The following is a 72,089-nucleotide window of genomic DNA, read 5'->3' as shown; positions in this document are numbered from 1 at the left end:
GAATTGGAAATATGTGCACCAGAGCATAATTCACAACAAGTGAGCAGGAGCTTTTGATAGAGGCTACTGAAAACATTGATGCAAGTTATTGGTAATAAGCAATTTGTATAGACTTCCATATTCTGCCCTCTTGTATAGATTTGTAAAAATGAACATGAACAGTGATAGACATTTTGCCTGAAAACAGCATTTGAAAATAATTTCTAGAAATGTAAACACAGCTATTTGTATTGCTTTGTAAATATGAACAACCATATTCTGGCCAATTGTATAGATTTGTAAAAATGAACATGAACAGATTTTTTTTTTACTTTTTTTGAATGAATGAAAAATAACTATTTAAAACAACATCAACTTTGAACTGATTTGGTTTGTGTGTGTGTGTTAATCAGGAAATCAGGCATGTTGAGGACTAGTTCCCTCTCCATGGAGAGCATGGCCAGTGCATTCAGACGTTCCTGGCCCATTGAATTTCGCAGGAATGTCTTAACTTGTGTCAAAGTTGAGAAACATCTCTCAGCTTCAGCTGTTGTCATGGGAGTAGTTATGAGGATGTTCAACAGAGTCACAGTCTCAGAGAATGTCTCCTGGAGGTTGTAGCTCATGAGAACCTGGTACAGTGCTAGTGCACCACAGCAGCCCTTGAATTCAGGATTCTCATTAGATCAGAGAGAGTTCTGTCTTGAGCTTTGCCTTGTTCAGCATGGGGTATGCATTCACAGTGGCATTCAGAGCCTCATCAGGAAATGAATGGCAGTACCTTTCAAACATATCTGCTTGCAGTAAGGTAGCACTCACAAGGTGGCCAGTGAAAGAGAACCTTGCTTTGGTGTGATCCAGGATGGTGTCGCAGACCTCTTCAGACAGCCTCTGCTTCTCCTCTTCTCTCAAAGCCGTTCTGGGTCTTTTGGCTCCTGTTGCTACTTGCAGCTGCTGTAGAGAGGAGTCCCTGAAGGCAAACAGACCAATGTGTTTGTTAGGCTATGTACAGTACTGTAGTCTATGTGATGCACAGGTATATGCAATTTATCCACGTATAGTACAAAGATTTCAGTTCCACTTAAAATGGGCAGGGATGCATGAAGTCTTTAGTGTTTAAGTTAGCCTTTGAGTCTCACCTAGCCTGGATGTTCAGCACAGTGTACAGTTTATAAAGTAAGCTAGATTACACCACTGGCCATATATAATGAGAATAATGTAATTTCAAACACAAATGCAGTCTCCTTTCATGCAAACATTTTCAAATGACAAAGCTCTTCTTTGAGAACGATTGAATGACATTGTTTAATCTTACCTTATGGCCTGCATGCTGTTTGTGAAGCTGTCGAGGGCACGTTTGAAGACAGCATCGATGTCCTTCTTCTGGAGCTTCTGGTACAGATTATCGACGTGGGGCATGATTTTGTGAAAAAGCCACATGAAAAAATTTAAATCTTCATCATGTAGCATCCTCACGTAGCCATATGCCTCTCTCACGGTGGGCTGGTCAAATGAACCCAATGAAGCCGTCCTGATGGCTTCAAAACATTGTATGAGGTCGTCTCGATTCTCGTAGACAGTGTTCACGCTGTTGAAGTTCCACCGTGTGGATGAAGTTCTGGGCAGTCTTAATGCAAGAGTCTGGTCAAGAATGATGGTCCGTTTGGGTGACCGGGAAAAAAAGTTGCAATCCTGCTCAGATCGGAAAAGAAAATATTAACTTTTTTGATAAGAGAAGTAGCTTACTGCATGATCAAATTCAGCAGATGCGCATAGCAATAAACATAATGGGCATTCTTAAAATGCTCACGCACCTTTTGCTGCACACCAGCCTTCTCTTCTCTCCCCTCATCACACTGGCTCAATCGTAAGCTTGCGCAATGAGTTTAACTTTCTCGTCGTCGGCAAAAAGACCGTTCAGTCTCTCCTAAAACACACTGGCAATTGAGATTCATTCCGAGATGGGAAGAAACTAAATAAAGCGTTCCTGCAGTTTATGGTTGCTATCGATGTACCTCAGCACCAGCAGTGTCTGTGTAGAAACGGTTACCTAACGTAACCTCGATTCTCTCTAGATGAGGGAACGAGTATTGCGTAAGCTAGCTTACGCTATGGGAAAGATTAATCTTTTCTGAGATATTGAAGCCAAAAAATTATCCTTAATTTTTGTATCCATTGTCAACGCAGTGCGGCAGCTGCAGACCTTGAGCGGGCTAGCTAGCGAGCTCATAGGTTGCTCTGTGGCAACTGCTGCAGCCTATAGACGAGCTTGGGCGAACTCGCATCCAATGAGAGGCGTCCGCGCGCTCACTGCATCAAAGCCCGCCAAAATGGGCGTGACTAGAGTGCATATAAGCGTAGTTCGTAGGCTGGAACCCTGGTTTTCATTGACTGAAGCGAAAAGTCGCTCGTGGTGCGAGCACGGCCGGCTACGCAATACTCGTTCCCTCATCTAGAGAGAACCGAGGTTACGTTAGGTAACCGATACGTTCTCTTACGAGAGGTTCTCTCGTATTGCGTAAGTTAGCTTACGCTACGGGAACCCATTGTCAACGCCGTCGCGCCAAGCATCCACTGTATGAGCCCCAGGGAATTAAGGGGGACCCGGGGAGCCCTTATGAGTGGGGAAATAATATTTGGCCGGCAAGAATGCGGGTCATTGATTGTGTAATACATAAGCACGTAGTGGGAAGGGAACGACAGAGCGGCGGTGCCGGTCTGTGTGGAATGTGTCCCATCAGTGCAGCTCACCAGGGGAGCTGTAGCGTATTAAACCGCTAGTAGTTTTGCCTGCAGAGCAGGCACTTCCATATTGTAAAATCTGACAAAGGTGGAGGGGGAAGTCCATCCCGCTGCCACACATATGTCGTGAATGGAAATCCCGCTGGACCATGCCCACGAGGATGCCATGCCTCTAGTGGAGTGAGCCCTAATGCCCAACGGGCATGGCAGGTCTTTTGACGCGTATGCAGCAGCAATAGCGTCCACTATCCATCTAGATAGTGTCTGTTTCAGGCGGCGAGACCTTTGGTGCGCCCTCGAGCGAAACGAAAAGCTGCTCAGAGCGTCTGAAAGCAGCGGAGCGCGCAGTATACAATCTCAGTGCTCTGACCGGGCAAAGGAGATTGGCGTCGCGTTCAGCTATCGGATGCTGGCAGCGCCGATAGGGAAATGACCTGTGCTCTGAAAGGAGTACCGATCACCTTGGGAACATAGCCGTGTCTAGGCTTTAAAATGACCTTGGAGTCACTTGGTCCAAACTCAAGACACGCAGCGCTGACAGACAGCGCGTGAAGGTCTCCCACACGTTTGACTGATGACAGGGCAGTCAGAAAACGGTTTTGAGTGAAAGGTATTTCAAATCCACGGATTGAAGTGGTTCGAAAGGGGGCTTTCATAGTTTCGAGAACTATAGAAAGATCCCAGATAGGAACCGATGGGGGCGCGGGGGTTCATCCTTCTAGCTCCCCTGAGGAAGCGGATGAACAGCTCGTTTTTACCCCATGACTGGCGTGCAGGGTTCAGCGAATGCCAGCGCCACATACACTTTGAGCGTGGATGGGGATCTGCCCTTATCCAGCAGCTCTTGTAGAAATACGAGCAGCGACGACACCCCACATGTCCGCGGGTCCAGGTCTCTGTCGGTGCACCATTTTGAGAACACAGACCATTTTGACGCATAGAGTCTTCTCGTGGAAGGGGCTCTAGCGTGTATGATGGTGTTTATTACTCCTTCTGGCAGAGCGACGGGTAGTCGTTGATCACCCACGCATGCAGCGCCCAGCTCTGGGTGGGGATGCCAGATTGTGCCGCGAGCTTGAGAGAGGAGATCTGCTCTCACTGGGATGGGCCACGGCTGTCAGTGACAGCTGCGTAAGCTCCTGGAACCATGTCTGATTCTCCCAACGCGGGGCTATGAGGAGCACCGAGTGACGCGTTTCCCTGATCCTCTGCATTACCTGTGGCAATAGCGAGGCGGGAGGGAAGGCGTAAGCGGGCGTCTGGGCCAGTGCTGGGCCAGCGCGTCCTCGCTTCGAGAAAAATATTGGGCAGTGAGAGTTCTCTTTGGACGCAAAGAGGTCTATCTCTGCTCTGCCGACTAGGTGCCATAACGTCTGGACTGTTTGAGCGTGCAGGGACCATTCCCCTGGGGAATATTGTCTCTGGACAGTCTGTCCGGGCCGTCGTTCAGGTGGCCTGGCACGCGCGTCGCCCTCAGCGGCGCAGGTGGCACTGGGACCAACTCAGTATGCGTTTAGTCAGATGGAAGAGGTTCCTGGATCTGACACCGCCCTGGCGGTTTAGGTAGGATACCACAGATCTGTTGTCCGAACGGACCAGGACGTGGTGACCCTGAATGACCGGGAGAAAGCGCACGCGGCGTACTCGACCGCTATCATTTCCAGACAATTTATGTGAAGGAGCTTTTCCTGAACTGACCATAGGCCGAAAACCGGAGAGCCCTCGCAGACCGCGCCCCAACCCGTGTTGGACGCGTCTGTCGAGATGACTTTCGGTGAGATACAGCTCCCATTGTCACTCCCCGCTGATACCATTCGGCCACTGTCCAGGGCTGCAGAGCTGATATACAGGTCTGAGTCACCTTGATGGGCTGGCGGCCTGTGGCCCAAGCCCGGCGAGACGCCGGGTGTTTAGCCAATGCTGAAGCGGGCGATGTGCAGTAAACCCAGCTGAAGTACTGCTGCGGCTGAGGCCATGTAACCTAGCACTCTCTGGAATTTCTTCAGAGGCGTGAGGCTGTTCATCTGAAAAGATGCGGCTAGTCGCTGAACACGGCGCTGGCGCTGTGTAGATAAGCGAGCCGTCATTGCCACGGAGTCTAGTTCTATTCCCAGGAAGGAAATGGTCTGACTGGGCTGTAGTGAGCTCTTGGTCCAATTGACTGCAAGACCCAAACTGTTCAGATGGCTGAGGAGAACTGCTCTGTGAGACAGAAGCTCCATATGTGACTGAGCCATAATCAGCCAGTCGTCCAAATAGTTCAGAATTCGCAAACCCTGACTCCGCAGGGGTGCGAGCGCCGCATCCATGCACTTCGTGAAAGTACGGGGTGCTAAGGACAGGCCGAACGGAAGGACGGTGTATTGATAAACCTGGCTGTCGAGGCGAATCTCAAGAATGGCCTGTGACTGGGATTTATCTGAATCTGAAAGTATGCATCTTTCAGATCGAGAGAAATAAACCAGTTCCCCTGGCGCACATGCGCGAGGAGTTTCCTGATTGTAAGCATTTTGAACGGTCTTTTTGCAAGCACCTTGTTCAAAACGCTGAGATCTAATATGGGTCTGAGGCCGCCGTCTTTCTTGGGAACAAGAAAATAATGGCTGTAAAGCCCCGACTCGCTCAGAGAGGGTGGCACTTTTTCTATGGCCCTTTTGCACAGAAGGCTTGCTATTTCTGAACGAAGCATGCACGCTGCTTCCGTGTTCACAGTGGTTTCGAGCCAGCTCTGAAGCGAGGAGGGCGGCGATCGAACTGTAGCAAATAGCCCTGTTGTATTGTGCTTAACACCCACTTGGATATCCCTGGAATAGCTTCCCACGCTTTGAAGCGTAGCAGCTAGAGGGTGAATGGCCAATTCAGCTCTGATTGCCGCACACAGAGCGCTGAACAAAATGTGTGAGCGCGTTTAGTGTGTTCATGCATGATTGCTCGCAGACAGCAGGAACAGGCTGTTTTGTGAGTGACTTCCCGATTGGAATGAATGGGGAAAGAGTCACATCTGTTACGTGATGCGCAAGCATAGTCATGGGCACGGGACTTACACACAGGCAGAGAATGGGCGCGCGCACGCATTTGTGGGCGCCTTCATTGACTCTGACGCTCGAGCGGTTCGTAACCGCTTTATGTGAGCGTGCTCTGGTGGGGACACGAGACATGCAGTGCTTGTATGCAGAAGTGAACACTGGATTGTGGGCACATTTTCTACACATAGGGCTGGTCGTGTGACAGAGCGGGCAGAGAATGGGCGCGCGCACGCATTTGTGGGCGCCTTCATTGACTCTGGCGCTTCGAGCGGTTCAGTAACCGCTTTATGAGAGCGTGCTCTGATAGGGGCACGGGATGTGTTATGCTTGTGTGTAGGGGCGAACACTGGGTTGTGGGCACTTTTTCTACACATAAGACATGTTTGCTCTTTACAAGATTTATTTGGGTCGCCGTGAAAACGGCGTTTGAGTGCAGGCAAGCGGGCAGTGTCACCGGCTTGTTGGCTGCTAAATTCACCACTGTAGTAGCCTGAGAGAAGGGGACTGACAGGGGGCAAAGCTTTGACGGTGGTCCGGCCGCGACGGGACTGAGCCGTCATTTGTTCAACAAAGTTAGGGGGGGCGGCGGTCTGCGGCGGCGGTCTGAGCGCGATCGAGGGCGGCCGCCCTGTCGACGCTGAGAAGTCTGAGTTTGTTGAACTGGGCACTGTGAAGAGGCTCGTGCAGGAGGCTGATCACGTGAGCGGCCTGCAGAGGAGCTAAGCGACGCGGCAGGAAGAGGTTCATGGCTTGGGTGGCTTTCTGGACTTCTGAGAAGCGGTCAACAATGCCACTCACCGCGGAGCCGAAGAGACCGGTCGGAGAGAGCGGTGCGTTGAGGAACGTGGAGCACTCTGCTTCTCCCATGTCGGCTAGTGTTAGCCATAAGTGTCTCTCGGTCACAGTCAGCGAGGCCATGCACTTCCCTAGAGCTTGAGCTGCAGCTTTGGTAGCCGAAGGGCGAGGTCTGTCGCGCCGTAGATCAGTAACAGCCTCTGGGTGCCTGCCTTTCTCATCCCACTCGAAGAAGGTCTGCTTGTAGGATCTGTAAAGCGGCCATTGAGTGCAGAGCAGATGCGGCTTGGCCGGCGGTGGAATAGGCGCGGCCAACATAGGCGGAAGTCGCTCTGCAGGCCTTAGACGGGAGCACAGGCTTGGAACGCCATCTCGCGGAGGGCGGACAAAGGTGTGCTGCTACCGAGTCCTCGACCGGGGGATGGAGGAGTAGCCTCTCTCAGTGGCGCCGTCCACCGACGCAGAGAGGTGGAGACGTGGGAACGGGTCCTGGCTGAAAAAGGAGCGTTCCACGACTTTGCAAGCTCAGTATGTAATTCCGGCAGGAAGGGAGCGGCCCGGGCAGCGGGTGTAGAGCGGCGATGGCTTTGAAGAAAGCAGCCGTAGAGTCTGTTGGGTGCCTGCTCAGGGGCGGTGACCACTCGAGCCCGAGGCGGTCGACGGCCTGTGTGAGGAGGCGTGTTAACTCCCTTCGACTCGGCGCGGGTCCTGCTGGATTCCTTGGCCGAGGAGGAGGCTTGGGAGCCTGACCACTCTCGCTGTCCGAAGCCATGATGGAACAGCGGCCCTTATCCTCCGCCTCGTCATCCGAGATGGCAGCAGTGCGGCCGCTCGGCGGCAACTGCGCGCGCCCGGGGCGGGGAGGGTGAAAGCGATGCTCGAGGGAGAGGCTCCGGCGAGGCAGTCGCTTCAACCACAGTTTCCGGCAGCCTTTGTGAGCGGCGCTTCTTCCTGCGCGGCTGAAGGTAAGGCGGCACGGTGGTTTCTGCTTTGAGCGCTTCGAGTCGAGCCCGCAGGGTCGACATCGGTAGCTCCTCGCAGAAATCGCATCCGCCCTCAGTGAGGGCGAGCTCTGCGTGCCCCAGTCCCAGGCAGAGAGCGCAGATGATGCGACATGAGGCGCAAGTGGAGCGAGGCATCTTGAAAAAGACGCTCGTAATCTTTTGTGAATAGTTCGTGAGAACTAGCTTGCTGAATAAAAGGATACGTCGTTTGATGCCCCTCGAACGGCGACGCGGCTTCCAGGTCAGCGATGCGAAGAGCTTCGCTGAAGAGATGAAAATCAGGGTTCCAGCCTACGAACTACGCTTATATGCACTCTAGTCACACCCATTTTGGCGGGCTTTGATGCAGTGAGCTGCGGACGCCTCTCATTGGATCGCGAGTTCAGCCCAAGCTCGTCTATAGGCTGCAGCAGTTGCCACAGAGCAACCTATGAGCTCGCTAGCTAGCCCGCTCAAGGTCTGCAGCTGCCGCACTGCGTTGACAATGGATACAAAAATTAAGGATAATTTTTTGGCTTCAATATCTCAGAAAAGATTAATCTTTCCCGTAGCGTAAGCTAGCTTAAGCAATACGAGAGAACCTCTCGTAAGAGAACGTGTGGCAATGTTCTCTCTCCCCAAAGCAGACAATCTCAAACAGCTATCCATGTGGGTCTTTGACATCTCATGTTTCTTTTTCTTTATCACCTGTCGCTGTCAAAGCGGTGCTGTCTGCCGTGCCGCCTTCAGGGTGAAAGAGGCAGGGGTAGCAGAAGACTGCATTGGCTACGTCGCAGCCTGCTAACCAGGTTTTTCGTTCGTACCAATTTTTGGATAATCCTCGAGTGTAGGACTTTCCCCCTTTAGTAGAAACCTGTTGAATGATTATATTTGGTCTGGGAGGTCTTAATTGTTTCGTTGACAATTTATCTTGATTCGTTCGCCGACAAAAGTAAATTCTTTCAAAGAGACAGTCGAGTTTCACTGAATGCTAGCCATCTTGACAGTAGTATGTGAACTGATTGACGCTGCTACCCGCTCTTTTCTTAGTTACGTTCATGGTAAGATGAAAGCGCATAAGTGCAAGCCCTCCCGGAACCCATAGAGATTGTATTGAAAGCTCTGATATTTGAAAAACATTTTTTTACATGAGAGTCTATGAGAGACTTCTGGGGCGATTTTCAACCTGACTGAAATCGCCCCAAAAGGGGCGGGGCAATTTTAAGCACGACTTTAGCCTGATTGGCAGATCAGACGTCTAGATTAGAACACTGATAACGACTGTTGCCGTGATAGAATTGGTTAGAAAAAAAATCCTTCCTTTTCCCATGTGGCAGTGCGTCGCCCATATCGCCCTAATGAACACACCACCCCTGTCTATGGTTCTGTTTCATTCCTACTGACCGCCAGAGGCAGTATTAAACACTACTGGATTATCGCAGCGCCAACCAGATAGGTCGAGAGAATATACCAACAAAGTCACATAGTGACGTATGCTGAGCCCTGGGGGTTATAAACCACAGCCACTCAGCATTCTGCCTCTTTCGCTTTCTCGCCTGATTGAGATAGGTTGTTTTAACTAAGTGATATATTGTGCTGTCAAGTGCAGCTTACAAGAGCAGCGAGATATCGTCCTCACAAGCTGTGTCAGCGCACATCTACATCACTTCAACGGATTTTAAGTGTTTTTAGCTGCATTTTGGTGAGTTCATTCCTTTTCGTCGGTAACACTCTGTGCCTCTCGGTGCTATCCAGTGGCTGGTGTTTTCCACGCTATAAGTTAACGGTCTCCCGTTGACTTTTTCATCATTCATTCAGTTGTTCTGAACTTTTTTCCTCGAACTTATGTGATAGTCTGCGTCCTCGGTTCAATCCATCGGCCATTTTAGACATTTATTTATCTTTTTCGTGAGATGTTCACCCGCAGGAATTATATAATTATTATTTTCCTGTATTCTGCTTGAATTAAACCTTACGGTTCTATCCGAAGGTGTTATTAGCAAGTAACTATGGCTCACAGCTCGATTGCCAATGGTTTCCCACTGACTTGTAAGCTGTGCCCTAATAATCTCCTCCCGGATGACGGTCATGACATCTGCCCATCGTGTTTGGGTGTTCAACATCTGAGAGAGGCTCTCACGGACCCGTGTCTGCACTGCAGTCTTTACCTATGTCGGAACGGCGGCTCCATCTTGCTGAGTTAGACCCCAATTCAACGGTGAAACTCGGGCAGTTGGATGTAGCCCCTTCTCGCACTCAGAAGCGCAGGGCGTCTGCGGCAGCCGGCGCTCCCCTCCCATCTAAGAGGAGGGCCACATCGTGAAGTGATGAACATCCGTGTGTGGAGGAAAATTCACTCTCTAAGACGGTTTCTGTAGTTTCTTCAGAGATGGCGGAGCTGAAATGCCTGCTGCACTCGCTTCAGCCTGTAACATCTGCTACACCTGTGAAGATGACACAGGAGGATGAGAATGTTCTGAATCGTGGAACTGGGGAAGAGTCGCTTGATTCCCCTCGTTTTTCACATCATTCTGACTTGGATGTGCTTTCTACGATTGCTTCTGACTAATTTTTTAATGATCATGGGAATGCTGTGAATGTTGCGGCGCAACCATCACCTCAGGATGTTTTCGCTGGTTTTCCAGCAATGGAGGGGTCGAGTGGGGGGGTCAGTTCAGTCATCTGGACAGGCCCAGCCCTCTTCTGATGATACTTTGGCTGTGCTTCGAATGGCTCCTGCTCGTCTAGGACTTGATGAGTCAACTGTCCAATCTGCCCAAACCAATATCTTTTTCAGGCAGGCCACAGCTGCGACTTCTTTTGCCGTGCCACCATGTAAAGATTTTGTGGCCGAGTTTTCAAATGCCCTCACTGGTTCTGGTCTGCCTAAATGGTGCTCAAAGATTGCTCGGACGTTAGCATCTATGACTGAAGCAAATTCCATCGGGGTGAGTCGTGCTCCAGAAATAGAGCAGCCTGTTGCAGCTTTGGTGGTGTCTCCTGACAAGGCTCTACAAGGGAATGTGCGATGACCCAGTGCGCAATGTGGTCGCACAGATTCATTACTGACCGCCAGAGTTCTTGGTCACTCGGAATGCGCGAGAAAGGCGTACCGAGGCAGAGTGCTGAGCGGCTGTGGTTTATAACCCCCAGGGCTCAGCATACGGCACTATGTGACTTTGTTGGTATATTCTCTCGACCTATCTGGCTGGCACTGCGATAATCCAGTAGTGTTTAATACTGCCTCTGGCGGTCATCCGGAATTCACAGAACCACAGTCCCATGTGTAACTAATGTTAATTTTGTGGTTTTATATGTTGCTTATACTTACACATTTTAAAAGGTAAACAAAGCAGCCTAATAATTTTCTGCTTAGACCTATAAATATATTTAAAAAAAAATCAGTAATAATTTAAGTTAATAATTATCCAAAGAATTCATAAAAATTTAATTCATTAGAGGTATCAGTATTGTATAGATATCGGCGATACTGGCCTAAAAGTACTTGGTATGGGATCGAAAAGAAAATAAGTGGTATCGCCCATCCCTAGTGAGTGGCAGACAAGGAGCAGCACATTCAGTTCACCGCACGGCAGCTGACACAGACATGAATGAGCTGCACATGTGCAAACAGAGTTGCCAAGGACCAATCAATAATCTGTTATGGTTTGCTCCTCTGTTTTAATTTAAATAATTTTATTTTACCATTATTTTTCTTGCTTATCTCTCAGTTACACAGACGGAGGCTGTGTGCTGTTTGAGAGAAAAAAAGAAGACATTATGACGTAATGACATAATGAATATGCTAATTCATGCATGACTTCATCTAGTGACTTTTTGCAAATTTCATTGAAAGTAGCTGGCAACACTGAACCTCACCTCAATCTAGTTATTTTGCCAGTCAAACTTGGTGAAGTCCCTGATGAAGGAAATGATGCGTGGGTTCATATGAAATCTTCCGCTTTACAGTTCTTCCAATTTTCCGGCTGGTTTCAACCTTGCCACTGCACTTACTGGAGTCAGGATTAATCAATAATTAAACCAAGCCCTCTATGGACAGCATCCACTTGTTTGCAGATTACAATGTCTCCTGCAATAATCAAACATGAAACAAAAATTCAGTTGCAATATAGTCATTTCTGCAGACCCTCTTCACTTTTGTCCTATGGGGAATTGAAAAGGGACCCCATGACATCTTTGAAATGGTACTTTATTTGGAAAGCAGTGCTGCCACAAGAGTTGCCTGATTATATTGGCTATGCCCACGTAATTGTATTTATCTTCAAAAGACTACTTTTCTTTAATTAGAGTTTTACCTAGCACAATGAGCCTTGGGTGATGGTAAGGGATAACTCGGCATCAGCAGGAGTTGTAGTCGCCTATGAGTTTTACAATTTAGATGAACAAAGGCATAGAATAAAACTCAAACTCTAATAATAATAATAACAAAACACTCCAACAAATTTGTCTATAACTTATAGTTCTTCTTCTAAGGTTTAACTGTGCATGAATCGGTACATATGCAACTGTCTGCTCTACAGGGATGACTTTACTCTCATGATTTGTACTGCGCATGTGTTCGATTTATAGAGATGTGGTGGAGAGTGACAGATATAAATATGGATTATTTTGTGTTTTATGTACAAATTCAAGAATTTCTCTTAAAAGGAGAAATTCCTGATAATCCCACAGAGGAAAGTGAAACGGGCGTCTACGAATTTTACCATCAAAGGCAACTATAAGTACCGAGAGATTTAATAGTGAAAAAAGAGAACTGACTGTCTGGGACAACCAGGGTCAAGTGTTTACTTCACAAATTTTGTTTCAAATACCAAGCTACGTTAACTGTACTTGTTCAGCTCCCGTATCTGGATATTAATATACAAGTGACTATAATGTAGTTTAATCTGTCAAATATCAGATATGATCATTTTTTTTTACTTTTAACTGCAACAGACGTTTTCTTTTTTCCTCTTAAAACAGATGACAGACTCTTCTACATCGGCCATAGTAGGCAGTACATGCGGCTAGTTGTCCTGTCAGAGGAAGAGAAGAGTGCCACAATAACCCTGGGACTGGCAATCACAGTGTCGTCAGAGGCACTCAAAACAGGATTATTGCTGGCTACTATTGGCCTGTAGTGCAGAGGTGGTCCTTTACTTTTACTTCTACTTTTTCCAGTTTTTTTCTTAACAAGTATCGTTTGGTTACGTATGTAACCTCCGTTCCCCGAGGGAGGGAACGACACGTTGTGTCGGAGAAGCGACACTAGGGGTCTCTCTTGAGCGCCGATATTCACCTCTGACCTATTGAAAAGGGCCAATGAGAGTTGGCAGTCAGTATTTGCATACCCTGCCCCCGCATACGGGTACTTAAGCGGGGCAAATACGGAAGTTTAGTCAGGATTTTCCTGAGCCGGAAATGGTCCGGCCACAACAGTGGCTCGGTTCAGCGACATGGCGGAGGAAAGACACAACGTGTCGTTCCCTCCCTCGGGGAACGGAGGTTACATACGTAACCAAACGTTCCCCTTCTGTCGCTCTCTCCACGTTGTGTCGGAGAAGCGACACTAGGGGACCCATTCCAATCTTGCCATGCACTGAACCGTGTACGTGAACCGCTGATACAGAGGCGGGCAGGGATTTCATCCAGTGCCACGCATCGTCCGTACCTGGCTGCACGTACCCTTCCCCAATGCCCCATAAGAACATCGGAATCCTTCTAGTTACCCTGGGAGGGGAACAAGGCGATGTTTGCCAACATGGGAACGGGCCAGCCTGGCTGGGCCTCTTTTCTCTCTATGTTTCTCGCATAGAGCAATCACGGCCGGGGCCCTTACACGCATATAGGGAAGGGGGTCTTACCCAGACCCTGTGGAGACCACACCTGCCCTTTTTCTTGGGGAGGAAAAGTGGTAGACACGTCACACGGCCGTCTTAGGGCTCGTGTGGAAAGTATGGTGCGGTGGTAGATCCAGCCTTGAAAGGGGGGAGTTGCTACAGCACGGCGACCGGGGCAGCTGTAACTGCCTAAGGGAGACACGGGGGTCAGCTCGTAAGGGGAAAGAACCGTGGAATTACACACAGGGGGAGTCCGAGCAGGAGAGCCTACCTGTGGAGCACCTATACCAGTACAGGGTAGCCATCAGGGTACCCGCAGTGGCTTGGGTCGGCGAGTTCCTCCGCTGAACCGCGGACCCAGAGGGCTGGGGAGGAATCGTCCAGGGTCCCGAATCGGAGTGGGGCGCCCTGGGAAGAAGGCGCACTACTTTACCTTGACATCAGGAAAAGGCCACTGGGCACAAGCGATCCACCCGGCCGGTCGGTCTACGTGTTACTGAGTTCTACGGGCTCGGACCTGACAAAACACGAGGTTGTAAAACCTCGCGAAGGTGTTGGGTGTTGCCCAACCCGCGGCTCTACAGATGTCTGCTAGGGAGGTGCCCTTGGCCAGTGCCCACGAGGACGCAACACCCCTTGTTGAGTGAGCTCGGACCCGCAAGGGTAGGGGCACGGCCTGGGTGTGATAAGCCAGTGTGATGGCGTCGACAACCCAGTGGGCGAGCCTCTGTTTGGAGATGGCATTCCCTTTCTGCCGTCCCCCAAAGCAGACAAAGAGCTGCTCAGAGCATCTGGTGCTCTGTGTGCGGTCCAGGTAAATGCGCAGGGCGCGCACTGGACATAGCAATGAAAGGGCTGGGTCTGCCTCCTCCCGGGGCAGCGCTAGCAGGTTCACTACCTGATCTCGGAAGGGTGTGGTAGGAACCTTGGGCACATAGCCCGGTCGCGGTCTTAGGATCACAGACGTATCTGCCGGACCGAACTCCAGGCAAGTGTCGCTGACAGAGAACGCTTGCAGCGACAGAAGGGGAACTATACTTAAGAATGTGTCTATTTTTGCCACCTCTGATTGCTAGATATCTCCTTGATTTAGAAGTTATATTTATTGTCATCACCAAGTTGTATCAACTGGCTATTTTTCTAGACATTTTGTCAAAAAAATTGTTTTGCTTTTTAGGTCAGATCTTGTCACCTCTGCCAGGGGAATGACCCCATCAAGACTGTTGTGCCAGTCTTGCATTCCATTACAATAACTTAGCATACTGATGAGACTAACAAGCTAGTCTCAAGCTTTTGTACAGTTTTACCAGCATTTGGCTGATGCTAATTTTGTGCCATGCAGGTAAAAGAATCATGGGAGGTGCTTGGTTTGGATTTGATTGGACCACTGCCAGTAACATCCTTACCATGACAGACCTGTACACCAAGTGGGTGATTGCAGAACCAATGCAATCTAAGACAGCAGCTGAGGTGTCTGCAATTATAACCACAAAGTTGTGATTGTTGTGCATGGTTAGGAAAATCATTACAGACCAAGGGAAGGAGTTTGTCAACAAGGTGAAGTTTTGTAAAGGTTTAATTATGTTTTTCCCCCTACTCTTGTCTCTACAAATATGTTGTTGTCTACAATTACCCATTCTTGCTAATTTAATTGATGATCCCTCTACAGCTCAACAACAGCATTTTCAGTACAAAATCAAACATGCTGTTTCCAGTGCTTACCATCCCCAGACCAACAGACAGGTAGCTCTTTGGATATCTGTCCTATAAGATATAATGTTGTCTTGTGGTTATTCATCAACTTTATAAATGCATTGATATGTACAGGATGAAAGAACCAAACAGAATATCAACCGCACACTCAGGAAGTATGTGAATGACTACCACAATGATACCAAGGGTGGAGTTTTCCTCTTTAATACAAATGTAATAGTTAATGGGAAGCTTCCTATGTGATCAGTACTCCACTAGACACAGTCCCTACTTCCTCCTCTTCCATCGACACCCACGTCTGCCAGAGGTCATGAATGCCTGTCCCATGGGAGATGATTTTGAAGTTGTTGACCCGGAAGATGACATCGACACCAGAGTCAATAAGATGAAACTTCTTAATGAAATGGTTTGTATTTGAATAATAAAGGTAAATGAAGTAGTTACTTTCTAGCAGAATTAGACCTAGGCATAGGCTGATCTATGTATTTTCTTTGCTATGATTCTGATTCTCTGAGCTCTTGTTATGTCACTGTTACACTGTATATTTAGAGATGTGGAGAATTTAATGTTTCTGGGACTGTGTGTGTGTGCTCAGAGTGTCACTATTACTTTAGCATTCTATTCTAAGTTTAAAATCTACCTCAGTAGATAGCATCACCAGGAAAAGAATTGACGACGGAGATGACTCAGTGTGACCTACATAAACTGGGGCGGGTGACAACCACCATCTCCTTTCAGAGATGGGATACTTAAAAACCTATGCTTGGCCTCTCTATTAGGTCAATTCAAGTCCATTTTCGTATAGCGCCTTTCACAACACACATTGTTTCAAAGCAGCTTTACAGAAGATCAGGCATTAACAGAAGATACAACTATAATGTTTAATGTAATGTGTAATTAGATCAAATACGATTGTTAATCGTGTTTAAAAATAATTAAATAATAATTGTATTAATAACCCCAGTGAGCAAGCTGAAGGCGACTGTGGCAAGGAACACAAAACTCCATAAGATGTTGATTAATGGAGAAAAATTAGTATAATGTAAATATTACTTATGTATAGTTCAAGTCATGGTTTAAAATTATTAAACTAAGTAAGTGTTAAGGGTCAGTGTTTAAACATCGAGTTTGTATGAACTGTAAGATTAATGACTAATGTCTTTGAAGTCCATCCTGGATTAACTGCAGAAGTTCACGTTGTCCTTGTTAATTGGCTGATGAAGGCTTTTGTTGGCAATTGATAGTCTATGTATTCCATTATAAGAGTGTAGTTAATCAATAGACGGACGCTGGCAGAGATCAGCAGTTCAACCTGGCCGGTATTTTCGGTGAGGTTCATTGAGGTCCATCCTAAGTCCAAGGTTCAGACAAATGAAGTATCCCATGTCTTATGGTTGGAGTTGGCAACATTTCATCCTCTGAAGTCATCATAATAGACTGAAGTGATGTTTGACTGGCACCGACTGCATTTAGTCATCATCACACAGCAACACATAGCAGTGGAGTCCGACAATAAGCAGGAATGGAACTGGATCCAGCAGGTTCTGGTGACCACAGGATATGAGTCCCGAGGTTGAGACAGGGAAACAAATAAAATAATATAAGCATAGATGCCATTCAATTTATTGCAGATTTATAGATCATGATATATGTTTCTGGTTCCGGCAACAGAGAACATGTGCCGTAATTTAGCAATATTTCTCAGGTGGAAGAATGATGTTCTACAAACATTGGTAATTTGATTTTCAAACGGGCAGATTTGTATCTCATATATCACCTAAGTTCTTTGCTATTCAAGATGATGTAACAGTACATCCATCGAGAGTCAATTTATATTTGATTGGTTTTTGATTTTTTTGGTCTGATAATTATTACCTCTGTTTTGTCAGAATTGAGTGTAGGGAAATTTCTGACCATCCAATCTTTATTTCATTGAATTTGGAGAATTGTGTAATCTCATCAGGTTTGGAATATAAAGTTGTATATCGTCGGCATAGCAGTGGAAACTTATTCCACGATTCCTGATAATATCTCCCAGGGGAAGCATATACAAGGAGAATTGATAATTCATACAAGCGCAAGTCTGGTGAAAAATTTTCTTTTAATAATTTTGGGGGAATGTTGCTTAAAATGAATGTTTAATTATTTTGTTTATAACGAAAAAATTGTTAGGCTATCATTCCTTTGTATGGAAAGTAGTGCATTTTGGCATAATTTTTAATTACAATTTGTTTATGTTTTTTTGTCACAGTCACTTCACATGGCCATGAGCTCTCTCATTTTCAGTTATAATAATGTGCTTTATTGGCAAGACAAATAAGGTAATTGTAGGCTACATATGTATTACCAAAGCAATGCAGCCTTAGATGCATACTAAGAAAATAGGGCACAAAAACCCAAAACAACATACATAATTTAAGAGAAATGTCAAAATAGCTATTTAGAGCTATAATTCAGAAGAAAACAACCCCGCCATGTCCTCTAAGAGGCTCAGTGTCGATCTGTACTGCTCTCTCTGTTGAGGACTCTTATTTTGAAATAATTTTCATGACCATTTGTGCTGCCTTCTAGTGGTTCTTTCATTTTGTTTAATTCCAGCAGAATCGACGTCTCTGTGTGTTTAAAATATGGTCTTTTACGCCTTTCCTGAAATATTATTAGTCTGTAAGTAATACAAAATCGATCATTTTGACATAAAGCACAATTTTATTCAATTGAGTACAAAAATTTGTTTTTTAAAAGTATTATTTTAAGAACAAAAATGCCAGAGTACTCTGCATATGATGTCGTCTTTAGGTGCTGCATGTTCCTAATGCATGTAGATTTATTAATGTATTTTGCTTGGTTTTGTATTTGCAAGTTAAGACAAATCCCATTCAAAATATTAGCTTGTTGTCTAGCTTTGTAAAGAAACAAATTGTGAGGAAAGAAAAGTAACTTTTAATATAATTTAAAATCGAGTAATATTAATGGAAGAATAGCCTCTGTAGATATATATGCTACTGTATATATATATATATATATATATATATATATATATATATATATATATATGCTACTGTATATTAAAAATTGTATGCAAATTTAAAATCCAAAATTTAAACAATTGAAATAAGTGTAATGTAAAATGTAAAACTGTGTAAATGTAAAAACTGCTATTGGAAAAAAGGTGTTTTAATCAAATAAATGACAAAAAAGCAAATAAGTAAAACTTTTTGGAAATAAGCCAACAGCATAACCAGTTCACATCCACACAGCAATCACAATTAACACCTGCAGTGAAGCCCCTCCCACTGCAATTCACTTATTAAATATTTCCATCATCCTACAGGTAAAGAAAGAGGAATAAGGTGGAATATAAAGAGTCAAGTGTAACAGCTGAAGTCCATTGACTAACTATTACAAAAATGATGTCAATTAAAGAGGAGAAAGAAGACTTGAGTTATCCAGAGACATGGATAATAAAACGTGAAGATACAGAGGAACAAAGAGGTTGGTGCACATTCTTCCATTCTTGATTCTTCATAATGACTGTTGAGGAATATTAAAATAAAAAAAATTCAAACAGTTCATTAGATCTGACAACTGTAGTTAGAAAATCATTGCAGTAAAATAAAAAGTACAGTTACTTAACTAAAAACTAAACTAAATTGTTAGTCACAATTTCCTTTGTTCATTTTAGATATGTTGGAAGTGAAAGAGGAAAGTCAAGAACTGAATGACGTGGAGGAGAAACATCAGTGTAATAAATCTGATCATTTAATAACTGAAAAACATTTCACACAGAATAAAACTCGAAGAACAAAAGACAGATTTTTTTTCACATGCCCTCAATGTGGAAAGAATTTTGCACAAAAACAAGGTCTTGTGAGGCACCTGAGAATTCACACCGGAGAGAAGCCTTTCAGTTGCACTCAGTGTGGAAAGAGTTTCTCCCAAGAAGAAAACCTGACGAGGCACCTACGATTTCACTTCGGAGAAAAACCTTTCACATGTCATCAGTGTGGAAAGGGTTTTTTACATAAAGGAAACCTTAAAAGTCACATGTTAATTCACACTGGAGAGAAGTCTTTCACATGTCTTCAGTGTGGAAAGAGTTTCTTACATAAAGGAAACCTTAAGAGTCACATGTTAATTCACACTGGAGAGAAGCCTTTCACATGCCCTCAGTGTGGAAAGAGTTTTTTACATAAAGGAAACCTTAAGAGTCACATGTTACTTCACACTGGAGAGAAGCCATTTACATGCCCTCAGTGTGGAAAGAGTTTTGCACAAAAACGAGGTCTTGTGAGGCACGAGAGAATTCACACCGGAGAGAAGCCTTTCAGTTGCACTCAATGTGGAATGAGATTTTTACATAAAGGACACCTAAATAGACACATATCAATTCACTCCAGAAAGAAGCCTTTTAAATGCCCTCAGTGTGGAAAGAGTTTTGCACAAAAACGAAATCTTGTGAGGCATCAGAGAATTCACACTGAAGAGATGCCTTTCCCATGCACTTAGTGTGGAAAGAGTTTAAAACAAATAGATGATCAACTGAGGCGCCAAAAATGCACACACTTTTATTCCTGAATTGTTGTTTTAAACCAAATAAATTAGGTACAATAAACTTCTATCCTAACATACACTGCCTGGCCAAAAAAAGTTGCATACTCTAATATTTCATTGGACCGCCTTTAGCTTTGATTATGGCACGCATTTGTCATGGCATCGTTTCGACAACCTAATGCAATGTCACAACATTTATTTCCATCCAGAGTTGCATTAATTTCTGGCTGAGATCTTGTAATGATGACGGGACAATTGAACCACTCCGTAAAGTCTTCTCCAGCACATCCCAAATGCTTTCAATGGGGTTAAGGTCAGGACTATGTGGTGACCAATTCATGTATGAAAATTATTCCTCATGCTCCCTAAACCAGTCTTGTACACAATTTGAGCCCAATGAATCTTGGGATTGTTGTCCTGGAATATGCCTGTGCTGTCAGGGAAGATCCCATTGATGTGATAACCTAGTCATTCAGAACATTCCAGGTAGTCAACTGACTTAATTTTATTGCTGCTGAGCCTAGACCTGACCAATTGAAGCAACCCCAGATCACGACAGAAGGGAAATTTGCATGACGGTTGCATCACTTAATTCGCTTCCCTTCTTACCCTGGAATAGGGTAAATCTGGACTCTTCAGACCACATTACCTTTTTCCATTGCTCCACAGTCCAATCTTTATGCTCCCTAGCAAGTTTTTTTTTTTTTTTTCGATTAGCCTCACTAACAAGTGGCTTTCTTGCAGCCACACAGCTGTTTAGTCTCAATCCTGTAAGTTCTCGTCGCATTGTGCGTGTGGGAAGGATCTTACTTTCACTATTAATCATGTGAGTTCTTGAGTTCTACTGTCGATTCTTTACGATGTCATTTCACCAAGCATTTTAGTGATCTCCGATCATGATCATTCAAGATTTTTTTAAGACCACATTTCTTCTGTAAACTGATGGTTCACCACTATCCTTCCAGGTTTTAATAATGCATTGGACAGTTCTTAACCCAATTCCAGTGATTGTTTTCTTTGCTTGATGCAGGCCAATAATTTGCCGCTTCTGAAACTCTGTAACATCTTAAGTTAGGATTTAAATAACTGTTGCCAGCTGAAACATATGAATCACTGCAATAATGATCCAATCATAGGCTCTTAAGTATCTGCTTATTTAAATCCAAATGGCAAAAAAAATTACTTAGTGTTTTGTGTTTGGTGGTTGATTTTAATGATGTCTTTAATTCAACTGGAAATTTTAGTTCAATCAATTATTCTGAACTTTTTTAGTTAATTTTCATTTAATCAGTTTGATTACATATATTGAATTAACAAGTGCATTTGCCAAATTAACATACACTCACTGAGCACTGTATTAGGAACACTATCATCTTACTAAAGTGCCCGACGTGGTCTTCTGCTGTTGTAGCCCATCTGCCACAAGGTTCAACGGATTGTGCATTCTGAGATGTTATTCTGCTCACTACAGTTGTACAGAGTGGTTTTCTGAGTTACCGTAGCCTTTCTGTCAGCTTGAAACAGTCTGGCCATTCTAAGTTGACCTCTCTCATCAACAAGGTGTTTCCGTCCACAGAACTGCTGCTCACTGGATTTTTTTGGCATCATTCTGAATAAACTCTAGAGGAGGGGTGCACACGTGCCGGCACTGGCATGCAGAGTAATCTGGATCACTGGTACACCAGCAATGGTGAGAGAGAAGTAGACTATTTTATTTATATAAATTCCACACCTGCTTTCCAATCTAAACTCAGCTAAAAAGAAACTGCTTTTATTTTCATCAAACTTAACATGTGTAAATATTTGTATGAACATAAAAAGATTCAACAACTAAGACATAAACTGAACAAGTTTCACAGACAGCTTTGCTGGCCATGGCAGAACACTGACATTCCTGTCTTGCAGGAAATCGATGAGCAGTATGGTTGGCGGTATTGTCATGCTGGAGGGTCATGTTAGGATTAGGGAGGAGGATGTCTTCCCTGTAATGCACAGCATTGAGATTGCCTGCAATGACAACAAGCTCAGTAAAATGATGCTGTGACACACCGCCTCAGACCATGATGAACCCTCCACCTCCAAATCGATCCTGACCAGAGTACAGGCCTCAATGTAACCATCATTCCTTCGACAATGAGTCCAAGTCCGAACATCACCCCTGGTGAGACAAAACCGTGACTCGTCAGTGAAGATCACTTTTTGCCAGTCCTGTCTGGTCCAGCGAAGGCTGGTTTGTACCCATAGGCGATATTGTTGCTGGTGATGTCTGGAAAGGACATGCCTAACAACAGGTCTACAAGCCCTCAGTCCAGCCTCTCTCAGCCAATTACGGAGGGATTATGCGTTCCTGGTGTAACATGAGCAGTTGTGGCCATCCTGTACCTGTCCCGCAGGTGTGATATTCGGATGTACCGATCCTGTGCAGGTGTTGTTACACATGATTTGCCACTGCGAGGACGATCAGCTGTACTTCCTGTCTTCCTGTAGCGCTGTCTCTCCCTGTAGCGCTGCAATTTATTGCCCTGGCCACATCTGCATTCCTCATGCCTCCATGCAGCATGAATAAGGCACGTTCATGCAGATGAGCAGGGATCCTGGGCATCTTTCTTCTGGTGTTTTTCAGAGTCAGTAGAAAGGTCTCTTTAGTGTTTAAGTTTTTATAACTGACCTTAATTCCCTACTATCTGTAAGCTGTAAAACCTTTACAATAAAGATCTGTAAAGTTATTTGGATTTTTACAAAATAATCTTTAAAGTACAGCGTCCTGAAAAGGGGCATTTCTTTTTTTGCTGAGATTACATCTTGATTTAATCCTTCTCGTGATCATGCAGCATGTTATCATGACCTGAATGGGAGGCTAAAAAAAGGCAAAGCTTCACTTTCGGTTAATCGCGAGTAAACGCACCCACATTGCTCCGCTCAGGCTGCGCAGATGACAGCCTACATTCCGTGTTTCATTTGTTTCTTTTTGCTTTCAGAACAACATGTCATGTAATAAGGAAATCACCACTATTAATCCTTGAAATTTCCAACCCAGCATACAGGTACACCCTCCTTTCACCATGGTCACACTCAAAACTACATTAGATGATTAAAAGAGAAAACATAAACCCACATCTTGGGATTAAATAAACACAAACATGGCAAAATATAAATGATTTAAAATGAACCTGGAAACAAAGTTTAGTATTTTGTATGTGCGATTCACTGAAAAGGGCTGAATAGTTGAACGGCTTGTGATGCATGAAAGGCTTGCATGCGCAGAGTCTCCACACTTTAAGTTTTAAGCTCCCATTCAGCTGATGAAAACACACTGCGTGATCATGCAGAAAGATTACATCAAGAGGTAGATTGGAATTCAGGTGCAATAAACTTAATATAAAATAGCCTCCTGCTCTCACTGTTGCTTTTATGCTAGTGATTACCCTTCTGCGCCCATGTCGGCACAGCTATTGACCAGGAAAATAAAAAATGGCACTCCACGTCAAAAAGGTTGCGACCCCTGCTCTAGAAACCGTTATGCGTAAATCCCAGGAGATCAGCAGTTACAGAAATAATCAAATCAGCCCATCTGGCACCAACAATCATGCCACGGTCAAAATCACTGAGATCACAGTTTTCACCATTCTGCTGGTTGATGTGAACATTAAATGAAGTTTCTGACCCATATCTGCATGATTTTATGCATTGCACTGCTGCCAGAGGATTGGCTGATCTCATAATCGCATGAATGGGTAGGTGTAAATGTGTACTTAATAAAGTGTTCAGTGAGTGTACGTTGAATCAACTAAAATTAACTAAACACATGTTAGAAAAACAATATCACCCTAAATGTTGTCCCAACTGGTTTAACAAATGTGTCTAAATAAACTATTTAATGTTGAACAATGTTGTTGATTATTTTTTTTTATTATTGATTCCAAATACAAATTTAAACAAACAACACAAGAATACATTTTACCATTTTTACCAAGAACACTTTTATCAATTATGTGTCCCACCAGTAATCAAACATTAAATAACAACAGACACACATATAAAAAAAAACAGTCCAAAGAAAATACTTGATGACATAAGAAAAACATACAATTAACCAACAAAAGAAAAAGGGTTCCACATATAATTTTTAATAAAACCCATCTCTCTCCACTGCTCCTCACTAGCAACCTTCTAAGAAGGCCAGATAATTGCCCCACTTCTTCCCAAATGCACCCAAACTGCCCAGTTGTCTATGTGCCATCTATTCAAACACTGCCACTCTGCCCAGCTCGGTGCACCGCTCATGAAAAGAGAGCGCATCAGCCGACTTCCATCCCCTTAGCATTACCTACCTGCTGATCATCACGCTTGTAAGGACCCAGCTCTTTACATGTTTATTCATTATATTAATACCTGCCCCATCACCCAAAATAAGTCTGGGGCAAAATAAGATCAGAGTGCCCAAGACCTCACAAACAAAATTCTGAAACTTTGACCAAAACTCTTGAATCTTTGTACAGGACCAAAAAACACGGGCTATATCCCCATCCTCCAACTTGCATTGCCAGCAAATGGGTGTGTCTTTAAGGCCAAGCCTATACAATCTGGAGGGTGTTCAATAAAAACTATGCAGAATCTTAAATTGAATGAACCCTTGCATCTCTAGATACGGACTGGACGATTTCGTAATGTTACCCCATTCACCATCTTCCAGTACTAAATTCAAGTGTCCATAACTTCTAAGAGATGTTAAAACCCCATCCCCTAAACTGAATTAGCCAGGAATAGTACACTGAAGCCTCGTGACCCTTTCCAAAAGCAGCAAGCACCATCTCAAGAGTGTCTACCGCTTTACTACACCCAAAGATGGTGCAAAGTAGATGGCACAGCTGTAATTACCTGAGGAATTGAGATCTGGGAATCCCATTTCGCTGTATAATATTTACTAAAGGTCTCAACACTTCATTTTCGTACAGATCACCCAGCATAGCAACTCCATCTCAATCCATTCTGTCCAGCAGAAGGGGACTTGTTAATGCACAATTTAGGGTTTAACCAAATACTTTAGGCAACGTTCAGGTAAATGTCCATATTGAAAACTTGGGAACCTTTGTCCACACTAAATGTACAAACTAAATGTGCGAGATAACAAGATGTGTCTTTACTTCTCCGGGCAGCTTGGTAGAAAGACTTTGCAATGGCAAAATAGGGGCAAGGACCTCCAGTTCAATAAAGAGCCTGGGAGTACTCTGAGGCGAAAGCGACCAATGTGCCCAATGTCTGAGACCAAAAGCGTAATTCTAAAACAAAATCTCGGGGAGGCCTGACCTACCTTTATCAATTGGCCTGTGTAACTTGTTAAAATGCATCCAAGGACATTTGCCATTCCAGATAAAAGATTGAGCAATACTATCAAATTGTTTAAAATAAAAGAGGGGAACTTCAATGGGGAGAGACTGTACTAAGTAGTTGAATTTTGGAATTCAATACATTTTATAACATTAACCTTTCCAGTCATGGATAAAAGTAGTGAAACCCACCTATCCACATCATTCGAAAATATTTCAAGGGTCAAAATTATCTCTGACGAAATCACATAAATTTGCTAGGAATAAAATAACCAAATACATAATGCCCTGTTTGGGCCACTGAAAGGCACCTGGCTGAAAAGCCGTTACCGGGCAATATGCTGTCAGAGCCAAAGCTTCAGATTTAGACCAATGAACTCTGTATCCTGAGAACTTAGAAAAGGAATGAATAATTCTGTGGAGGCAAGACATAGATCTAGTAGGGTCGGAAATGAATAATAAAATATCATCTAAGTAAGCAAAAGCTTATGCACCATACCTCCTGCCACCACCCCTGGAAAATCATCATCCCTTCTTATCGCGCGGCTACTAATGGTTCCAAGGCAAGACAGAACAATAATGGGGAAAGAGGACAACTCTGCGGGTGCACCTATCCAGAGTAAAATCATCTTAAATTAATCCATTTGTTTGTACCGCTGCTACCAGGTGTCTATAAAGTAACTTAATCTATCTAATTAAAGTATACCTGAACCCGTATATTTCCAAAATCTTAAAAAGATAATCCTATTCTACCATATCAAATGCCTTTTCAGCGTCAAGTGATATGGCAGTGACCAGAGTCTGATCATTCGCCACTGGCCACATGATATTGATGAAATGCCTAATGTTATCAGAAGAGCTGCGTCCCCGAATAAACCCCACCTGATCTATATGTATATGAGATATAACTTTCCTCAATCAGTCAGCCAGAATTTTTGACAAAATGTTAACATCTACCTGAATCAGGGAAATTGGATGGTAACTCTTACACTCGCTTGGATCTTTGTCCTTTTTAAGAATCAGACTGATCCAAGCTTGTGTCATGGTTGGCTGAAGCTTTCCATTCTTTAATGATTCCATATAAACTTCTAGCAGAAGTGGGGCCAATTCTGTAGCACAAGATCTAAACAAAATTCAGTGTCAAAGCCATCTGGCCCCGGAGCCTTGCCTCTAGGCAAGGCCTTAATTACCTCGCCAAACTCCTCCAAGGTTATCTCAGAATCAAGAAATGTTTTTTACTCAGTCATCAGTTTAGGGATTTCTAATGGTTCCACACAGTTTCTAATATCTTCATTAGTAGATGAAGACATGGAAGATATAATTCTTTAAAAGCATTATCAATATCAATGGCCAAGGTAAAAATTTCACCACCAGCAGATTTCATTGATGGAATGGTAGAAAAAGACTCTCTCTGCTTTATATATCTAGCCAAAAGCTTCCCTGCTTTGTCCCCTGAGTCAAAGTATGACTGTCTTGCCCTGAATAGCCAACACTCCACCTTCCATGACAAAATAGTATTATATCTGTATTTCAATCGGGTAAATTCTCTGAGTCCATCAGACGACATTTGGCACTCCAGCTCTGCCTCTGCACTTTTGATATTCCCTTCCAACTCCACGAGTTCTTGTGCTTTGGACTTTTTGATAAATGAGGCATGGTGTATGATCCGACCCCTAAGAACTGTCTTAAGTGCATCCCAAGCCATGCCACAGAGGACCAGTTGGTCTCCATATACACATTGATTTCAGCCTTTAACATTTGTTAGAATTCAGGATTTTGCAGAAGGAATACATTAAAGCACCAACTATATGATTTATTTTTCTCCATATGTGGCAACACCTCTAAACTCACCACACCGTGATCTGAGACAAAGATGTTTCCAATCGAGCAATCCACAATAGATTAAATGAGGGACTTCGATATAAAAAAAATGAAAAAAATGTATAGTTCCTACCAGATGGGTTGATAAGTCTCGTTATCCCTGATTTTTACACATTCTGTGAAGCGTCAGTGTTGCTCTAGGGGGCTTGGGCACATTTGCGTCACTATGTTCAAGGACTGAGTCCATCAAAAGATTAAAGTCTCCTCACAATATTATATCATGAGGGGTGCCAGTGGGTTGCAACATCCATTCAAGATCTATAAAAAAGCCATGATCATCAACGTTAGGTGCATAAATAATAGCCAAAATCAACCTTTGCCCCTGAATGTTTTTAAACAAAAATGACTCTTCTTAATTAATCTTTAATCTGTTTGAGACATTTGAATTGAATGAAATTAAAAATGTTCAGCTTCCTGTGAGGAAAGATGCATTTCTTGAAGAAACACAATATCGTATTTCTTACGTTTAAGAAAAGTAATAACCTTCCTTCTTTTTATGGGTCGCCCCAACCCATTCACATTCCTTGTGGAGAGAGACAATCCACTCATATTAACATTTGACATATTACAAAAAATAGATTTTGTGTCAAAAACAAGATTATAAAGACCACATTCCAACATTAGTGCAACAATCAAACCAAACAAACAGAAAAAAGAAAAACGAGCACATTAACCCTGCACATGATGTCACGATCCCTTGTTGTCTGCCCCGTGTTGCACTGCATTTCCCATGATTCCTGGCCCTCATCACTCTGTCATTGTTCGCAACTGATCGTCGTTTGTGATCATCCTGTGTCTGTGTATTTAAACCCTGTTTGTTTCTCCATTCCTTTGTCGATCGTTGAATGTTTCTACTGTTTTGAATGTTTCAGATGTTTTGAATCCTGATTTTACTCTGTTTCCTGTCTAGCCGTGTTCATCCTGCCGTGTTTTTCCAGTCCGTGTTCCTCCGATGTTTTCATGTTTTAGTTATAGTTTTCCCCCGTGGATGTTTCATTTGTTCCTGTTTGTTTGCCTTCACTTTTGATTAATAAAGAACCCGCAGTTAGATCCCCACTCCTCGTCTGCCCTCGTCTGCATTCTTAACACATGACAGCGTCAACCGGCGTCCATCCCTCTAAACTCAAACAGGTCATGTATGCCTATGAGAGCCCCCGCGACAACTTTGCCATCGGATTGCTCAAGTCTGGTGCTTCAATAAAAATTTTGTGAGACAATTACAGAAGAAAATCTATAAAACAAACTCCAGCCAATAGGCAGAATAAACATGAAGAACGTGTCCTGAACACATACTGTCCAGAAGGTATGTTCCTCCCCAAATCAAGCTCCAGCCTCTAGCGGAACCAACACACACACACACGCTAAAAAATAAATAATAACAAATATATATAAATAAAAAATAAAAACGTTCAGCTTCCTCTGGCAGTCAAACGAATGTTCAGTGAGCCGGCTGTTTCATAATTGCAGCAGATGACCTAATCCAATGTCCTGCATTTTTTTTTTTAAATATTCCACAAAACAAACTCCATCCAATAGGAGGCATTAGCACAAAGAATGAGCAGACTAATCCACAACTGTCCCGAAGGATTGTTATTCCACAAAAAAACTCAGGCTGCTAGGTGGAACATTCAGAAAAATAAACAAAATATGGTGACCAGCTTTCTTGGACAATCAAGTGAATGTTCAGCGAGTCAAGTTCACTTGGATGCAATGTGAAAATCACACCATGACCTACTCATTCCAATTACTTTATATAGAACAATGCTTGTTGTGAGCATGTAAATACTTTACAGCCATCCTTAGTATTTTTTCTCAGTTTGGCCGGAAACATCAGTGCATCTTCCGTTGATGTTAGAGTTTCTTATATTCCTTGAATCGATCACGTTTCTCTCTTGATGAATTTGCAAAGTCTGGGAACAATAAAATGTTGTGGTTCTTCCAAGAAAGCCTCCCTTTACTCCTCGAGTCGCTCAACACAAGATCTTTATTGGATGATATCAGAATTCGGCCCCTCAGCAGACCTCTGTGCCAGGACTCTGTGAGCTCTCTCGATTTCTAGCGTATGGCCTGTTTTGTCGAGCAGACTCGGGAAGAGCTCGCTTAGGAATTTCACCATATCTCTGCCTTCCTCATGCTCAGGAATTCCAACAATTCGGATGTTGTTTCACCTGCTACGATTCTCAAGGTCTTCCAACTTTTCCCAAACGTGTTCCAAGTCCGCCTTGGTGGGTAGCGGGTTAGTAGCTAATTCCCTTTCCGATGACTCCAGATAATCGATCCGTCTCTCAACGTCCCCAATTCTTTTAACCAACTTTTTGAATTTCGCCTCCATTGCCGTAATCGATCAACATCTTACAGCAAGATCCTCCAGGTATGCTATGATTTTCATCAGCATTACTGAGCCTGTTGCTTGCATTACACTAAACTGAGAATCACCTCTTTTGGACATGTTTTAAATACTGAGAACTGATGAGTGAACTGCTGGTGAGCATGCTTGAACTGAGGACTTGAATATGAGGGTGAAACATTTCAGTGGATAGGTTTAAATAAATTTTACTATTGAGTATTGTGCATGCAGATTATATTTGAAGTTGTTATGAGTTGAATCATGGTTTCTGTAAAAAGGGTGAGTTGATTATGACTAGTTTATTAACTTTATATGCTTTAGACACAGATAACATCCAAATTTGTATATCATTGTCTGTATTGGGTGCTCTAGGTGCTATAAAATAAAATAATCAAACTTCCGATCACTAATGTTTACTATAATACCATTTTGCTATAGTAACACCATTGTTAATTGCATCAAATCTATGGTTTCTGCTAAAAAAAAAACATGGTTACTACAATATTTCTAAAGTAAAACCATGGTTCATTTTACATGGATCAAAGCTTTCTTTCAACTCCCCAAACCATCACAGTGTCACTGTGTCACTCCCCAAACCTTCACAAATCACTGCGAGTAAATAAACCATTATATTCATTTTAATTTATTATTAAAAGTAGTATTAAAGGAAATTTAATTCACTATGAGTGAAGACAGGAAACAGGATGTGAAAAAGTGGGACAGAAGGTGAATTAGAACCTGGGACGTCCACACAAAAAGAACCACATTCATTCTGTCATTACCAGCTACACCACTACAGAAACAGAGGAGGATGCAGGTTGTCTTCAATTTCTCAATTTCCACCAGACTAAAAGAGTGCATATAGCAGTGTTGTGTGGCAGATGCTATGTACACCTAGTGCAAATATTCACTCTGTTACTTTAAACTCAGACATCTCCTGATTATCCTGAAAAGCTTGCATCATTAGCAATAGCCTGACAGAAATCATAGATCCAACATTGTTAAAAGAGCTGCTGAAAAGTCTCTTTTACCACTTTTTATATCTACTTTAAAATATGAATATAAAAAAGTAAATGTAAATGATATATTCTGTATATACTGTAAATCTATGTAAATTTAAAACAGTTTTAAAAACAAAGCAGTTAAATAAAAATGTACATGTAAAAACTGATATTTAGAGAATTGTATTAATGAGATGAATAGATATTTGTTGCTTATGATGAACAAAGAAGCAAATAAAGCCCATATATGGGGATAAAGTAGCATTCTAGAGTTAAACATTTATCACATATTGTATTCTCCGCCTAAGAACAGACTCAGCAGAAATGCATTAGAAAAAGACAGGGCTAAGACAGGGCACAAATCTAGTTATCGTCAGAGTACTCGAGCACTGAATGTGCAGAACCCGCACTGTTGCCAATTTAGCGAATTTTGTAGTCTGCTTTATCATCATTCTTCCGCATCTGGCGCCAAAAAAAAAACAAAAATCTTTGCTCTATTTTGATCATTCATTTTTCTTTTTCTGTGTTCCAGCACCCCCCTACGTTTCAAGTAATGTGATTGACCTGCATGCCATCAGCAGTTGGATTTGCGTGCAAACTGATTTTCTATAAATCAAATGACTGACAATCTTTGGTGTTGTTGGTATTGGTTGTGGCAGTCAATTCACATGCAAGCTCTCTATTTAGAGAAGAAAAGTGAGCCTACAGCAATAGAAGAGTATTGAGAAATGATCTAGCAGGGCAAGAGAGAAAATGGATGTGAACCCCAGTGCCCCAGTTTATCCCTTAAGTGTAACACTTAAGGTGCTATTTCCCCTTAACTAAGGGAATGACTTGAGGGTGTTGCACTTCTGGGAGGTAAGGGTTTTACTACAGTGAGCCAGGTTTTAATAAAATTCTACTGTTACCATGGACATGTTCGTCATGTCCCTATGAATGATCTACAATATAGACATTTGAGCAATTTTAACACAAAGAATACTTTAACTTTGTACTGTTTTTTATTTTAATTTTAGTGACTAATAAAGTTTATCAGTATCATATATGATGTGTAAATTATTGTCAGACCTCTTCCGAATTAGCGCTTAAATGACATTGATTTCATGGCACCTGCTACTTTTCTCAGCTCTGTTCTGGATGCACCAATTACAGTCGATTGTGTCTGAGGCTTTTATGGTTAGTTAGTGTCCACTTCAGCAAGACACCTTTGATAGTGAGTAGTGAGGTGAATTTGAGGTGTTAGATGTGATATTAAATTGCCTTTCATCATGTTATCGATTCCCCATAGTAATCCTGCACTTTATTAATGCTAATATGGTCTAAGAGCTCTTCCTATCATGAAAAAACGCATTGGTATGCTGTACTCTTCAACTGCTTCTATAAGCTTTTTTAGAAACCTTGAAACTCTTAGCCAACACTTAAGGTGGAGTTTTACTACCCTTAAGGTTTACTTAGGAAAATGGCAGTTAAGGGGCATTATGCAACACTTAAGGGAATATTTAAGAAAAAATTTATATTAAAAATATTTATTTTATATTTATTTATAAAAATATTATAAATAAAAAATGATTGTGAAACGGTAATACTGGCATGAGTAATTAACACTGATGGTTCAGCATCACAAACAAGATATGTTCAAAAATAAATTATATTAGCCTACATATTATTTCCAAAATAGCTCCATGCATTACAAATAAATACATAGATAAATTAAAACATCCCGGACACTACACTGCTGCCCAGGGGCAGTGTGTTCATTAGGGCGGTGTGGGCGACGCACTGCCAAACGGGAAAAGGAAGGATTTTTTTTCTAACCAATTCTATCACGGCAAAAGTCATTATCAGTGTTCTAATCTAGACGTCTGATCTGCCAATCAGGCTAAAGTCATGCTTAAAATGGCCCCGCCCCTTTTGGGCCGATTTCAGTCAGGTTGAAAATCGCCCCAGAAGTCTCTCATAGACTCTCATGTAAAAACATTTTTAGTGGTGCTTGCAAAGCATCACTATTGTAATCTCACATACTTATTTTTATTTTTATACTTTTTATTATTCTATCTCCGTACAAAACTTCGGCACCTAACTCGTCCCAAGACCGCTTGGCGTAGACCCACGTAATGAGGTGTCAAATCGAACGGCCTATTGAGGACACGTGTGCTATGACTTTTATAAGCTTATCGGGGTACGTAATTGCCCCAGGGGCAAAAAAGCGCCGAAAAATCCCATAGACTTAACATTGCGACAAACTTTGACGCGTCACAGCTCCGAGCGAGGATTTCGCAGAAACGTGTGATTTGCCACATTTGAAGAGGCTGGCAGGCTCTGTAAGAGCATACCTCAAAATGGGGTAAAAGTTGCACCTCTGGGGGCAGGAGCTGCCCAAAAATGCCCCAATTGACTTACAATGGTGTAGGACTGCCCATGAAATGAAATGGCATTGGGATTTGTATTCAACATAGCTCTGGATCACAGTGTCATAGAGACAATGGGGCGGGCTCATTTTACTCAGACGACCAATCAGTATCTCAGGATCATTTTGAATCTATCAAGCCACGCCCTAGCAACAATTTAGAGCACCTTAGCAACAAGTCCCATACACTTCTAATGAAAGACATCAAAGGGATATCTCCGGATAGAAGTTTCATAGAAACACAAGGGTGGTCTCGCTTTCACTCGGGCAGCAAACAGCCAATCATGAATCACCTCAACACTTCCTAGCCCCTCCCTAGCAACCATTGTCGAGCACCTTAGCAACCAAAATCCATAGAGGATATCTTCCATTCTGAATGTCACAGAGGCATGGGAGTTGGTTTATATCATTCATACTGACAAGCAGCCGTTGGAGATTAATGATTGGCAGCTGCCAAGCCACTCCCTAGCAACTAAACAGAGTACCCTAGCAACCCTTTAGCAGTAACTATATCTCTGCACCAGAAAATCAGAGAAACTTCTGGGTTGATTTATTTCAATCAGGATGGCAAGGACACTTCATTAGTATCACTAAGGTAACTGCCTAGCAACCAGATGGGGTTACCCTAGCAACCGAGTAACAAATCACATATCTCTGCATCAGAAAAACGTAGAGACTTCCGGGTTGACTTATTTCAATCAGGATGGCAAGGACACTTGATTACTATCACTATGATTACTGCCTAGCAACCAGATGGGGTTACCCTAGCAACCGAGTAACAAATCACATATCTCTGCACCAGAAAATAGTACTGACTTCCGGGTTGATTTATTTCACTCAGGATGGCAAGGACACTTCATTACTATCACTATGGTAACTGCCTAGCAACCAGATGGGGTTACCCTAGCAACCGAGTAACAAATCACATATCTCTGCATCAGAAAAACGTAGAGACTTCCGGGTTGACTTATTTCAATCAGGATGGCAAGGACACTTGATTACTATCACTATGATTACTGCCTAGCAACCACATGGGGTTACCCTAGCAACCGAGTAACAAATCACATATCTCTGCACCAGAAAATAGTACTGACTTCCGGGTTGATTTATTTCACTCAGGATGGCAAGGACACTTGATTACTATCACTATGGTAACTGCCTAGCAACCAGATGGGGTTACCCTAGCAACCGAGAAACACATCACATATCTCGGCACCAGAAAAGAGTACAGACTTCCAGGTTGATTTATTTCAACCAGGATGGCAAGGACACTTCATTAGTATCAATATGGTAACTGCCTAGCAACCACATGGGGTTACCCTAGCAACCGAAAGTAACAAATCACATATCTCTGCATCAGAAAACGTACATACTTCTGGGTTGACTTATTTCAATCAGGATGGCAAGGACACTTGATTACTATCACTATGGTAACTGCCTAGCAACCAGATGGGGTTACCCTAGCAACCGAAAGTAACAAATCACATATCTCTGCACCAGAAAATAGTACTGACTTCCGGGTTGATTTATTTCACTCAGGATCGCAAGGACACTTGATTACTATCACTATGGTAACTGCCTAGCAACCAGATGGGGTTACCCTAGCAACCGAGAAACAAATCACAGATCTCGCACCAGAAAAGAGTACAGACTTCCGGGTTGATTTATTTCAACCAGGATGGCAAGGACACTTCATTAGTATCAATATGGTAACTGCCTAGCAACCAGATGGGGTTACCCTAGCAACCAATTAACAAATCACATATCTCTGCATCAGAAAAACGTAGAGACTTCTGGGTTGGTTTATTTCACTCAGGATGGCAAGGACACTTCATAAGTATCACTATGGTAACTTCCTAGCAACAAGGAGGGGTTACCCTAGCAACCAAATAACAAATCACATATCTCTGGATCAGAACATCGTAGAGACTTCCTGGTTGACTGATTTTACTCTGGATAGCAAGGAGACTTGATAAGTATCACTATGGTAACTGCCTAGCAACCACATGGGGTTACCCTAGCAACCGAGTAACAAATCACATATCTCTGCACCAGAAAATAGTACAGACTTCCGGGTTGACTTATTTCAATAAGGATGGCAAGGAGACTTCATTACTATCACTATGGTAACTGCCTAGCAACCAGATGGGTTTACCCTAGCAACCGAGTAACAAATCACATATCTCTGCATCAGAAAAACGTAGAGACTTCTGGGTTGATTTATTTATGACCATAATTTTTGTTCTTTTCAAGCATGCTATTTCACGAGTTTTGCCACGGCAAGCACCACTCACATTTTCTTCAGGAAATGTACCTATCTAGTTTTCAATACAATCTCTATGGGTTCCGGGAGGGCAGCGACAGGTGTAACAGACATGCACCATCTTTCAGAAAAGATAAAGAAACATGAGACCCACATTGATAGCTGTTTGAGATTTTCTGCTTTGTGGAGAGAGAACATTGCCACACGTTTCTACACAGACACTGCTGGTGCTGAGGTACATCGATAGCAACCATAAAGTGCAGGAACGCTTTTTTTAGTTTCTTCCCATCTCGGAATGAATCTCAATTGCCAGTGTGTTTTAGGAGAGACTGAACGGTCTTTTTGCCGACGACGAGAAAGTTAAACTCATTGCACAAGCTTACGATGGAGCCAGTGTGATGAGGGGAGAGAAGAGAAGGCTGGTGTGCAGCAAAAGGTGCGTGAGCATTTTAAGAATGCCCATTATGTTTATTGCTATGTGCATCTGCTGAATTTGATCATGCAGTAAGCTACTTCTCTTATCAAAAAAGTTAATATTTTCTTTTCCGATCCGAGCGGGATTGCAACTTTTTTTTCCCGGTCACCCAAACGGACCATCATTCTTGACCAGACTCTTGCATTAAGACTGCCCAGAACTTCATCCACATGGTGGAACTTCAACAGCAGAGTCGATAACACTGTCTACGAGAATCGAGACAACCTCATACAATGTTTTGAAGCCATCAGGACGGCTTCATTGGGTTCATTTGACCAGCCCACCGTGAGAGAGGCATATGGCTACGTGAGGATGCTACATGATGAAGATTTCATTTTTTTTTTTCATGTGGCTTTTTTCACAAAATCATGCCCCACGTCGATAATCTGTACCAGAAGCTCCAGAAGAAGGACATCGACGCTGTCTTCATCAAACGTGCCCTCGACAGCTTCACAAACAGCGTACAGGCCATAAGGTAAGATTAAACAATGTCATTCAATCGTTCTCAAAGAAGAGCTTTGTCATTTGAAAATGTTTGCATGAAAGGAGACTGCATTTGTGTTTGAAATTACATTATTCTCATTATATATGGCCAGTGGTGTAATCTAGCTTACTTTATAAACTGTGAACTGTGCTGAACATCCAGGCTAGGTGAGACTCAAAGGCTAACTTAAACACTAAAGACTTCATGCATCCCTGCCCATTTTAAGTGGAACTGAAATCTTTGTACTATACGTGGATAAATTGCATATACCTGTGCATCATATAGACTACAGTACTGTACATAGCCTAACAAACACATTGGTCTGTTTGCCTTCAGGGACTCCTCTCTACAGCAGCTGCAAGTAGCAACAGGAGCCAAAAGACCCAGAACGGCTTTGAGAGAAGAGGAGAAGCAGAGGCTGTCACGGTATTTAATCCTATGTCTCTTCCTTGTCTCGTGCCTTGTTCTTAGTGTGTGTTGTGTGGGTGCGTGAATGTGTGGGCGTGTTGTTTGTACCATGATTAGCGCTCTGCCGCAATCACTCCTCTCACCAGCTGTTACTCATTCCCATTCCCTTTAAATTCTCACCACTCTCTCATCTCCTTGTCAGATCGTTGTTTGTGATGTCCGGTGTTGTTCGCTCTTCAGAGTTCCAGTCCAGTTCTCTCGTTGTCCCTGTTTCAGTGTCCTGTTTGCTGTTACCCGGATTCGCCGTGTCTGTTCAACACTTCTCTTCACTCTTCTCACCACGCATCATCTGACCATTGGAGACTCTGCGCCACTAGACCATCACCCCGACTTTTCCCCTATCTTCTCAATTTGACTGTCAATAAACTAATTGTCAACTTGCAACTTGCTTCCTAGCTTCATTACGCCACAGAACGATCTGACCACAAGATGGAAGCAGCGAGTAACAATTCAGACAGCCTAGAAGAATTCGTGATGAACAGCAGACTTCGTGATGGAGAACCAGGAGAAGAATCTCAATGACACGGCTCAGGCTGTCCAGGCTCTAGTGGCGCAGGTGTCCGGACTCACCCAGCAAATTCAACTTCTGCGAGCTCCCACTGCGCCACCCAGCACCGCTGATTCCTCAACCACCACCAGCCCCCTCCCAGTCGGAGCCCCGCCTACCGGTTCCAGAGCTATATTCAGGTGAACCTAATTTTTGCCGAAGCTTTTCTAACACGATGCTCAATGCATTTTTCTTTACAACCCAGAACATTCTGTGATGAAAGAACCAAGGTCGCTTTTGTCCTGACGCTACTTTCTGGGAGAGCTGCCCTTTGGGGAACGGGCGTGTGGGAGAATCAAGATGAATGCTGCACCTCTTTTCAAGCACTCTCCGCGGAGATGAAGCGAAGTTTTCGACCGTGCTGTCTCCGGTAGAGAGGCAGCCAGAGTGCTGGTCGACTTAGCGCCAGGGGAGAGATCTGTATCAGACTTTTCTATCGAAGTTCGGACGCTAGCGGCGGAGAGCCAATGGAACGAGGAGGCGCAGTGGGACATGTTCCTGCATGGGCTGGCTGATCGCGCCCAAAAGGAGATATACGCCATGGATCTCCCCACCAAGCTAAACGATTTGATCGCCTTGGCGCTTAGAGTGGACGCAAGGTTATCCAGAATGGAACAGCGTAGTACAAACCAACCGCCCCTTGAGAGGATTAGGCGGTCAATGTTCTGGAGGCGGGACGCTGCTCAGCCCTCGTCTGTGATCCCGAGCCCATGCAGGTGGGTCGAGCCCGGCTTTCCGGGAGGAGAAGGAAAGGCGGAGATCCCAGGGACTGTGTTTGTACTGTGGTGGTGCTGGACATTTTGCCTACAACTGTCCTTTAAAAGGATCCGCCTGATAGCAAGTATGAGGCTACTATCGGGTGGGATCTCCCACGAGAAGACCTCATCCACATCTACCCTCCTTCCGTAAGTCTTCAATGGTCTAATCACCGCCACGACTGTCGAAAGCACTTCTGGATTCTGGGGTCGAAGGAAATTTCATGGACTACACTTTTGCACTCAACCACCAAGTCCCCTCAAGTCTCTCACTCACCGGATCGCTGTTCACGCCTCAATGGCCAGAAACTTCCCACCATTTCCTAGCCACTGAAGACATCACTCGGCCACGCCAGGCAATCACACCGAGACCATCTCCTTCTACATACTGGACACTCCTCTTGCCCCCATCGCCCTTGGTCATCCCTGGCTCACCCATCACAACCCTAAAGTGGACTGGCAGTCTAAGTCTGTGTCAGCGTGGAGCACTCAATGTCATAAGTCTTGTCTTGTTTCTGCCTGTTCGCCTGTTTTTGTCCCTGTTTTTCAGGAAGAGGCGGTGGATTTATCTAACGTGCCCACGGAGTACCTGGACCTGAAGGAGGTGTTCAGTAAGTCTCGGCGGCTTCTCTCCTCCACATCGCCCCTATGACTGTGCCATAGAGTTATTGCCAGGTACATCTCCGCCTAAGGGCAAGTTATATTCACTCTCGATTCCAGAGAGGGAGGCTATGGAGAAATATATTTCTGATTCTCTAGCTAATGGATTCATCCGTCCTTCCTCTTCAGCCGGGGCGGGATTCTTTTTGTGGGGAAGAAGGATGGATCTCTGCGACCTTGCATTGATTATCGGGGTTGAACAACATCACGGTAAAGAATACTTATCCTCTACCGCTGATGTCTTCAGCTTTTGAGAGGTTGCAGGGAGCATCCATCTTCACGTAAATTGGATTTACGTAATGCTTATCATTTGGTCCAAGCATCAGGGAGGGGGATGAATGGAAAACCGCTTTTAACACCCCCAGGGGCACTTTGAATACTTGGTCATGCCGCTCGGCTTGTCCAACTCCCCAGCGGTCTTCCAGGCACTCGCCAATGACGTGCTAGCGAGACATGGTTGATCAGTTCATATATGTTTACCTGGATGACATATTGATTTTTTCTTCTTCTCTCCAGGAACATGTGCAGCACGTCCCGCTAGTGCTTCAGAGATTGCTAGAGAATGGGCTTTTGTCAAGGCGAGAAATGCGCTTTTCATGCACAGTCTGTTCCTTTCTTAGGGTACATCGTGTCGGTTGAGGGAATGCGCATGGATCCTGAGAAGATCAAGGCTGTGGTAGATTGGCCAAGTCCAGAGTCTCGTAAGGCCCTACTGAGATTCCTGGGGTTCGCCAATTTCTACCGGCGCTTCATTCGCAATTTCAGTCAACTAGCCACACCTCTGACCGCCCTGACCTCCCCAGAACAACGCTCAGGTGGTCAGACGCAGCTGAGGCCGCGCTTGCCAAACTGAAAGGTTGCTTTGTTTCAGCCCCCATCCTGATAACCCCTGATCCATCACGCCAGTTCGTGGTGGAGGTCGATGCATCAGAGGTGGGGGTAGGCGTAGTGCTATCCCAGCTGCTCTCCTTCAGACTACAAGATACACCCTTGCGCTGCTTTTTTCTCATCGCTTGTCCTCGGCCTAACGTAATTATGACATTGGTAACAGAGAGTTGTTGGCAGTCAAGTTAGCTTTGGAGGAATGGCGCCACTGGTTGGAGGGTTCGGGGTACCTTTTATCGCCTGGACCGATCACAAGAATTTGGAATATATTCAGCACAGCTAAAAGATTAAACTCCAGGCAGGCTCGGTGGGCTCTTTTTTTCGGGTCGCTTTGATTTTACTCTTCGCATCGCCCGGTTCCAAGAACATCAAACCCGATTCTTTATCACGTATTTTTGATCACTCCAACGCTCGCCTACTCCTCGAAAGTGCATTTTACCAGAGACTCTATTCATCTCTACACTCACATGGGAGATCGAATCGAAGGTCAAGACGGCCTTAGAAGGGGTAACGCCTCGCTCGGTGCCCACCGAACCGCTTGTTTGTGCCGGAGGGGTTACGGTCCAGCGCTATTCAGTGGGGACATTGTTCTAATGTGGCTTGTCATCCAGGAGTTAATCGAACTAAGTTTTTAGTCAAGCAACGATTCTGGTGGCCTTTGATGGTTCGTGGACGCTCACAGTTTTGTTTTGGCTTGCTCAGTCTGCGCCACTGGTAAGAGTTCCAATCGACTCCCAGACGGGTTACTTCAACCGCTGCCGGTGCCATCGAGACCCTGGTCCCATATCGCTCTAGATTTTATCACCGCCTCCCACCCTCACAGGGACACACGGTAGTTTTAACCGTGGTGGACCGGTTCTCGGCTAGCCCACTTCATTCCCTTGCCCAAATTACCCTCTGCCAAGGAGATAGCGGTGATTGTCATTGACCACGCCTTTCGCTACATGGCCTCCCGACAGATGTGGTCTCTGACAGAGGACCCCAATTTGTGTCCAAATTTTGGCGAGAATTTTGTAAATTACTGGGAGCTACTGTTAGTCTGTCCTCAGGGTTTCATCCCCAGAGCAATGGTCAATCTGAGCTGAGCCAACCAGGATCTGGAGAGAACGCTACGATGTTTGGTATCCAAGAATCCTTCCTCATGGAGTCAGCAACTGTCTTTTGTTGAGTACGCCCACAACACGCTACCAGTATCATCCACGGGCCTATCTCCGCTTGAGTGTAGTGTAGGTTACCAGCCACCTATTTTTCCTAGTCTGGAACCGAGTCGCGGTCCCTCCGCCACGCTCGGTCCAGAGGTGTCACCACGACTTGGACTAGGGCCCGGAGACTCTACTCCAAGTGGGGTCACGCACCAAGGCCAAAGCTGATCGCCACCGGTCTAGGCCTCCCGTGATACGCCGTTGGTCAAAAGTGTGGCTTTTACTAAGAACATTCCTCTACGCTCCGTATCTAATAAACTTGCACCTAAATTTATTGGCCCGCTCGCTGTCACCAAGATCGTTAGTCCGTGGCAGTCCGCCTCAACCTTCCTCCAGCTGCATAGGAGAATTCACCCGTATTTCATGTATCCAAAATAAAACCCGCCTTTTATTCCCGCGATTAACCCGCCGGCTCGTTCCCCCGCCACGACTGTAGACGGGAACCTACTTATTCGGGTCAACCGTGATTCTGGACTCAAGACGGAGGGGACGCTGATTTCAGTACCTGGTGGACTGGGAAGGTTACGGTCCGGAGGAGAGAGGTTGGGTACCGCCAGAGACATTCTGGATCACTCCCTTATCGATGACTACAATCGGCAGGTAGGGAGCCTGGGAACGCCAGGAGGCGCTCCTAGGGGAGGGGTACTGTCACGGTATTTAATCCTATGTCTCTTCCTTGTCTCGTGCCTTGTTCTTAGTGTGTGTTGTGTGGGTGCGTGAATGTGTGGGCGTGTTGTTTGTACCATGATTAGCTTCTGCCGCAATCACTCCTCTCACCAGCTGTTACTCATTCCCATTCCCTTTAAATTCTCACCACTCTCTCATCTCCTTGTCAGATCGTTGTTTGTGATGTCCGGTGTTGTTCGCTCTTCAGAGTTCCAGTCCAGTTCTCTCGTTGTCCCTGTTTCGTGGTCCTGTTTGTTGTTACCCGGATTCGCCGTGTCTGTTCAACACTTCTCTTCACTCTTCTCACCACGCATCATCTGACCATTGGAGACTCTGCTCACTAGACCATCACCCCGGACTTTTCCCCTATCTTCTCAATTTGACTGTCAATAAACTAATTGTCAACTTGCAACTTGCTTCCTAGCTTCATTACGTCACAGAGGCTGTCTGAAGAGGTCTGCGACACCATCCTGGATCACACCAAAGCAAGGTTCTCTTTCACTGGCCACCTTGTGAGTGCTACCTTACTGCAAGCAGATATGTTTGAAAGGTACTGCCATTCATTTCCTGATGAGGCTCTGAATGCCACTGTGAACGCATACCCCATGCTGAACAAGGCAAAGCTCAAGACAGAACTCTCTCTGATCTAATGAGAATCCTGAATTCAAGGGCTGCTGTGGTGCACTGGCACTGTACCAGGTTCTCATGAGCTACAACCTCCAGGAGACATTCTCTGAGACTGTGACTCTGTTGAACATCCTCATAACTAGTCCCATGACAACAGCTGAAGCTGAGAGATGTTTCTCAACTTTGACACGAGTTAAGACATTCCTGTGAAATTCAATGGGCCAGGAACGTCTGAATGCACTGGCCATGCTTTCCATGGAGAGGGAACTAGTCCTCAACATGCCTGATTTCCTGATTAACACACACACACACACACAAACCAAATCAGTTCAAAGTTGATGTTGTTTTAAATAGTTATTTTTCATTCATTAAAAAAAAGTTAAAAATGTATTTTTTTTTTTTAAATCTGTTCATGTTCATTTTTACAAATCTATACAATTGGCCAGAATATGGTTGTTCATATTTACAAAGCCATACAAATAGCTGTGTTTGCATTTCTAGAAATTATTTTCAAATGTTGTTTTCAGGCAAAATGTCTATCACTGTTCATGTTCATTTTTACAAATCTATACAAGAGGGCAGAATATGGAAGTCTATACAAATTGCTTATTACCAATAACTTGCATCAATGTTTTCAGTAGCCTCTATCAAAAGCTCCTGCTCACTTGTTGTGAATTATGCTCTGGTGCACATATTTCCAATTCAACCATGAGGCCTAAGTAATTAATGTGTATATCAGAATTCTTTATTTAAACTTGGCAGCACCTCATCATTCTGGTTTGGTCTTCAATGTGTAAAGCCAAGATGCACAGACCACACCAGGTCAAGCCTCACTTATTCATTCACTTATTTGGGACAATGTTACTTTGCTTTTATTAAGTAGCACATTGGTGATATCCTACATGCCGGAAAATGTAGTTCTAAAGATCCACTTCTCTCAACAATTTGTCTACTTGTATTTTCAGCTGATATTTCATTTGTTTATGGAAATGCAGATTGTTTATGCAGTGTTGAGGAATGTGAAAGAACACCCTTGATTATTTGTACTGTGATAACTTATTTTGCTTTTGTAAGCCAATACTTTTGAGATCAGTCAATAAATGCTTCTGTATTGACTTATATGCTGCCCCTGTCTTTATGTTGTTGCTGGACATATCTTTTTAAAAATTGTGTCCTGTTTAGCTATTTTACATCACACAACATTGGATTAATGTAAGTAATGAATAAGTGGAATAATTAATTGCGGAGCCATATCATTTTTGCTTATGAAGGCTCCTTGATGCTAATTTCTTACATAGCTTTCCACCTGTAACTTATGTAGCTAAAGGGGAAATGGGTCACCCATTGAATGGGTCACCTTAATCATTATCAGAAAAATTGCCCCTCCTGAGAATTTTTTCAGGAGCCGCCACTGCTGCTGCCTACCCCCCTAGTAGCTATTGCTATGATAAATTTGGCCAGTTTATTGTTGTTCAATATATGATGTTCTACATCTGAGCCGGAGTTCAGTGGAGCGTTTACATATTGCGAATCATGAGCCGGGCATGTGCTAAATGTATGCATGTCTCAACAACAGAGCATGCAGACTGTATAGTACCCCCAACACTGTACATTTTGGATGTCTCCCTTATTTGACAAACCCAATTCTCACGGAGCCTCTTCTAATGAGCTGATATGTTGAATCAGGTGTGTTAGATAAGGGAAACATCCAAAACACTAGGGGGCAGTGGTGGTTCAGTGGTTGAGGCTCAGGGTTACTGACCAGAAGGTCGGGGGTTCAAGCCCCAGCACCACCAAGATGCCACTGTTGGGCCCTTGAGCAAGGCCCTTAACTCCAGGTTGCTCCGGGGGGATTGTCCCTGTAATAACTGCACTGTAAGTCGCTTTGGATAAAAGCGTCTGCCAAATGCATAAATATAAGTAAATATAAATATAATCCAGGACCAGGGTTGGGAAGCACTGCCTTAGAGGACAGGGAGGGTGTCTTTTCTGAAATAGTTTTGCGTTCCCTCGCAATAAGTTTTGCATTCCATCTAGGGGTGAAAAAATGCATAGATACATCGCTATGCATCAATCTTTCAAAGAAATTTTGATGCATAGATTATGGAATTTTATATTAATTATATTAATATACCCAATATGACCGTCTCATATTACACAAACCTTCTCAGAACAGTCACGGAACAGATCATGCAAGATTGAAGGGAAAGAATTCAAGCGCACTTTGAAATAAAAAAAGTTTATGCTTCAGAGTTCACCCCATGGACCTACATAAGATAAAATAAATGAATGGATAGATGGATGTTGCTGAGTTCGGCATTCTGTGTCATTATTTGTTATGGGACAATATACACATTGTATAACGAGCAGTGTTCTGCACACACACATTCACTGTATGGGACCGAACCAGAAAAATCAAGATAGTCCATCAAGACTGAAGGGAGATATTCCTGCGACTGGAACCACCCATCCTTTCCAGACTCATTGAGACCGAAGCCAGAGAAGGTGGATTATGCAGCTGGTTTTCCTTCGGGCAAAAAGTTATATACTCCCCATACTCCCAAACCTCTGGACGAGGCCAATGACCATATTTCAGGAAAGATATCCTGCAGGTTCCCGATTCGATGACATGAGATCTAAGTCAGGTATTACAACCAGTCAAAATGATCCTCGGCACCGCTCACACTCCCGGGGAAGCCAGGAGGAAGGAATTAACTGGTACCGGCAGTGAGGCCGGACGACAGATCTATGGGAGACAAACGAGGGTCTCCAGAAAGTTAAAAAAGGAGGACGAATGAGTTGCCTTTGGTGCAAAGAGGAGGGCGAATGAGTCATCCTCACACCGGGTCGTCGACCCACCCAAATCCCTGACAAGATCTCCGTCACCTGCACCCAACCCTCTAGTCACCACAAGTGAACCCAGCTTCCCAGTGTTGCTGGAAGATGCGCTTACTCTGGACCAGCACTTTCCACAGTTGTGGGCCGAGATCGTCAAGAATGATGAAAGATCTTTCTGACAAGGTTTCCATGATACAACCGATTTGAAGTAAAGTACAACGGATTATCAGTACACACTGAATTGACAGTTTTTAACGTATCTGCCTGCACATGACATTTCTTGCTACAATATCTTATAATATGCAAATCTATTACGCTTATTTCCATCCTGAGTCGCATTATTTAGGGTCGAGATCTTGTATTGATGATGGGAGAGTCCAACTACTCTGTAAAGTTTCATGATGACTCAACAGACCACATGACATTTTTCCATTGCTCCACAGTTCAATCTTTATGCTCCCTAAAAAACTGAAGTTTTTTTCTGATTAGCCTCACTAACAAGTGGCTTTCTTGTATACACATAGCTGCTTAGTCCTAATCCTGTAAGTTCTCGTTGCATTGTTCATGTGGAAATGCTCTTACTTACACTACTAAACATAGCCATGAGTTCTACTGTCGATTTATTATGACCAAATTTCTTCCATGAAGCTGACAGTTCACCACTATACTTCCAGATTTTAATAATGCGTTGGACAGATCTTAACCCAATTCCAGTGATTTCAGGATTCTCCTTTGTTGTTTAATTTGCTTGATGCATGCCAATAATTTGCCCCTTCTGAAACACAGTAACATCTTTTCATCAACCACATGAAACGTCTTCCGACATGGTTGTTTAAGAAATTAAAAGTTATTCACTTCATCAGTTAGGGTTAAAAGAATTGTTGCCAGCTATAAACATATTAATCAGTGCAATAATGATCCAATCATAGGCTCTTAAGTATTTGCTTATTTAAATACAAACGTTGGCTTTTTATTGTTAATATTTGCAGCCACACATACAATATAAGCCAAACCTCCTTGGTCCTAAATGCATCGTCTCAATTGCTCAAGTGCTAAATTACGAATGTTCAGTAAAATCTTTGAATATTTTTTCTGTATATTTTTGGAAAATAATTATGAATCGTTCCAAAAATAATTTAATTGTGACCAAATTTCAGGTTTCATGATGCATCATATTCGTTAGGTTAAGAATCGTAATCGAATCATTTTCAGAGCGAATCGTCGCACCCCTAGTTCCCTCACAATAAGTTTTGCGTGCCCTCACAGAAATTTTTGCGTGAGGAGCTGTCAATGCATTTGTTTGCTATGACCTGTGTGGGCATTACACATGTATGTGGAGCGCACCTGCCAGTTTAGGCTGTCGGATCAGATCTTTGTTTGTTATGTAGGATGCACAAAAGGCCCATGTAACATGTAACTGGAGATGTTTTCTGCAAATTATAATAAAAACGGTTAGCATACAACATTTATGGTTACTTCAATATTACTATAGAAAAATCATGTTTTAGTTGAAACATGTTGAAAAAACTATGGTTACTACAGTCTACAATATTGGTAGCACTTCATTATAAAGTTACATTTGTTAACATTAGTAATTACATTACTTATTATTAACTAACAATGAACAAAATACGTTTTACAGTATTTAGTAATTTTGTTAATGTTGGTTAATAAAAATGAAAAATGTCATTGTTAGTTTATGTTAGTTCATAGTGCATTAACTAATGATAATGTAACATATAACTTTTGACTTTAAAATCTTTGATCTTGCGTTGAAATTAGCATTACCCAAGATTAATAAATGCAGTAAAATTATTATTCAGTGTTCGTTCATTTTGACTAACACTGTTAACTAATGTTAACAAATGTAACATTATTTTAAAGTGTTACCACAATATTAAAACCATAGTTAAACCGTTGTATTTGCATAGTAATACACACAAAATTATGATTTCCATCACCATAGTTTTTTCATTTTTCTGTATTATAACTATGAATATCATGGTAAAAAATATGGTTACTGTAGTAAAACCATGGTAAATTTTTTCGTTACGTCACAATAAATATTCAGAAAAACAATTCCCACCCTGTCCTCTAAGGGGCTCCGTACTCATCGGTGCAGTTCGCTCTATTGAGGACTCTTATTTTGAACTAATTTTCTTGATCCGTTGTGCAGGATCCATTTTGTTCAGTTCCAGCAGAAAGTAGTGTCACTATGACAAGTAGTATGCAGAGCATATAGCTGCCTCTGTGCCGAATATGGTATTTTACGCCTTTCTTGAAATCTTATGTATCTGTAAGTAATATAAAATGTATCGTTTTTACATTAAGAACAATTTTATTCAATAGAGTACAAACATTTGTATTTTAAAAGTGTTATTTTATGAAGAAAAATACCAGAGTACTTTGCCTTCAAATTATGTCTTATTTGGGAGCTGCATTCGTGTCTTTTGCTTAGTTCTGTATGTGCAGTTTTGCAAAAACTAAAAAAATTAAGACAAAGCACGTCTTGAGAGATTATTGGAATCCCATTCAAAATATTAGCTTGCTGTCTAGCTTTGCAAATAAACACATTGTGAGGAAAGTAAATCATATTTTAAAGGGGTCATGACATGGTTTTTTTTATTGTATTATTATGTTCCCTTAGGTGCAATTATAGTATTAATATATTTTTTTTTTAAGAAAAACTTTTAAAATCTAGTGATTTATGACCTTTTCCCACCCTGTTTCTCATCCTCTGATTCAAACAGTCTGTTTTGGGGGCGTTTTCCATTTAAGACTTCAGTGTTAACGCCCACTGTTATGATTGGCTAACGTCAGTGCCTATGTATCAATTATTGACGCCCCCAGCCAGAACAATATGCAAGTAAACTAAGTAAAAACACTGTGATTATTCATAATGAATGAAATTGCGCTTTAAAAAGTAGATTAAAGTTTAAAATAGATTACTTACAGTTTGCGTCGTCGTTGTTCCCAGAATAGTCAGCACGGACTTATCTTTGAGCAACAGTTTTCTGGCAAAGCCAGCATCATATTGAGATTTGTTCTCAAAACAGTCATCCTTAAAATGTACAGAACAAACGCTTAAGTTAACACTGCCGTGACTGGAACGTCCGCAAAAAATAAACAGCATCCATTTTTCCCTGACGTCTGGATCTTTCGGCAGCTTATTCAGAGGTTTTGTTTGACCACAGCCAGGAACAGCACATCTGTGTGGCATCGTAATTTTCCTGTGCACAAGTAGTCTCTGTCAGAGCTCGCTGTCCATCGACTGAACACTTGTGAGGCGACGGCGATACTGAAATGAGCGTAGTTGTCTTGGCGCTTAAAGCGTAGTTATCTTGTGCTGGAGGCGGTCATATGCAAACGCTGTTACGTCACTTCTAACCGACACGTCACTTCTAACCATGAATCCAGAACGAGCTGTATTTTGAGCTTGATTAAATAAATGATTCGTTTAGAATGGGGAGGACGTCTTAAAATATTAAACTTGCAGGACGTTTTAATGATACAAAGACCTCTTATATACCAAAAGATCAAGGCAAATTTGGTTTCTCATGTCATGACCCCTTTAATATATTTCGTTGTGTTGTCTCATGTGGTCCTATGTTGGTCCTTTGTTGTTTTTATGTAGCACCATCGTCCTGGAGGAACGTTGTCTCGTTTTGCTGTGTACTGTACTAACTGTATATGGTTGAAACGACAATAAAAACCACTTGACTTGACTTGACTATATTTTAAAACATAATAATAATAATAAATATAATATATATATATATATATATATATATATATATATATATAGGCTGCTGTATATTGAAAATTTAAAGCAAATTTGAAAACCAAAATTTAAACAATTAAATGAAATAAGTTAAATGTAAAATAAAATAAATGACAAAAAAGCAAATAAGTAAAACATTTTAGAAATAAGCCAACAGCATAACCAGTTCACATCCACACAGCAATCACAATTAACACATTCAGTGAAGCCCCTCCCACTGCAATTCACTTATTAAATATTTCCATCATCCTACAGGTAAAGAAAGAGGAATAAGGTGGAATATAAAGAGTCAAGTGTAACAGCTGAAGTCCATTGACTAACTATTACAAAAATGATGTCAATTAAAGAGGAGAAAGAAGACTTGAGTTATCCAGAGACATGGATAATAAAACGTGAAGATACAGAGGAACAAAGAGGTTGGTGCACATTCTTCCATTCTTGATTCTTCATAATGACTGTTGAGGAATATTAAAATAAAAAAAAGTTCAAACTGTTGATTAGATCTGACAACTGTAGTTAGAAAATCATTGCAGTAAAACAAAAAGTACAGTTACTTAAATATCAGATATTACATTAAAATATATACTTGGTCTTTGCTGCTTACTGGGATTAAATTTAGGTTCAATTGACTTTCTTGTTTTACATTTGTCACAATTTCCTTTGTTCATTTTAGATATGTTGGAAGTGAAAGAGGAAAGTCAAGAACTGAATGACGTGGAGGAGAAACATCAGTGTAATAAATCTGATCCTTTCATAACTGGTGAAAAATCTTCTAGTTGCTCACGAACAGAAAATGTCTTAACGCAGATAAAAAGTCGAAGAACAAAAGACAGATTTTTTTTCACATGCCCTCAATGTGGAAAGAGTTTTGCACAAAAACAAGGTCTTGTGAGGCACCTGAGAATTCACACTGGAGAGAAGCCTTTCAGTTGCACTCAGTGTGGAAAGAGTTTCTCTCAAGAAGGAAACCTGACGAGGCACCTACGATTTCACTTCGGAGAAAAACCTTTCACATGTCATCAGTGTGGAAAGGGTTTTTTACATAAAGGAAACCTTAAGAGTCACATGTTAATTCACACTGGAGAGAAGCCTTTCACATGCCCTCAGTGTGGAAAGAGTTTTTTACATAAAGGAAACCTTAAGAGTCACATGTTACTTCACACTGGAGAGAAGCCATTTACATGCCCTCAGTGTGGAAAGAGTTTTGCACAAAAACGAGGTCTTGTGAGGCACGAGAGAATTCACACCGGAGAGAAGCCTTTCAGTTGCACTCAGTGTGGAAAGAGTTTCTCTCAAGAAGGAAACCTGACGAGGCACCTAAGACTTCACTTTGGAGAAAAACCTTTCACATGTCATCAGTGTGGAAAGGGTTTTTTACATAAAGGAAACCTTAAAAGTCACATGTTAATTCACACCGAAGAGAAGCCATTCACATGTCGTCAGTGTGGAAAGAGTTTTGCAATAAAACGAGGTCTTGAGAGGCATCTAAAAATTCACACTGGAGAGAAGCCTTTCACATGTCTTCAGTGTGGAAAGAGTTTCTTACATAAAGGAAACCTTAAGAGTCACATGTTAATTCACACTGGAGAGAAGCCTTTTGCATGCCTTCAATGTGGAAAGAGATTCACACAAGAAGGAAACCTTAAGACTCACCTACGAAATCACTTACGAGAGCAGCCTTTTGCACGTCTTCAATGTGGAAAGAGTTTTTTACATAAAGGAAACCTTAAGAATCACATGATGCTTCACACCGGAGAGAAGCCTTTCACATGCCTTCAGTGCGAAAAGAGTTTCTTATATAAAAGAAACCTTAAGACTCACATGAAAATCCACTATGTAGAGAAGCCCTTCGTTTGCCCTCAATGTGGAAAAAGTTTTGCAATAAAGCAAAATCTTGTGAGGCACCAGAGAATTCACACTGAAGAGATGCCTTTCCCGTGCACTCAGTGTGGAAAGAGTTTCAAACAAGAAGAACATCTACAGAGGCACCTAAAACTTCACACACTGTTATCTCTGATGTTGTTTTAACCCAAATAAATTAGGTACAATAAGCATAAATCCTAACATATGTTTTGGCTTAGATGGATACTTTGAATGCTGTCTTTCATTCAACTGCAATTTTTTTGAAACTTGTTTTAGGTCATTCTCATTGAATCACTTTGTATACTTGTTGAATTAACAAGCGTATTTGCCAAATCAACTGAAAAACATATGTTGAATCAACTAAAATCTGCATCATTAGTAACAAAATCTTTGATACTATGAAATGTAAATTAATTTGAATCTAAACGCATGTTTGACAAACAAATTTGTCTAAACAAACTATTTATTGTTTTTCTGATTTGCCTGATCCCATCATGCACAGTGGTATGAATACATTTTTGTGGTTAGTCTTATTGTTACAGACTTTATCTGTGCAGTTTTTGTCATCACTGTTAGTTAATAGTTGTGTAATAATGTTCAGAGCTCATCATTTTACTTCATGATGTTTGTTGATTGTCACCATTACTTTGGTGTGTGTGTCAAGTGATGAGGTCTGTGTGCATCCATCGATATTATCACATACTGTTTGCTTTGCAGTTGGCTAAAGCCTTAAAAGGCAAAGAGTGTATAGTGTTCTTTGCATAATGTATGTGGATGAAGTGCAAGAGTGTTTACATGAAACATTAAATTAACTATATTCATGTTATTTTAACAAGAGAAAATGCGACAAAAGACATCTCTCTCTCTCTCTATATATATATATATATCATGTATATGAGTGAAACAATATTTGTCATATTTTACTCATTATCTTTCTCATCAGTATAATGTTTTGACTGTATGTTGTAAATCATATTTCATAAGTTATGAAACTGGAACACTTCTAGTTTGTCAGCAGATTAAAAAGCACCTGTTGAGAGTTGGTTATTTTGTCTAAATGCATAATTAAATGTTTAGGATTTAAAACGACACCCATTGTGTGTTTTTCAAGCAAGCAGAAATTGATTCATTCGATTTTTTCAACACGGTTGTGGATTTGCGATCGTAAAATTCGTAATTCTTCAAAATCTAAATTTTAACAACAATCTCATCTAAATCTCCCAGATGGACTACATCTTACCACAATTCTCACCTGAAGTTTGATTCAGATGGCATGATTTTTTTTAGTGTACAACCTACATTATGGTCCTTCTATTCAGTAATGTGTTTTCCAGCAAGACATGCAATCATGTGCTGACATACTTTCATATTGCTGTTCTTGGCAAATATCTATAATAAATACTTTTGTAGGTAGTTAAAAGGATAGTTCACCCAAAACTGAAAATTCTGTCATGGTTACGTGATATGTTGTTCCATAGGAATTTCTCTCTACTGTGGAACACAAAAGGAGATGTTTGGCTAAATGTCAGTCCCATTCACTTTCATTCATGTTTTTCCTATACAATGAAAGTGAATGGTTACCGATACTAACGGTTTGCCTTACATCCCCTTTTGTGTTCCATAAATAAAAGAAAGCCCTATGGGTTTCCAAAAACAGGTGAGTAAGTGATGACAGAATTTTCATTTTGGCATCAACTATTCCTTTAAATTAGTTTAATGGTATCCCTTTATGTCAATGCTCTCTAGTTTAAAGTTAACAAAATAATTTAACGAAGTAATTAACAGATAAAATCCTGGAAGAGGTTATCTTGCTGCTAAATTAGTTATTGAAAATATATGATATGTATAATACAGATAAGCTGATATTTGTAATATTATGCATGTCAATTATTAATAATATAGTATTTTTTTTAATTGAGGTAAGTTGTTTCAAATGGAGTGTCGCACGGCGGCTGTGTGGATCTCCAACCATCTGAAGAGGCAGAATTTTGGATCTGATTTGAGTTTTGGAGCCATTAAAATATTTGTGTGAATAGAATGTATGTGACTATCCGACTGACTGGGATATATTCATTCAAAATTATTAGCTTTCTTTTTGGTCCTAAACTTTATTCTAAATGCCTGCTACTTGTACAAATTGGACAGATATGAAGTAAAAAATTGTTTTTTGTAAATAGATATGTACATGTAATTTATTTCTACAATTGCCTCTATATTTAAATCATATTTTAATCTATGAATTTCTACTCCGTACTGCTGAGTTTTTATTGTTGTTGTTAGGCAACTATTAATTTAAATAATAACTATAAAACCAGCAATGATAATAAAAAATAATTTAATCTGAGTAAATGTTAATTATGAATTATCTACTGAACATCAAGATTTGGTAGCAAACCTCAGAAAACAATTCCCAAAACCAACAGCATTAAAACTTTCTTCGAAGCTTCATTTTAATTATTTTTTATCTTTATCTACATCTCAAGGGGTGGGGTGCTCTGACATTGCAATTTGTGAGTGCCTTCTCCAATGTATAAAACATTGTGTGACTGTGGCAATGTTTTTGCAAAATAAAAACATTGCTGTTCCGAAGTGTTATGTCCACAGATGAGGCTAATGTTCTATCGAGATTTAAATCAACAAAACCTACAGTTGAAGCCAGAAGTTTACATACAATTAAATTGTCATTGAAATAAGTCATTAAAACAAATTTTTTATCCACTCCTTGGATCTAATATTAGCAAACTATAGTTTTGGCAAGTCATTTAAGAAATCTACTTTGTGCATGACATGAGTAATTTTTCCAACAACTGTTTATTGACAGATTGTTTCACTTTTAATTGACTATAGCAATTCCAGTAGGTCAGAATTTTACATATAGTAAGTTAACCGTGCCTTTAAGCAGCTTGGAAAATTCTAGAAAATTATGTCAAGCCTTTAGACAATTAGCCAAGTAGCTTCTGATAGGAGGTATACTGATTTGAAGGTGTACCTGTGGATGTATTTTTAGGCCTACCTTCAAACTCAGTGCCTCTTTGAAAAACAGAAGACCTCAGAAAAACTTTTTGGACCTCCACACGTCTGGTTAATTCTTGGGAGCAATTTCCAAATGTTCATCTATACACACAATAGTATGCAAGTATAAATAACAGGACCACACAACTATCATACCGCTCTAGAAGGAGATGCATTCTGTCTCCTAGAGATGAAAGTAGTTTGGTGTGAAAAGTGCAAATCAATCCCAGAACAACAGCAAAGGACCTTGTGAAGATACTGGAGGAAACAGGTATACAAGTATCTATATCCACAGTAAAACAATTCCTATATCGATATAAACTGAAGGGCTGCTCATCAAGGAAGAAGCCACTGCTCCAAAACCACCATAAAAACCCAGACTACAGTTTGCAAGTGCACATGGGGACAAAGATCTTAAGTTTTTGGATAAATGTCCTCTGGTCTAATACAAAAATTGAACTCTTTGGCCATAATGGCCATCGTTAAGTTTGAAGGAAAAAGGGTGAGGCGTGCAAGCTGAAGAATGCCATCCCCACCGTGAAGCATGGGGGTGCAGCATCATGTTGTTGGGGTACTTTGCTGCAGGAGGGACTGATGTGCTTCACAAAATAGATAGCATCAAGGAAAACAAAGTCATGATATTAGAGTGACCATCACAAAGCCCTGACCTCAATCCAATAGAAAATTTATGGGCAGAACTGAAAAAGCATGTGCGAGCAAGGAGACCTACAAACCTGACTCAGTTACACCAGTTCCGTTTGGAGGAATGGGCCAAAATTCCAGCAACTTACTGTGAGAAGCCTATGGAAAGCTACTCAAAATGTTTGACCCATGTTAAACCTTTTAAAGGCAAAGCTACCAAATACTAACAAAGTGTATGTAAACATCTGAATCACAGGGAATGGAATGAAAGAAATAAAACTGAAATAATCCATCCTCTCTACTATTATTCTGACATTTCACATTCTTTTTTTCTGATTAACATTTTTTATTGATTAATATAAATAACAAAGAAATGCAAAACACACACACACACATATATATATATATATATATATATATATATATATATATATATACAGAATCAACATTTAACCCACTATTACCCCTCCCAATCCCCAATCCCCAACCCGAACCTGACCCTCAACAACATCCCTGTGTTCACAAATGATTATACACACACACACACACAAACTAAAAATACTGTATGTAAATCATACAGATTTAAAACTAAACTCTCTCCAATGCCCCTCCCGAGAGCCCTCCAAAAACTCCATTTCCCAACAAACAAATCTAAGTAACCCAGCCTTCTAATGACACATCCTCAAAAGCCTCCACCCTCCCCATCTCTGTGCACCGATCCTGAAATGGGGCGCTCCAGCTGACCTCCATCCCCTTAAAATAATTTGTCTGGTCATCACTACACTGGTCAGAACCAATTTTTATGTGTTTATTCTCAACATCAATGACCGCCCCATCACCCAAAACACAGAGTCTGGGACAAAAAAAATCTGAGTGCCTAATACGTTATACATAACATTCTGAACCTTCAACCAAAATTCTTGGATCTTAACACAAAACCAAAAACATGGGTCATGGGTTCGCCACTGACCACATGATATTGATGAAACACCTAATGTTGTCAGAAGAGCTATGACCCCGTATAAACCCCGCCTGATCAATATGTATAAGAGATAAAACACTTGCTTGGATCTTTGTCCTTTTTAATTATCAGATTGATCCAGGCTTGTGTCATGGTTGGTGGAAACTTTCCATTCTTTAACGATTTCATATAAACTTCTAGCAAATGTGGAGCCAGTTCTGTAGCATAAGATCTAAAAGATTCAGCTTCAAAGCCATCTGGCCTGGAGCGTTGCCTGTAGACAAGGCCTTAATTACCTTGCTAAGCTCCTCCAAGGTTATCTCAGAATCAAGAGAATTTATTTGCTCAGTCATCAGTTTAAGAAGTACTAATAGATCCACAAAGTTTCTAATATCTTCATCAGTAGACGAAGACATGGAACTATAGAGATCAAGATAAAATACTTTAAAACCATTATTAATATCAATGGCCGAGGTAAATATTTCACCACCAGCAGATTTCACTTAGGGATGGTAGAAATAGACTCTCTCAGTTTATATTTATAGCCAAAAGCTTCCATGCTTTGTCCCTGTCTCAAAGTATGACTGATAGCCAAAACTCCACCTTCCGTGACAAAGTAGTATTTTATCTGTATTTTAATCGGGTCAATTCTCTGAGGCCATTAGATGACATCTGGTGCTTCAGCTCTGCTTCTGCCCTTTTAATATTCCCTTCCGTTTCCATGAGTTCTTGTGCTTTGGATGTTTTGGTGAATGAGGCATACTGTATGATACGGCCCCTAAGAACTGCTTTAAGTGCCTCCCAAGCCACACCCACAGAGGATACTAAGGACCAGTTGGTCTCCATATAAACATTGATTTCAGCCTTTATTACTTGTTGGAATTCAGGATTTTGCAAAAGGGATACATTAAAGCACCAACTATATGATTTCTTTTTCTCCATTTGTGGCAACACTTTTAAACATACCAGGGTGTGATCTGAGACTAAAATGTTTCCAATTGAGCAATCAACAACAGATTATAAATAAAAAATAAGATATAAAAAATCTATTCTAGAGTAAATCTTATGGACTGGTGAAAAAATTAATAGTCCCTACCAGATTGGTTCAAAAGTCTCACATCCTTTGAAGCATCAATGTTGCTCTAGGGGGCTTACACACTTTTGCTTCACTATGATCAAAGACTGAGTCCATCAAAAGATGAAAGTGTCCTCCCAATATTATATCATGAGGGTTGCCAGCAGCTTGCAACATCCCCTCAAGGTCTATAAAAAAAGCCCTGATCGTGTGCATAAATATTAGCCAAAATAAGACTTTGCCCCTGAATTTTTGCTCAAACAATAATGACTCTTCCTAATTTACCTTTAATCTGTTTGAGACATTTGAATTGTAGATGTTTACTTATCAGTGTAATGACTCCCCTGCTCTTACTTGAGCCACCACTAAATTCCCAAATTTTTCAGCTTCCTGCAGGGAAAGATGCGTTTCTTGAAGGAACACTATATCAAATTTCTTACTCTTAAGAGAAATGACCTTCCTTTTTTTATTGGGTGCCCCAACCCATTCACATTCCACGTGGAGAGAGACAATCCACTCATATTAACATTTTACATTTTGACATATGAGAAAAAAATAGATTCTGTGTCAAAAACAAAATGATAAAGACCACATTCCAACAATAGAGCAACAATCAAACCACGAACTTCCCCAAGAACCAAACAAACAGAAAAAAGAAAAACGTGCGCATTAACATGTTTAGCACACATGACAGTGCCAACTGGCGTCCATCTCTCTAACCCAAATAGACCATGTATGCCTATGAGAGCCCCCGTGACACATTTGCCATAAGAATGCTCAAGTCTGATGTTTCAGTACAAATTTTCAGCCAATAGGTGGAATAAACACAAAGAATGTGCAAATTCATAACCGTCCCAAAGGTGTGTTCCTCCACAAAACAAACTCCAGCCGCTAAATGGAACAAGCACAAAAAGAAACAAAAAAGGCACACAGTTCCTCGAACAGTCAAGTGAATGTTCAGTGATTCAGACCCACTCGGCAGTAACGCGAGTACCACAAAATAACTTACTCTATTGACTTTTTAACAACAATGCTTGCTGGGGACATGTTAATATTTTACGGCCATCCTATTCTCAATTTGGCTGGGAAAATCAGTACAAAAGCGATTTTCCGATGATGTATGAGTTTCTTGCATTCCTTGAATCGATCACATTTCACTCTTGTCGAATTTGCTGAATCTGGGAACAAGAAAATGCTGTGGTTTTTCCAAGACAGCCTTCCTTTACACCTTGCCTCATGTAAAACGAGATATTGGATTATCTCAGAAGTTTGGCCAGAATTGATTGGAGGCTGTCTCCTTCTGTGGATCACTGCGCCGGAACCCTGTGAGCTTGTTCGATTTCCAGCTTATGGCCTGTTATGTCGAGCAGACTCAGATGGAGCCTGTCCAGAAATTCCACCATATTCTGACCCTCTGCTCTCTCAGGATTTCCAACAATACGGACATTATTCCACCAACTACGATTCTCCATATCCTCCAACTTCTCCCAGACACGCTCCAAATCCGGCCTGGTCGCTAGCGGATTAGAAGCTAATTCCCTCTCCGATGGCTCCCAATAATCAATCCGTTTCTCAATGTCCCCCACTCTTGTAACCACCTCAGTGAATTTCGTCTCCATGGCAGTGATCAATCGACGTATTACAGCAAGATCCTCCAAGTCAGCAACGTGTCAGCATTGCTGACAAGTTCAGCAATTCTCACAGAATTTCCTGCACTTCACCAGCCAAATCTGCTCCAGAGCCCAAGGATTTTGAATTCTTTGACATATTGTCTTCCTAGAACAGTTATGGAACAGGGTGTATTGACTATAAAATTGACCATTATTTGACAATAAAAGTGTTAAAACTATCAAAGTGTGCAGAGCTCGCCATTCACACGTCCGCACCTCGCATGGTGTCATGTCACTCCCTGACATTTCACACTGTTAAAATAAAAGTAGTGATCTTAACTGACTAAAGATAGATCATTTTTTTCTATGATTAAATGTCAGGAATTGTGAGAAACTGAGTTTAAATGTATTTGGCTAAGGTGTATGTAAACTTCTGACTTCAACTGTACTTTTAGGAGGAACACCCCAACATTGTCCCCACTCACCATTCTAAACAGCACTGTGGCAGCAGTGGAGTCATTCAGGTTCCTGGGCACTACCATCTCACAGGACCTGAAGTGGGAGACACACATTGACTCCATTGTGAAAAAGGCCCAGCAGAGGTTTACTTCCTTTGCCAGCTGAGGAAGTTCAACCTGCCACAGGCGCTGTTGATACAGTTCTACACAGCAGTCATTGAGTCTGTCCTCTGCACCTCAATGACTGTCTGGTTTGGTGCAGCTACAAAATCAGACATCAGAAGATGACAGTTCGGACTGCTGAGAGGATTATTGGTTGCCCCCTGCCCCCCGCCCCTCCTTCAAGAACTATACACTTCCAGAGTGAGGAAAAAGGCTGGTAAAATCACTCCCACTCACCCAGACCCCACTCACCCAGCCCACTACTTTTTGAACTGTTGCCTTCTGGCCGATGCTTCAGAGCTCTGAGCACCAGAACCGTCAGGCACAGGAACAGTTTTTTCCCTCAGGCTATCCATCTAATGAACAGATAAATTGCCCCTTTGAGCAATAATTATGTGCAATACACAGTTAAGTCTATTTATATTATCCAACATATCCACTTCTGCCATTACATACATTGCACTGTACATAGTATACTGTATTTTTGTTCTTTATATAACGGATTTGTAATAGATTTACACTACGTGTTTGTATGTGGTTATGTATGAAGGTGAGTGTATGTACGTGTACGTCTGATTCTGACCTACCTCCTTAACCTAATCCTTAAACCTAAACCTTACTGACAGTGTCATAAAAAGCAAATGTGAGATGAAAAACACAATTGCATTATTTTGTGTTGCTTCTATACATTTTTCAGGACTCGTACCCCGGTCATTTGTATTGCATATGCAATACTCTCAGTTAGGCCACATAAAAATAAAGTCTATGACTAGGTTGTGAATGCCACTGTGGAAGAAATATGAGTTGTCGGAGACAGTAAGAATGCTACATAAACCAACCGAATTTAACAACATCCTCTCTTATACAATCTCCTCTCTTGATTTCATTCTAGCTAGGATAAAAGTTACTATTTACTTTTTTAATACTTAAGTACAATTTAATGTGAATACCTTTTTACTTTCACTCAAGTATATTTTTGGCTAAATTCTTGGACACTTAATTCAGTAAAATTTTCACTCAGTATCCATACTTTCACTTAAGTATAATCTGAGTACTTTTAACACCCTGGCTCTTCACAGAATTACAGTATATATGGCTTTTTAGTTACTGATTAACACAAAAAAAGACTCTAACAGGGGCCTGGGTAGCTCAGCAAGTAAAGACGCTGACTGCCATCCCTGGAGTCATGAGTTTGAATCCAAGGCATGCTGATTGGCTCCAGCCAGGTCTCCAAAGCAACCAAATTGTCTCAGTTGCTAGGGAGGGTAGAGTTACATGGGATAACATCCTCGTGGTTGCCATAATGTGGTTCACTCCCAGTGGGGTGCATGGTGAATTGTGCATGGATGCTGCTGAGAATAGCGTGAAGCCTCCAAACACACTATGTCTCCGCGGTAACGCTCTCAACAAGCCACGTGATAACATGTGTGGATTAACGTTCTCAGATATGCAGGCAACTGACTGAGTCACTACGCCACCACAAGGACCTAGAGTGCATTCCAAACTGGGGAGAAAAAAAACTCTTGCATGTCATATTCAAAAGGGTAAGGGCACTTCCACCTGAGCTGAATTATGTCTAACACCTGTCTCTAATTACAGTGAGCATGGGGAGGGCGGCATAAAAGAGCCAAGCTGAGTATTGTGAAGCTGAAAGAGTATTGTGAAGCTATTGTGAAAGTGTGGAGCTGATGTGTTGTGGCACCTCTGTAAAAACCCAAGTTACTCCATTAAACTGCTTACCTGAGTTGAAGAAACCTGGTTCCCCGTGTCCTCCCTGAGAATGTCTCTACACTGGTGCCGAAACCCAGGACCCCTTGAAGATGGAAGGATGTTGCCCCGTAGAGTCCTCCCAGTTGGCGGAGTTCCTCCAATGCCTCACTAGTCTGCATCAAAACCACCAACAAACCCTGCATGAGCTCCGGCAAGACCAAGATCACTGATTCGCTGAAGGAAGCCGTCCGGCTTGCGGAGGACCATATGGTGGTGACCCTGAGGGCAGAAGAGCCCTCCTACTCTCTCTCTCTCTCTCTCTCTCTCTCTCTCTCCCCCTTGTGTTTTCCCCTGTCTCGTTCCCTTCCAATCTTTCCTCTTGTTCTGCTCTCTCCCCAGGGCCAGTTCCTGCCTCACGCAGGCAAGGAGGATTTCCGCCACAGAGACCAGTACCCCGAGTGTGGGAGGCGACAACTTCACCTGCCCGATGCCCCGGTGGGGGCACCTGCCGACGCAAGTGCGGGCGTAGCACCTGGGCCAGCGTGCTGGAGGTGCAGATACCCAGGCCACTTCTGGGATCAGTGCCCTCTGATGGAGCTGGGGATGGTGGTACGGGTCTCCGACATCCCGCAGGCTGTCACTGACCAGGCCGGAGCGTACCGGATACCGGTAAGTGTCAAGGGGGGTACTCACCAAGCATTAGACGACACAGGTTGCAACAGGAGTTTACGGATGTGTTCTCCCCTCTACCAGGTCTTACGAACCTCATTCAGAACTGCATCAAGACCTTGCCGGGGGTCGGGGAACATAGCCACCCATACTGATTACCCGAGCACAAAAAGAAAATTGTTCGGGAAGAATTCGATGCAATGCTCGATATGGGGGTAATAGAGGAATCCCACAGCGATTGGTCCAGCCCAGTTGTTCTAGTGCCTAAGAGCAACGGGTCGGTACGGTTCTGTGTGGATTATAGGAAAGTCAACGCGGTGTCTAAATTTGACGTGTACCCAATGCCTCGCATTGATGAGATGCTCGATCGGTTTTATTCGACATTGGATTTGACGAAGGGTTATTGGCAGATCCCCTTGCCACCAATTACCTGTGAAAAAACAGCCTTCTCCACACCTTTTGGATTACACCAATTTGTGACACTTCCGTTCGGTTTGTTTGGGGCCCCGGCTACGTTTCAGCATCTCATGGACTGAATCCTCAGAAAGCATTCAGCTTACGCCGCTGAATTCCGAACAGAGTGTATCGAATCTCACCAGTTTACGTCCTTAAAAGTATTAAAACTAGCAAAGTACGCAGAGCTCGTTGTTTACAGGTCCGATCCTTGCATGGCTCCTCTTTACAATAATGTTTCAACAAAACATGTTCAGTTGTACAGTGATATGAGAGAAAAAAATTGCAGAAAGCAGGTTATTCACATTGTGAAAAGTGCTTAAAAGAAGTGTTATGCTTTGATTGCACTGGATGTAAGTTAATTGTACAAATCAATGATACATTGATCATGGCAATACATGCGGTTCATATGGAAGAGTTACTGAAATGTTTATTTGACAAGTTGAATGAAAGATGCAACCACCTCTTATAAGAAAAAACTTTTGCATAGTTATTCACACAGACTCAATTCTCTAAGGTGGCCCCAATGAAAATCATAGAGGGATGTTTTCCCTCTGTGACCGTGAGCTGCATGGACTACCTTTACTATTGCGCACCATCTTCATGTTCACATGTGTGACTGGAGTGACCTTTGACCGAAGATAATTTTCTGACAAATACTCTCACTCCTCTAAAGTCCATGCTAAGAGCTTCAGCTCAGATAAGTCTGTGAGTTAATTCTGATCTGCAGACATTTCTTACAGTAGAGAACATACTCATGACTCCAACCAGGATCACAACTAGGTCATGGGAACATCTGATATAGATATTTGATATAGATATATGATATAGAGATATGATATTTGGACTCAGATATAGGGTAAGTTGGTCTAAATCTGAATCTCTTGCTTAACATCATATTGACCTACCACAGCTTTCCATCCTGGCTCATTTCAATGGCCCAAGCTAGGTATCAGATATTTGCACCAAATTTGAAAGATTTTGTGAGAGTAAATTTTGACCCTCTAATGCAAATATTTCTTGTGGTATAGAAAGATGGGCTTCACTTCATTCGTCAGGAAGGTCAATGTAATAAAAATTAATTGCACTACCAAAATTAATGATTTACTGCAATAGAATAGAATAGTCCCCCTTTCTTACTTTAACATTTTGTATGTAAGACTTTTATTTGGAATGGTAAATGACCTAACATTCTAGCAAATTTCAAAGACCTGTTGAGAGAGGTGATTTAGGCCTACCAAACATTTTGATTTATTACTATGCTTTCAATCTTAGACACCTGGCCCACTGGTCACTCCCACCCGAGAGAGCCCCTCCTTTGTATAAGACTGAACAATCTGTCCTCAATCTCACTATTGCAAAATGTATCCACCAAATTGGCTAGAGAAGTAAAAATGCAACCAATTATTTCACACTTACAGGCAGTTTGGATAAAAATGTCCTGTCAGCTTGGTGAGTTTATAAAGTTTTTTCATCTAAAGTCGGACCCAGTGTGCTGAATTCTGGTGAAGTGCCACCATTCAGCATGTTTATGTCTATAAATCACCTGTGATTTTCCTTTGACATCACATCCTTTTTGGCTAAATTCATGTTTCATATATTTAAAACCTTTATGCTCACTCAATTTAATAGCTATTCAACACTTTTAATAAATATATATTTTTTAATCCATCCATCAATGTCACATGTTACAAATACATTCAACACTATGCGTGTGATACAATATTTATACACTATGGGGAGCTTTATATGTGTGTGTGTGTGTGTGTGTGTGTGTGTGTGTGTGTGTGTGTGTGTGTGTGTGTGTGTGTGTGTGTGTGTGTGTGTGTGTGTGAAATTTTGCCAGTAAAAAAAAAAAAACAAGGTTCATCGTATAAATAAGGTTTGTTTTTATGATTCTTCAGGAGATCAAACAATATATGTTTCCACAATAAGACAAACAGATCATCAACATACTTGACACTACAATGTCCTTCAAAATGGGCAGAGCCAAAACAAATGAGAAATATAAAGACAGTTAACAGTTCAGAGAAGTCATCACAAAAGGTACAGCTTACATCATTATTATATTTAAATGTAACAAAATAATGTTTCGCTGGGTTGATTCCATGTATGAGTTTAAATGATACTTCCTTAACTTTATTTGTAATTAGATACTGATTAGGCACAAGCCAAACCTTTTTGCAAACAATTATGTCTGTACAACAATTCCAGTATGAAGAACACACATATGACAGAGTAACAACAACTCTTTGGAACAGAGCTCTTAAGGACATACTTCGAGAGTGAAAGGAAAACCCGATTTTACCTAATTAATTTATTATATTTAACAGGGACCCTTGTTTGGTTACTAGCTATTGTCTGTTATTTAAAGAGCATACAAACTTCAGGTGATATTGCTACTAAAGCTTTTGCTTAGTCCCATGGTGTTACAGGGATATTATTATAAAGAGTCAAAAACTCATAATAATTTAAACGAAAGCTATTTAAATTAAATAAGTTATCCACCAATAACCACTTTTTATACCTGCACAGCCCTTTCTATTGAGGACTCTTATTTTGAAATAACTTTCTTTACCAGTTGTGCTGCCATCATTTTGTTTAGTTCCAGCAGATAGTATGCAGAGGATAGCTGCCTCTGTATATGAAATATTGCATTTGACGCCTTTCCTGAGATATTATTCGTCTGTAAGTAATATAAACTTGATAATTTTTACATTAAGCACAATTTTATTCAATAGAGTACAAACATTTGTATTTTAAAAGTGTTATTTTAAGAAGATAAATGCCAGAGTACTCTGCCTGCAAATATTGTCTTATTTGGGCGCTACATGTTCCTAATACATGTAGATTTATTAGTGTATTTTGTGTGGTTTTACATTTGAGTCTTGAGAGATTATTGGAATCCCATACAAAATATTAGCTTGCTGTCTAGCTTAGCAAACACATTGTGAGGAAAGTAAAATATATTTTAAAATCGAATAATAATAATGATAATAATCCCTCACGTTGAGTGATGTCTGGAAACAGTGCCTGTTTTGCAAATGTTTTTTTTAAAATTAATTGTTCCCAACAGGAGACTTGATTAATGCAGGGGCTTCTCTATCGCATGCTTGTTTTTCCTCTGCGCTTTTTTACGCTTTGTTTTCTTTCCCACACCTTGTGCCTCAGTTGCTTCATTAAACTTGAGGTGAACCGCGGTGACAATACATACCGAACCGTGGGTGGCGAACAGTACAGTTCATTTTTTTTTTTTTTTATTTTTACAGAGAACCATTACATCCCTAATATACAGGATATTGTAAACCGAATTTGAAATCCAAAATGTAAACACAATTCAGTGAAATAAGTTAAATGTAAAAACTGCTATTTGTTTCTTATGAGGGACAAAAAAAGCAAATAAGTAGCACATTTTTTAAATAAGCCTACAATTTTACCAATATTGTGTATATATAGGTAATATTGCAATAACAATTCATACTGTCAGTGAAGCCCCTACCACTGCAATTCACTTATAAATGTTGGAAATATTCCCATAATTTTACAGGTTAATAAAGAGGAGTACAGTTGCATTTTAAGAACAACTCCAAGTGTAACAGCTGAAGTCTAGAGACATACTATTGCAAAAATGATGTCGATTAAAGAGGAGAAAGAAGACTTGTGTTTTCCAGAGCCATGGATAGTAAAATATGAAGATACAGAGGAACAAAGAGGTTGGTGTCCATTATTTATTGTTCATAATGACTGTTGAGTAACATTAAAGTAACAAAGTTTCAAACATTTCTCTATATCTGGCAGCTGTAGTTGGATAATCATTGCAGTAAAAAAATAAAAATCTTCATAAGAATGATAGAACTAATATTTCATATATCAGAGTAGGGCTGGACGATTAATCAAAAAGTAATTGAAACCGAAATTCAGAAGCTCTAACCGATGTAATTTTCCCTTTTCGGTTTTTTAATCCTGTTTCTACTTTCCCCTTAAAAACATACTACCGCATGTGTAGTCACTTGACTCCACCCCGCCCAGTCAGCGGCATTGGAGAAACATTGAGGCGAATTCAAACACCGAGTCAACTAAGCAACAGGAGCAGCTTATACCAAAGAAAAACGCAGTGTCTGTCGTTTGGACACATTTTGGCTTCATTAAAGAAGACACCGAACAAAATGAAGTCAACTGTAAACACTGCAGAAAAACCGTTTCAACGACCAATGGTAATACCACAATCTGTTTCAACACTTGGAGCACAATCACGTTACCGAATACGAGCAGTGCATGGCTCTAAAAAGAGAGAGACTGACAAGTGCCTCCACAAAGCAGGTGTCGATAACACAAGCATTTACAAATGCTACACAATATGAAAAGGATTCAAGAAGATGAAAGAAATAACTGACTCTATTTGTTACTACATCGCGAAGGATAAGGCTCCCATAGCTACAGTGGCGCGCAGTGGGTTTAAACACCTCGTTAAAACTCTCGACAGAAGATACACTGTGCCATCGCGACCATATTTTTCCCAAACTGCGCTGCCCAACATGTACAAAATATGTCGCAAAAAGGTAGCTGTTGAACTGAAGTCTGTCAGTTATTTTCTACTTTTGACTGGCAATATTTAAAATAATTTTATTTACTTTGCAAAAAATGCAAGTTATTTATTTTCTACCTTTTTAGGAAACTTGCTGTTTACATTAAATCTGAAATGTGACCTTTTTTTCATAATACGTTTTCATTTCAAGCAATGTGTGCTTTGATTTTAATTGTTTGAAATATTCAACCATAAATAAATAACCACAAATAGTTTGTTTCCTTCAATTATTTGAAAATCTCAAAGATAAGAAATGCACTCTTTCATTAGGAAAAAAATATCCCACCTTTAATAGTTGAGCATATTTACAGTACAAACCTTGTCAGTAAACGAATGAATCGTTCATTAATAGTAATTGAGATAAAATGATCAATTAATCGAGATTTTGATTTTAGGTCAAATCGTCCAGCCCTATATTAGAGAATACATTAAAATATATACTTGGCCTTTGCTACTCACTGGGATTAAATGTAGGTTTAATAAAAAATGTTATTTTACATTTGTCACAATTTCCTTTGTTCATTTTAGATATGTTGGAAGTGAAAGAGGAAAGTCAAGAACTGAATGACGTGGAGGAGAAACATCAGTGTAATAAATCTGATCCTTTCATAACTGGTGAAAAATCTTCTAGTTGCTCACGAACAGAAAATGTCTTAACGCAGATAAAAAGTCGAAGAACAAAATACAGATTTTTTTTCACATGCCCTCAATGTGGAAAGAGTTTTGCACAAAAACGAGGTCTTGTGAGGCACCTGAGAATTCACACCGGAGAGAAGCCTTTCAGTTGCACTCAGTGTGAAAAGAGTTTCTCTCAAGAAGGAAACCTTAAGAGTCACCTAAGACTTCACTTTGGAGAGAAGCCTTTCACATGCCCTCAGTGTGAAAAGAGTTTTTTACATAAAGGAAACCTAAAGAATCACGTGATGCTCCACACTGGAGAGAAGCCTTTCACGTGCATTCAGTGTGGAAAGAGTTTTGCAATAAAACGAAATCTTGAGAGGCACCTAAAAATTCACACTGGAGAGAAGCCTTTCACTTGTCTTCAGTGTGGAAAGAGTTTCTTACATAAAGGAAACCTTAAGAGTCACATGTTAATTCACACTGGAGAGAAGCCTTTTGCATGCCCTCAATGTGGAAAGAGATTCACACAAGAAGGAAACCTTAAGACTCATCTACGACATCACTTCGGAGAAAAGAATTTCACTTGTCTTCAATGTGGAAAGAGTTTTTTACATAAAGGAAATCTAAAGAATCACATGATGCTTCACACCGGAGAGAAGCCTTTCACATGCCTGCAGTGTGGAAAAAGTTTTGCAATAAAGCGAAATCTTGTGAGGCACCAGAGAATTCACACTGAAGAGATGCCTTTCCCGTGCACTCAGTGTGGAAAGAGTTTCAAACAAGAAGAACATCTACAGAGGCACCTAAAACTTCACACACTGTTATCTCTGATGTTGTTTTAACCCAAATAAATTAGGTACAATAAGCATAAATCCTAACATATGTTTTGGCTTAGATGGATACTTTGAATGCTGTCTTTCATTCAACTGCAATTTTTTTGAAACTTGTTTTAGGTCATTCTCATTGAATCACTTTGTATACTTGTTGAATTAACAAGCGTATTTGCCAAATCAACTGAAAAACATATGTTGAATCAACTAAAATCTGTGTCAGTTAACTGCATCATTTGTAACAAAATCTTTGATACTAAGAAATGTAAATTACTTTGAATCTAAACGCATGTTTGACAAACAGTATCGCCCTAAATGTTGAACCATCTAGCTTAACAAATTTGTCTAAACAAACTATTTATTGTTTTTCTGATTTGCCTGATCCCATCATGCACAGTGGTATGAATACATTTTTGTGGTTAGTCTTATTGTTACAGACTTTATCTGTGCAGTTTTTGTCATCACTGTTAGTTAATAGTTGTGTAATAATGTTCAGAGCTCATCATTTTACTTCATGATGTTTGTTGATTGTCACCATTACTTTGGTGTGTGTCAAGTGATGAGGTCTATGTGCATCCATCGATATTATCACATACTGTTTGCTTTGCAGTTTGCTAAAGCCTTAAAAGGCAAATAGTGTATAGTGTTCTTTGCATAAAGTAAGCAAGTAAAGTGAAAGAGTTTTTAAAAAACGTGTTGAATTAAGTTTTTTGTTGTTTGAACAAAAACTGTTAAGGCTACATTTCTTAAATCAAGCAGTTTTCATTTATTTTATCTGTTACCAGTTAATTTATATATATATATATATATAATCTCACAAAAGTGAGTACACCCCTCACATTTTTGTAAATAACTGATTATATCTTTTCATGTGACAACACTGAAGAAATTACACTTTGCTGCAATGTAAAGTAGTGAGTGTACAGCTTGTATAACAGTGTATATTTGCTTTCCCCTCAAAATAACTCAACACACAGCCATTAATGTCTAAACCGCTCACAACAAAATTGAGTACACCCCTAGGTAAAAATGTCCAAATTGTGCCCAATTAGCCATTTTCCCTCCCTGGTGTGATGTGACTCATGGCACTCATGGAACGTGGAAATAGAGACTCCAGCCACTATTGTTAATTGCATTTCAGGGGCCAGAGCGTCTGACATCAAATCAAATTTACAAGTGCTGGCTAATGCTAAATGTAGATTTTCTAAAATTGTTATCCATGTCGGCACTAATGACGTCCGGCTTCGCCAGTCGGAGATCACTAAAGATAATGTTAAAGAAGTTTGCGAATTTGCTAAAACAATGTCAGACACTGTAATATGCTCTGGTCCCCTCCCTACTCTTCGTAGTGACGAAGTTTATATTAGATTAATGTCACTGAATGGCTGGATGTCTGAGTGGTGTCTGAAGAATAAAATAGGATTTATAGACAATTGGAAGAGTTTTTGGGGTAGACCTGACCTGCTAAAGAGAGACGGACTCCATCCCTCCAGGGAAGGTGCCGCTCTCCTCTCTAGTAATTTGGCTCATAGTCTTAATGATAGTATATGACTAACTGGGGCCCAGGTCAGGAAGCAGACAAACTGGTTAATCCGAACGTCTGCTAGCTGCCTTGAGACGTCACACAGGTCACATAAACTACAACACATAGAGACTGTATCACCTAGATATCTCATAGAGACTGTTTCTGTTCCCTGAACTACCAAACACAATACGTTCACCAAATCATTTAGAAACAATTTGATTAAGGTCAAACTTGAACAAAACAAACAAATTAAAAATACACATCATATAAAAATAGGACTACTAAACATTAGATCTCTTTCTACCAAAGCACTAATTGTTAATGAAATGATTACAGATCATAGATTGGATGCACTCTGTTTGACTGAAACCTGGCTTAAACCGGATGAATATATTAGTTTTAATGAATCTACTCCCCCAGGTTATTGTTATAAACTTGAGCCTCGTCTGAAGGGTCGAGAGGAGGTGTTGCTACAATTTACAGTGAAGTTTTTGGTGTTAATCAGAGGACAGGATATAATTGTAAGTCTTTTGAACTAATAATGCTTAATGTGACACCGTCAGTTATAAATAAAAAATCTCTGTCGTCTTTTGTCCTTGCTACAATGTATATAGATCACCCGGGCCTTATTCTGATTTCCTTGGTGAATTTGCAAATTTTTTAGCAGATCTTGTAGTTACTGTAGATAGAGCTTTAATTGTTGGTGACTTCAACATTCACATAGATAATGAAAATGATACATTGGGATTAGCATTTATCGATATTCTCAACTCTCTTGGAGTCAGACAAAATGTAACAGGACCAACTCATCACCATAATCATACGCTAGATTTAATTCTGTCATATGGTGTTGATGTTGATAATATAGAAATTCTGCAGCAGAGCAATGACATCTCGGATCATTACCTTGTCTCTTGTATGCTGCAATCAGCTAATGTTACTCAATCTACACCACGCTATCGTTCAGGTAGAACTATTCTTTCGACCACTAAAGATAGCTTCACTAAAAATCTTCCAGATCTATCTCATACACTCAATAAACCCCAAAGCCCAGAAGAACTTGACGAAATAACAAAAAATATAAATGCAGTCTTCTCTATCACTCTTTATATTGTTGCCCCACTTCGATTAAAGAAAATTAAAGAAATAAGCCCTGCGCCATGGTACAATGATCACACTCATGTTCTCAAGAGAGCAGCTCAGAAAATGGAGCGCATGTGGAAAAATACAAAATTAGAATTATTTCGTGGTGCATGGAATGATAGTGTCTGTAGATACAGACAGGCACTAAAAGCTGCCAGGTCAAGCATATTTTAGTAAACTCATAGAAAATAACCACAACAATCCTAGATGTTTATGCAATACTGTGGCTAAAACTAAGCTCTTAAAAGAGGTATCCCCTGTAATATCAGAACCTCTTCTTAATATTATTAACTCCTCGCTATGCTTAGGACATATTCCAAGAAACTTTAAAATGGCAGTTATCAAACCGCTTATTAAGAAGCCACAACTTGATCCTGGAGAATTGGCTAATTTTAGACCAATTTCAAATATCCCATTTATGTCAAAAATACTAGAAAAAGTAGTATCCTCTCAAATATGTTCATTTCTACAGAGAAATAGTTCACACGAAGAATTTCAGTCAGGATTTAGGCCTCATCACAGTACATAGACTGCAATTATCAGAGTTACAAATGACTTGCTCTTATCTTTGCTTTTAGATCTTAGTGCTGCATTCGACACGATAGATCATGACATTCTCTTGAATAGGCTAGAGAATTATGTTGGCATTTGTGGAGTTGCATTAGCATGGTTTAGGTAATATTTAGCAGACCGCTACCACTTTGTCTATGTAAATGAAGAATTGTCAAACCAAACAAAAGTAAAATATGGAATGCCACAGGGATCAGTTTTAGGGCCTCTGCTTTTCTCCATGTATATGCTTCCCCTGGGAGATATTATCAGGAATCGTGGAATAAGTTTCCACTGCTATGCCGACGATACACAACTTTATATTTCTTCAAAACCTGATGAGATTTCACAATTCTCTAAATTAGCAGCGTGTATCAATGAAATAAAAGATTGGATGGCCAGAAATGTCCTTCTACTCAATTCTGACAAAACAGAGGTACTAATTATTGGACAAAATCTTCAACAGTGAAGAACTTAGGTGTTATATTTGAAACCAATCTCAATCTCAAAATCTATGTTTAAACACTGACCCTTAACACTTACTTAGTTTAATAATTTTAAATCATAACTATATGTTTAACTATACATAAGTAATATTTACATTATATTCATGATATTAGCCAGAGGGGAACTGGCTCCCACAGTGAGTCTGGTTTCTCCCAAGGTTATTTTTCCTCCATTAATCAACATCTTATGGAGTTTTGTGTTCCTTGCCACAGTCGCTTTCAGCTTGCTCACTGGGGTTATTAATACAATTACTATTTAATTAATTATTTTTAAACACGATAAACAATCATATTTTATCTAATTACACAATGATGATTCATCGACATTATAGACATTAGTTTTATCGTCTGTTAATGCCCGATCTTCTGTAAAGCTGCTTTGAAACAATGTGTGTTGTGAAATGCGCTATACAAATAAAATTGACTTGACTTGACCAGATTCAACTCATCAGGTCATTAGTAGGGACTCCACGACCTGAATTGGGTGTGTCAGATAAGGGAGATAAACAAAATGTGCATTGTAGGGGGGCCTCCAGGAACAGGGTTGGGAACCACTGCTTTAACGCAATTGATTCATTTAAAAAAAAACAAAAAAACACGTTTGTATTAATCACGATTAATGTCATTTATGATTAATACAACATAAACTAGCATAAACACTGGGAGAGCAGAACCTTTGTAATGTAAACTCAACAGCGCTTCCTTGTCAGTGATAAAATGATGGAGAAAGAACCTCTTAGCGCTATTTAATGTGCAAAAAAAGCCTAGATTGGACTTGTGATAGAAATAAGTTTTCAGCCTACGTAAAGAACATTTTAATTACCATAGAAGAACTTCAAGTCTTAACTATCACCAAAATGCAGAATGAGAAGTTTTAGTCTGCAAGTGCTTTTTATGTGGAGTTCAAAGCAGTGTTTGACAATGGTGCCGACGCCCTGACGCAAATCATGAACGCAGCTTCACGATTGCTGTAGGAAAGTGGATAGCCACATTCTACCGGGTGTCTACCAATCTCTTTGTGATGAACTACAAACAAAAAAATATTTTTATTAAAAACTTGACTGACAGCACTATTTATTACTTATATTTATTGAAACATTACCACAAACTGAATTTTTGGATTGATTATAATTTCTGCCAGCATTTAGAGTAGAAATAAAGCATGGACAATGTTAGTGTAACATTTCTATTCATGTTTTTTTTTTATATATAACTTTGATAAGAATAGTTAAATCTGCTATAATATGTTGGCTATTTTACATCAGATGTATCATTTGGCTGTTCACTTTTAAAATTCCTCTTATTTTGTAAATAAATAATGTGAAGAACTAGATGTGTTTTGTGATTAAATATATTTTCTATGCTTACATAGAATTTTACTGAATATTTTCTTAAGTTTTGAGAGAAAAGGGATAAAACGGGATAGAATCAATAATGTAAGGTTAACCCATGGTTATCTGCAGGTACAGTGC

The 72,089-nt window shown here is 41.2% G+C and overlaps 1 protein-coding gene across 1 annotated transcript; it reads left to right on the top strand.

Moving 5' to 3' along the window:
- The first annotated feature begins 17,675 nt into the window (after positions 1-17,675).
- Positions 17,676-67,557, top strand: LOC127648959 (zinc finger protein 271-like). The gene is made up of 8 exons (XM_052133820.1): positions 17,676-17,742; positions 18,410-18,570; positions 18,761-19,360; positions 49,127-50,249; positions 51,331-51,394; positions 60,136-60,405; positions 64,865-65,072; positions 65,972-67,557. The coding sequence occupies exons 2-8, from the start codon at positions 18,486-18,488 to the stop codon at positions 66,904-66,906; spliced, it is 3,285 nt and encodes a 1,094-aa protein (XP_051989780.1). The 5' UTR covers positions 17,676-17,742; positions 18,410-18,485; the 3' UTR covers positions 66,907-67,557.
- Positions 67,558-72,089: the final 4,532 nt, after the last annotated feature.

The sequence above is a fragment of the Xyrauchen texanus genome, chromosome 9 (genome assembly GCF_025860055.1).
Source record: "Xyrauchen texanus isolate HMW12.3.18 chromosome 9, RBS_HiC_50CHRs, whole genome shotgun sequence".
Classification (NCBI taxonomy): Eukaryota; Metazoa; Chordata; class Actinopteri; order Cypriniformes; family Catostomidae; genus Xyrauchen; species Xyrauchen texanus.
Note: the sequence above shows the minus strand (reverse complement) of the source record. Positions and strands in the feature narration are given on the sequence as shown.

Bases quoted from the DNA above. Each gene is read 5' to 3' on its own strand.
- LOC127648959 (XM_052133820.1), top strand. From the start codon at position 18,486: ATGATGTCAATTAAAGAGGAGAAAGAAGACTTGAGTTATCCAGAGACA. The intron at 18,571-18,760 runs GTTGGTGCACAT...TGTTCATTTTAG, and splicing joins AGATACAGAGGAACAAAGAG to ATATGTTGGAAGTGAAAGAG. The intron at 19,361-49,126 runs GTCTTGTGAGGC...CACAAAAACAAG, and splicing joins GAGTTTTGCACAAAAACGAG to GTCTTGTGAGGCACCTGAGA.